The following is a 72089-nucleotide window of genomic DNA, read 5'->3' as shown; positions in this document are numbered from 1 at the left end:
AAGCCATACTATGGAGCTTCTCAAGCCTGTGCCAGCTATTTTGTCGGTGCAGACTTGAGAGACTCCATAGTAGGCCTTCCAGCCCAACACCGAGTTCAGGAGGCAGTTCCACACCCCTCCTGCCCCCTCCCTGCCCTCTTCCTGCCCTCCAGAGGCCACACTGCTGCATTCATCCCCAGTGGCATCCCCAGTTGCACTCATCCCCAGTGGCAGCTCTTGCTCCTTCTGACTGGTGTGGGCCCAGTGCTGGCCCTCCCTACTCTGAGGGTGCAATAAACATGCTTTACAGCATGTAAAGCACCACTGCTGGGCTGGTTTAGAATTGGGTCCTTACTCCTACAAAGAGTGCATAGGATTGCATGGGACTTACTGCCATGTAAACATGTATAAGATGGTACTGTTAAAGTCTGTATTGCTCTCATTTTTCCTAAAAAGAGAAAAGAGAGATTTTCTCTATATGTTTTGGGGTGGGAGCGTGCATACATACCCATATGCCTTTATGCATAAACATTCTTGTAGGGAATTCCACTCTGCCTGAAGCACAAAAGCTAGCACAGCATGAAGTTACATTTCGGGGGATGTTTTTCCCATCAAAGCCTCTTAGTCATTTGAATAAATGGAAAGTCTGCAAACAGGCTAAATACCCAAGGAAAGAATGAAATGGCATTCCATGGAAGGTCAAAAAATAACTTGACATGAAAGGTGTTTTACAGACAATATATGAATCACTGAAGGATGCCCAGAGCCTTATCTGTCATTCACCATTACTCTCACCTGACAGCTGCTCAACTTCCCTTGGGAAACGCAGTTGCTGTGGTCACAGCACAAAGTTCAATAGTCACGTTTCGGTATCAGAGAAATCATCATTCGAGCTGGCACAACAGGCCCCTCTGTCAGCTCCTTTCTACAAACCAGAACAAGGAGTTGGTATTTCTGAGAATATTGCCTAAGAGGCTTCTTTCTATGTCCTCCTTAGGACACACCTTCAACAGAAAGTCCCATGGCGGTTTTCCGAAAACTATGCTAAGATTGCAACAGCCTGTTGGCCCCCATTCATTTTGTCTCACTGGATCCATCTTAGTTTTTGGATATGAGACGCTACCCTGCTGCAACAGAAGAATGGGGGAATGCATCAGAAAGGCAGACAGGTCTGAGTTCTTTCAGAACACAACTACTTGAGATCCTCTGAGCAAAGATGCTGATGCTAGAGCGTTGGACATGCAAAGCAAGCATTCTACCTTTGACGCCCTCCTGTTCTTAGGCCCCCCTCACTGTCTTATCACCTAAGCTGCCTTGCTGGAATGCTGGAATGCAAACCGGAATGGTGTAGTGGTTCAGGAGCTGGACTGAGATTTGGAAGATCCAGGAGCAAAGCTCGAAGCTTCCTGAATGGATGGCCTTGGGCCAGTCACTATCTCTCAGCCTCACCTACCTCACAGGGTCGTTGTGAGAATAACAGGAGGGGAGGAACCACATATACCACCCTGAGCTCCTTGAAGGAAGGGCATTATAAATAAATAAATAAATAAATAAATAAATAAATAAATAAATAAATAAATAAATAGGGGCAGCTCTCCCTTGCAAGCTAACTGATAACTCCCTGCCCCAAGTTCTTGGAGAAAAGGTCTGATAAACTGTGGCTATAACAAAACAGATGATCCTCAGCCTTAGGAACTGTGGGGGCCCAATGCAAAATGTTTTTGCAGGAGGCCCCACTCTGAAAGGTCCCTCTACTCATCAGAATGAGTGGCAGTGGTTAGGCACCACCACCTGCTTCCAGAGGGGCCAATTTCAATCCAATTGGATCCAGGAGCAGGAAGGAGGGAGGGCCATCCAGTGGCCATGCTCTGCTCACTGTGCTCTCCTTGCAACGCTTCAGCTACAGAGTGTCAGGTGCTGGCTACAGCTGCGGGCACTCTGCTTGCCACACCACTGTGGGCCCCTCAGGCACGGGGTCCAACTTAGCCAAATTGATCAAATTGCCCTAAGGCTGGTCCTGATTACCCTTATTTTGAAATCCAGCCCAGAAGCCAGTTAGGTAATGCTTTTCCCTTCTCATAGTCCATGGTTGTTTTTCTCCCTATGGATCAACTTTGGCAAGCTATCTTCCTTATGCTAGAGCAGGGGTGCCCAAACCCCAGCCCTGGGGCCACTTGCGGCCCTTGCCCTCATGGAGCCCCCCAGTCTCCAATGAGCCTCTGGCCCTCCAGAGATTTGTTGCAGCCTGCACTGGCCCGACACAACTGCTCTCAGCATGAGGGTAACTGTTTGACCTCTCATGCGAGCTTCAGGATGAGGGCTCCCTCCACTGCTTGCTGTTTAACATCTGTGATGCAGTAGCGGCAGCAAAGGAAAGGCCAGCCTTGCTTTGTGCAAGGCCTATTATAGGGCTTGAGCTATTGCAAGATCTTCATTCATTCATATAAGTTCATCTTAAATAAATCCATTTATGTAAATGTATGAAAATTTATTCAAATTTTAAATGTAAATTAATTATTTTTTTTTCCCGGCCCCTGACACAGTGTCAGAGAGATGATGTGGCCCTCCTGCCAAAAACTTTGGACACCCCTGTGCTAGAGGATTGTGGGGTGAGTAAACAATTGGAGAACAAAACAATCACTATGAACTGAATACCTGTGGTTTGAAGGAAATGCGTCATAGGTGGAAACTTGCACAGTGATGGTTGTGTCCCATATCTGTCCAGAAAATAAATAACATACTTTAACTTCCAGGCATTCAAGCGTGCTAACTTGCCTTGCATTAAATCATTTAGCAAAAAGATTGGGTCAATAATTTCTCTGTTAGTCACCTGCTAGTTCCCTAGGTCACACACCAGCAAACTCAGATGAAACATCCTTGGTGTATTGATTTATGTGTTTATTTACTATAAATCAAGTTACATATAAGTAAAACCCACAATGGTTATATGGAGATATACAAGCCTGAGTGTTGTTCCCGAAAACCATGAGAACTAATTAACCCCTAAATGAAAGGGTTTCTATAAAGAGCCTTGTAAAACTTATGTGAATGTGTTTTTGCCTCCATTTAGGGTGGAGGGAAATATAGATGCTTCCAAATCTATTACTGAGATAGCTATTCAGTGATCAAAGGGGATGTGAGGGGGACTGGACCCCAGGCTTTTCAAGCTGACTCCAAAGCTACTATTTTTAGAAGGCTACAGAGACCATGATCAGGCTAAAATTGGGGGGAATGCAGGGGTGAGGCTTTCCACTATAATTCAAGCACTGTAAGTACAATATTATCAAATAATTGCCCATTTCTCCTTATTAGATGCATTCAATGAAGATCATAAGGTTTAATGGTTAGAGGCATTGTCAGAAATGGCTGGACACGTGAACCACTGCGCTCTCTCTCTCTCTCTCTCTCATCATCATCATCATCATCATTCATTTCTCATCTAATTCCTTCCATGTCTTGTTCTTTCTCTCAAAATTCAAACTCAATATAGCTTGAAGCTTGTAGTAGTTGTGAAGACAAAAATGGGATCCCCCATGAAGGGCTGTCTGTGAAAACCTCCAGGATTGCTTTCAGTCACCATCTGGTGACTGGTGCTGTTTTCTGAAGACTCCAAACCAGTCGTGGAGGGCATCAGTCTTGTGTGGGCAGTGAATTGGATCTGTGGTCTAAAGCAATAAGAAGCCAGTTCATTCTTCAGTCTGCATGAGATGGGACGGAACAGCAAGGAGGGCAGTGTTAACAGTATCTGTTAAATGAAAAAAGTAAAATAGAAAAAGGGGCTTTGCATATAGTTGTATTATTATTAGTCACATTTATACAGTATCTTCTGAGGAACTCAGGGTGGCACACATAGGTTTCTCCTACAGCATTCATCACCTCCTGTGATATAGGTGAGGCTGAGAAAGCGTAACTTTCATCCAGAGATCACTCAGTGAGCTTCATGGATGGGAATTTGAAACGTGGATGGGATGGGTTTAATGGGTGTTTGAATCCCAGTCTTCCCAGGCCTTCTGCTAGTGCTACTACACCAGCCTTACTTCTGCATAAATATACACAGTGCTGCATTCTTAGTTCTTTGATTGCTCTGTGTATCCATTTAGCCTGTCTACCGAAGATGGATGGAAGCCAACCTGCAGTGACATGAGAGGCACTCTTCTTGTCATGTCTCCTACCAAATGCCTGCCTGACATTAGGTGATCTTGATGAGATCCCCACTGAGATAAGTAGCACTGAAGCTGGCATCTAAAACCCACTGAATGGGCAGTATGCAGTACAACTCATGCCCGAGCAAATAGAAGATTACAGAGTTTAACAGCTCTATGAGAGACCCAGAGATGCATAAACATGGACTTCAGAAGATTTGGAGAAAGAGAACACAAACTAACATTGTTCCTTTTATGAAAAATATCTTTATTTTAATAGACAGTAAAACTCCAAGAGTCCATCATCCAATGGACTCTTGATAGTCTGGCATCAAAATGGCCCAGGATTAAGATAGCCAAGGACTAAAAGGAGCATCCAAATTAGCTCCCTCTTCCCTTCCCCAGTTTATGGGGCACCCTGGTGAGCATGCTGCACAGTACCTTTCTGCCCCACATTCTGGACTCCTTGGCTACCATGAGACTATGGAGATGCTGGTTGGGTTTTGGGACAGCAGCAGCCTTACTGGCTCAGCTCCAGGTGCACATCCTTGCAGAGCCACTGCTGTTCTCCAAGTACAGTGCCAGCAGCAGGTTGAAGCATGGCTGCTAGGTACGCTGATCACTCTGAACTACTGCCGCCATCCAAGCGATGTCGGCAGTGCCTCACCCCAGCACAGGCCTCCACCTCTTCCATGGACTTTGGCATAGCTGATCATCCTGCATCCCCTCAATCCCAAGAGTGCTGGATTATTGGACATCTACTGTGGATGAATATGGTGACTTTCAAACACAATGCCTGAAAAACAATGATGAAGTACACATGCATTTAAATTTATAATTAAAAACTGAAGATTGGATGCAGTTTTTTCCATACATAATTCATTCAGCTGCATATATCAACAGGTGTGAACAGCATGGCTCAATGGGGTTTGAATTTTGAGAGCATTCAGCCTAGTGCTAATATTGACACAATGGAAGTATTTTCATCACTTGAATTTAAGAGACTATCTATCTATCTATCTATCTATCTATCTATCTATCTATCTATCTATCTATCTATCTATCTATCTATCTATCTATCTATCTATCTATAACATACCAAGATCCAGGTCTACAGAGCTTGCGTCCTGAGTACACTTCTGTACTGCAGCGAGTCATGGACTCTTCGCTCACAACAGGAGAGGAAACTGAGCGCTTTCCACATGCGCTGCCTCCGACGCATCCTTGGCATCACCTGGCAGGACAAAGTTCCAAACAACACAGTCCTGGAACGTGCTGGAATCCCTAGCATGTATTCACTGCTGAAACAGAGACGCCTGCGTTGGCTTGGTCATGTCGTGAGAATGGATGATGGCCGGATCCCAAAGGATCTCCTCTATGGAGAACTCGTGCAAGGAAAGCGCCCTACAGGCAGACCACAGCTGCGATACAAGGACATCTGCAAGAGGGATCTGAAGGCCTTAGGGATGGACCTCAACAAGTGGGAAACCCTGGCCTCTGAGCGGCCCGCTTGGAGGCAGGCTGTGCAGCATGGCCTTTCCCAGTTTGAAGAGACACTTTGCCAACAGTCTGAGGCTAAGAGGCAAAGAAGGAAGGCCCATAGCCAGGGAGACAGACCAGGGACAGACTGCACTTGCTCCCGGTGTGGAAGGGATTGTCACTCCCGGATTGGCCTTTTCAGCCACACTAGACGCTGTGCCAGAACCACCTTTCAGAGCGCGATACCATAGTCTTTCGAGACTGAAGGTTGCCAATACAATCTATCTATCTATCTATCTATCTATCATGATTGAGTGGGAATTTGAACCTGGATCTAACAGGTTTAAATCAAATTCCTGAACCATGACATCATCCTGGAAGCTCTACATTCCATTGGTACATACACAGGAAGCTGCCTTGTGCTGGGTCAGACTCTTGGTCCACATACTCAGTACTGTCAACACTAACTGGCAGCAGCTGTTCTCCACTGTTTTATCAAGGCCTTTTCCAGCCCTATTGGCTGATGCCAAGGAACTGCTTCCGAGTCACTACCTTGAAGCAATTCTGTATGCAAAACAGCTGCTCTGTCACTAAGCTTGAGTCCCAAACCCTACCCTAAAGTGGCCACTTGCCATACAGGAAAACATTACCATCTCCAGATTAATCCAGATTCTACCGCAGTTATGCTCTCAGATCTCAAAGTCAGTCATCCACTGTTTGAAATGAGGATTGAGCAATATTCCACTACAGGCAAGAAGACTACATTGTTTTTTCCTTTGTCAAATTCACATTTCCTATCCCATCTGGGGATAGTCTCATAATACGTTTGCATAACTTGGCAGTCGGTTTGATATCTGATTCTTCTGATACCTGATTCTGCATGACATAGTAGTTATGTACGAGATGCTTTTGGGGGAGGGTTAATATTGTGAATTTAAGTAACCTAATTAGATGGCATCTACAAAGAATGATTATTTGGAGTTTTCTGTTCTGCTGTGAACACCAGTCAGCAGAAAACAAGAGAGTTTGGGTTTCTGTGTTCTGGATCCCCAAGCAGCACTGAAAGCTAAAAACGATGGACACTCTAGCAGCCCTTAGAGTGTAAATGGTAAGAAATGACAAACAACACACTCAGAAGGTCATTCTACGATCACGTGCCCAAAATGTTCGGCAAAGGTGCATGGAACACCTTGCATCACCACTACATATAACATCCATGGCAAATCACTTGCTTCTCTGAAAGCATTTTGTCTCCATCCTGCAATTGCAAAGCTCTCAGTCAGGGAAGACAAATCAAAAGCTTTTTCACGTCAGGTTGAATTTCATTGTACTAAAAGTTCATATCAAATATAAATAACATCAAGATACTGTACAAATTTGCAAAACAAAACCCTCAAATATATATACTTGGTGAGGACATGCACAATTGTCTTTTTTTTCCATTCTAGAGGTATGTTCAAGCAAGCAATTCTTCCTTCTTGTCCAAGGTGCTACAGTCCTGTTGAAATACCCTGTTGAAAATCGGATTCTAGGCAGATCTAGGCTATGAAGGAAACATAAAGTGTGTGGTGCTTCATTGTATTGAGATCTTACTTTTCATAGTCATGTATGAGACTGAGATCACACTATTACAAAGACTAAAAAGACTTTTTTTAAAAAAAACAAAACCCACTCCTGAGAGTGCTTGTGCCCATTTTGGCCACCGCATCTCAGCCAATTTTGAATGAGGTCAGTCTGCATGACATGACAGTCTGGGCTATGCTGTCTCTATGTTGGCTATAATGAGCTGCTAGGTTTGCTCCCAAAGACCTCCTCAAACAAGCCATTGTCATTGCTCATTGTTACTCTAATGAGAAGAAAGGGGGAAAGGTTGTTAAAGACTTCCATGATGGACTAATAGAGAGAGAACATAAGAACATAAGAACATAAGAACAGCCCCACTGGATCAGGCCATAGGCCCATCTAGTCCAGCTTCCTGTATCTCACAGCGGCCCACCAAATGCCCCAGGGAGCACACCAGATAACAAGAGACCTCGTCCTGGTGCTCTCCCCTACATCTGGCATTCTGACTTAACCCATTCCTAAAATCAGGAGGTTGCGCATACACATCATGGCTTGTACCCCATAATGGATTTTTCCTCCAGAAACTCGTCCAATCCCCTTTTAAAGGCGTCTAGGCTAGACGCCAGCACCACATCCTGTGGCAAGGAGTTCCACAGACCGACCACGCGCTGAGTAAAGAAATAAAAGAGCAATTCTGCTCCTAGCAAACACCTTCTTGCCTTTACTTATAAGGGCATTCTCATTAGGGAGATCTAAAAGAAGCAGAGATAAGATTATAAAAGGTAAATTAGAGTTGCTAGACATCCGGGATTATGGAGGATAATGCAAAAATTGAATGTTTGGCCCAGCATCCAAGATGTTCCTCATTCTAGATACATGCATAACCAGAGATGTGCATAGTGCTAAACCCACACGTACTACAGGGCTTTCACCTTCTTGTTTCAGAACAGCAGCCTGGCCTCAATGCAATTCACTTTTGACACTGGAAGACCAGCTGCTGGGAAAATCCTGTGAAAGGGATGAATTGCTGACTGGAAAGCTGCATGTTATACACCTGCAACAATGGATCACAGCAAGCGTCTCCACAAATATGAGTAATACAGTGACATTGTTTAAAGACTTTCAGATTTGTGTCTCTGGGTTATTTCATTCAAATTCACTGAGCAGAGCTGGCTGTTCTCTCCCCATGTGCAGAGCATGTGCAAAGTTGCAATTTCTGTTCCAAGATTAACAGCTCAAACAATTGATTAATCATGATCATGCCTAGATACACGCAGAGGAAAATGGTAGGGCAGAGGATGGTTTGAGGGCAGGAGGGGTGGATCTCAGCCACAGTCATGTATGCCTGAATTCTATCCTCCCTTTTCCTGGCCTGACACAGCCCCTGAGGCTTCTCGGATATACGCCAGCTAGGTCTGAAGAGACCCATTGGCAGCCAGGCGGCTTACAGGGAGGTAAGTAAAATACTTTTACTTACCTCTCCCAGGTTGCCCGGTCGCTTCCTCACCATAAGATGCATCATGCACTCTATTCGCACCACAGCATCTTGGAAACTGGTGAAGGATAGGATTGGGGCACTTGCCACTTTATTTGCGACCACCGAGCATCCCAAGATCATTTGGCCTGTTTGTCATTTTTTTTCCCATGTCTTCACACCAAAAGACATGTTCTGAAATAAAAACATTGCTGCAGACATTTACGAGGACTGGGTACTTTGGCTCCAGTTGATTTAACAATAAAGTTGGCTGTTTGGGGAGCTATAACTTCTCTGTAAATGGAACAGTGTGAAATGCTTGCTTACAAATTCTGTCCTGTTAAATGTCATGTTTCAAGGAAATTTAACAACAAATCTCTCTTGCTAATAACTCTCCACTACTGAGGTTAAGAATCTAGTAAAATCAACACAAGGTGAATATAAGCTGGGCCTAGCTTCCATGTAAGATGCAGAGCAGAAAACCAAGCAGAGCCTTCTATCTGAAACGTTGTTTAAGAATAAACCCTGCCCCCCCAAAGCGTACCCATATCTCCTGCAGGAGGTACCACATCCCTCTCCCAAAGTATATCAATAAGCAGCCCACTCAGTTCAGTGGCTGGTCAGTCTACACTGTATCCAGGACTAGGAAGGAGAAGGCTGGAGGTGTCCATAGAGTAAGGGACATTTGGCATGCTCAAATCCGAGAAGCCCCATGTCAGGCTTGGAAGACCTGGGAAGGGTAATACGATTCGGCATGCACCACCACCACCAATCCTGCCCTCCTCCTGAGCCTGATCTACCCTGTCTCTGCCCTTTCCCACCTTGTTAGGTTTCTATCCCTCTGATAAAATAAGGCTACAGTTACTGAGAACATGGAGCTTCAGGCCAACCATTTAACATCAGCTGATGCACATGTGATAACAATACTGAATCTTGAACAGTCCAGGCCCTAATTTGTTGTGATGTGGCATATTTCACCTGGTGGAACAAAAAGATCACTTCCTATGATATAAGCAGATCTACAGATGGCCCGATAATGGCAGGCAGCTCAGTCTATTTGCAATTGTAATAGCTGGTCCTGTGATGCACTGTAGGGAACACCAATAAGCTGAAAGGATCATGTTCATCGCTGAAGCCTTGCAGTGGCCTGTGGGGTTACATTCTCAGTTTCCCAAAGAAGCCTAATAAGGGCTTATGATCCGTTAGAACGGTGAATGGTCAATCATAAATATCCTGGTGGAATTGTTTTCACTCCAGGGACAAAGTGAGATTAGTGGTGTTTCTTGTCGAAGTGCCCTTCCTTGTTAAAGTGAAAGTAAAGCTGTTTCTCAATGAGGAACGCAGTAATGGTGGACAATATTGTCCCTTGTGAACCGAGATCACATTCTAGAACATGCCAGAAAAATCATCTGCTATGTTTTTCTTAGCAGTTCTCCAGCAGCTGTGAAAATTTATAAAGAATAATCCAGAGAAGAATTGATAAGAACAGATCCATTGCAACTCTAATTCTCATCAGAAGCTGTGTGCAGAAGCTGAAGAATAATGACTCAATGCAGAGGGTTGATGGGAGGACAAATAAGATCAGGACTGGATCGTGTATCACAAATGACATTCTACAACCATTAGAGCTACACATGGCCATTGTACGAACAACCTTCAAAGAAGAGGATTTCTTGTGCAAAGTAAAATCACACACCATCATTGCTTCCAATGGTGCAGGACATTCTACAAGGCCAAGCAAAAACCTGTCTGGCTTTCGCCATATAAGAATGTGCCCCATTCTTTCCTTGCAACAGCACAGCACATGCTGGCTTAGACCTAGCAGGACATCTTGTTAAGTGAACACAAGGATCCTGGACACACCTTTAACTTGCAAGTCTTGTTTTCTCCCCATTTCCAATTAAGCAAGTTCACATTGCCCACAAGACGTCCAAAGCTTAGAGTGAGGCCTCTCAGGGGTCAGTCTGCATCTCCCATACGCACCTCTATGAGGGACTGGAAATCATCATCATCATCACCTAACCTTTCTGACAAATCTGTGGAATGTGCAAGGAGATTACACAAAATCTACATCAAGGGTGTCAAACGTAAGGCCCACTGACCAGATGCAGCTCCTGGACTCAATTTATCTGGCCCCTATTATAATTGGGCGTTCCCAGCATGACAATTGGACTCTCTCATATCTTGAAATTATGAACAAGATTTACACATTTTCTCTTCTGTCATTTGTAGCTAATCAGTTTCTATGTGAGAACAAATGCTTATTTCTGTCCATCATCTGCTTAATGATGTCACTTCTGGCCCTCAGAAGGAACCATGTATGCTGGATGCTCACTTAGGACCTCTGTAATGAAACATGTTTGACACCCATGACCTACATGGTCTTGATTCAAAATGGTCCGCCATCCATCCAACACTGCCAAACAGCAGTCACCTCAATTGCACGTAGGTTTATTGGATGGAGAGCCTTAATGGCCATGCACAGAGGCATCGATTCAGGTTCACTGGAGAAGAGGACAAGGATTCACAAGGTTCAAAGTCCTGCTTTTAAATATATTCAAGAGTAAAGGGGGTTGACAACACACCATTGTATTCTAAAAGTGCTAATTGTGGTTACCTTTTTATATTTCATAACCCTTGTGGTGTGGAATATTGGAGAAGTACTTCCCCCTGCCTTCCCTTCCTAGAATGGGACCTCTGGTTTGCTTATGCTTTTTTAGCCTTCACAACTGAGCAATTTACATATAGAAGTTAAATACTCTCCATTTAACATTATAGCCAATTTCACCCTGCCTAGGCACAAACAATATGCTATGCAAGGTATAATCGCTGTCTTCTAAACAGCCCCTTAAAGAATCCAAAGGGATATTACCATTTTGTTTCTTCTTAGGCATGAACTTATATTAAACCAATGACTGCTGCAGTGACCTACAGAATCCATGTCATCAGTTGATTTTCCCTTCTTCCACTGATCTGTGAAACATTCCACTCATCATGCTCAATATTTCAAAAAAATTGTCCAAATCTAATTTCATTAATAACAGAAAGGGAAGGGGTAATTCCAGGTATTTCTTCCAATGGGATAGAAAATTTTGAGCTGTCCCGAACATTAAACAAACCAATCATATTCTGGAAAACTGCTTTGTGTTTAGTGTATGGAATTCCACCTTCTTTAAAAATTTCAGTTTTAAAAAAGTCAACTGTGTTAGGCAGAAAAGATGCAGAATGCCATTCAAAATGTCATTTTTTCCCTAAAATGTAGAAGTGTTGCTTAGAAGGCTTAGTTTGAACCAGGACATATCAAGGTTTATCCTCTGACCCTATTGTAGGTAGCCCTGAAACACATGAAGTAATTATAAAGACAGACAGAACCCTGGAGTACATGTGTTAGGCATGGGGTAGAATGGGGTGAGGACACTTGAACCAGGACTTCCAGCAACCAGTCTCTGGCACTTCCTTCCTACATCATGCTTCCTCAGGAAACAGTGTTTTATGGCCAAGAGTGCTGTCTAGGCTGCAAGACCAACCTCAATACTGTCAGCTGACACACAGGTCCATTGGGATCCATCAGGCCCTCGAGAGCTCTGGCTTCCCACTTTGCTCTTCAGTCACAGCAAGTTGTTGATGGGAGAAGCTAATGGACAGTTCTTGTGTCTTGCCTTGCTTCCCTTCCTTCTCCAGAAGCAAATCACCAGCCTCTCTCAGACAACGTTATTTGTCTCTGGGCCTTTCAACTTTTGTCTGCCTGTGCTGGAGCCAGAGGCCTGTCTCTGAACTTGGCCAAGGCTGAACTACGTGCAACGAACCATTTCGACACTAGGAAGTCACCCCAACCAGCCCACAGACATGAGACATTAGAGTGCAATTTCAAAAGATACAACCTCCGAACAGGGTCAAGCTCCAGCAGAGATCCTTAGAAAAATTGAGAGCATGACATTTCAGCGTATGAGAATCTTACCTCAGGTTGTCAGTAACAAGCGTTTTATAGCATAACAACCATAACCCCTAACTTTTCAACCCCTAGAAGTGCATGACACAAAACCAGTCATTTTAACCTGGCATCATGAAGTCAAAGCCTTGGAAGAAAAGATCATATTTAACACTTTGCTTAGCAACACACGGCTGGTCTCCAAAATGTACTTATGCTGCTGTGGTCTGACAAAGTCCTCAGTCAAACAATGTTTTCTTTTTTTCTTTTTACCTTTTGTCTCAAACACACAGCAGACCTGGTTGTTTTATGATGCACTCTATTCATTCCACCTTCAAAAGCCTTCCAGGTTTTGAATTACGCTAAGTTAAAGGCCCAGGAAAAGCTACTGCAGTGAGAAAACATAGGGCTTTCAGACATAATCTAATGGCTGAAGGCAACCTGGAGCGGCATACTCCATAATCACAGCGTGCCTACTATAGATAAGGCAGCACGCACACAGAAGAGCACAGGGTTATTTAATGTCTGCAGCCACCATGAAACTTTATGCGGTATGACCCACATTTTGTGCCCTGGCATGTTTATCGGAAGTTATTGCTCCTATTGAAAACAATGAGCAGGTTGGATCCCCTTCATGGCTTGTAAAGTGTGCCCTTAGCAACTGCTTTAATTTGTCCATTCCAAAGCTTTTCACACTTGGAAGGCAACGGAAAGGTAATTTCTTTCAGAGCTGGGCACTGAAACAAGCGATCACGCAGTCAAAGCTTCTTGAGAACAGCCTCCATTCCCACAGCAGTGACCTTCAGTTCATCCTCCTGAAAAAGTGGGCAACCTGACTGGGCTTTGTAGCATAATATTGAGCAGCTCACGTTTGAAAAGTAAGTGCTATGAATTTGTACATCTTAAAAAACATGGGAATTGGCGAACTCTGAGTTCTCCATGATCACCAAAAAGTGATATAAAGTAGGCATGTGTCCCATAATCCACTTATACCATGGATGACTATGGTAAGTAATTGTTTGTACCTAATGGACAGCCCAGTCCTATCAACCCCCCTCCCATCAATGCAACCATACCATGGAAGCACGTGCTGCATGCTGAAAGAGGGGCAGTGTTGGAGGTCTCTTCCAGGTACAAACAATTACCGACAAGTCTCAAAGATACTAATGCACAAAAGGGGGCTTCAGGCAACACGTATCATCCATTGACTTGCTTAGGTGTTTGGATCTTGCTTAAGAAGCAGACACACGTTCTCCTATCAGTTGAGATGTGCTGTGTGTGTGCAGGAAGAGCTCTGCAGCTGCACACTGCCAATTCATATGGGATATCTTCATTACTTCAGTACATGCTGAAGGTGGTGTGGAGGGTGCACTCTTGTTTCCCCACACAGTGAGACCCTTTTGCACATTCAATGTCCCTCTCGCATGTGGGAAAGGATCACTAGGATACATGGCTGGAATTAATTCACAGCTATCAAAGCACACATGAATCCTCTTCATAGAAGTATTTGTAAATGAATATAAAATTATGCAGCAAGGCTGGTCCATGCTAGTTACAAACACTGCAGCCTAATTTTTTTTTCTTACCATCTTCATACCCTGTTTCATAACAGAACACTTATCAAGCCTAGATTGTTGGCCTAATTAGCCCTGTTATTTTGCAATTAAGACAGAAACAGTGGCAAAAGCAGGACATGATGTGCTCTTTCACAAAGCAGAAAGCCAGTGTTTCAGCATCACAGTTCATTTGAGACAGACTCATATGTTTATGAGATATTGCAATTAAATAGGTACGTGCACTTCAGTGCTAGACAAATGCTTCTCTTTTATTTCTGTGATTCATACATGGTTTTGTCATGTTATCCAATTAATACCTTCCTTGCTCACCAACGAACAATTCCTTGACTTCTTTTTTCCAACCTTTGTACAAAAGGCTTGCCTCTGAAACGCAGGCTGAAAAGTCCAGAATGCAGCATTCTGCAGGAATCATGTTGTAGACCTTAAATCTGACAGGTTTTGCCCACCTGATTGGCTGCAATGATTGTTGGGATCACAGACCAAAGTCATCTTCAAAAGTTAGTAACTCTCACTTCATTCAGCAGGTGCCTCTGCAGGCCAGTGCTGAATGCAGAGACACATGGAGGCATGACCAGGAAGTGTCAGCAAAGCACATGCTCCTGCTTCCCTTCTCCCCATGCTCAGTGAGTGCAGGTAGATCTCTTCCAAAGAGAAGATATTCTCCCAACTGGTGTAGAATAAAACTTGAGCATGTTTGAATCAGCATCTAGCATGCCATTGTACTTTTTATTTTGATTCACTCTCACTGCCATTTTTCAGTGCAGCCTCTTTCAGTCTGCTGAGAGGCACAAGTGCAACACGATACAATGCAGACATCACTTCACTTATCCTGAAAACAAATATCAAACTGAGAATGTAAAGAATAGTCTCGACATAAGTGTCCATGCTTCCCAGCTTCCATCAATATGTGCACAGGTCCAAATGCATCTCTGAAGCCTACAGCCTCCGTGCCATGAATCGATCAGGCTGTCCCCAATACTGCAAAACCTAATCAGCCACACTTTCGATATCAGCTTTATCTGAAATAGGATGAATTAAGGTTGGCCTTTCTCATCTGCTGGTTCAGCACCCATGGATTTGACACAATGCAGGTCAACAGCCAACAAAACCTTTATTTTGATGCTGCCCCTGCATCAGAAAGGCATTAAGGACCTCCTATATGTGAACCCCCTCCAGCCTCAGAAGGCTTCCTGCAGGCCTCCAAAAGGCACTTCTGGTTTTGCAGATTTTACCCTCGTATATACCAAGGGCCACTGTACTAAGAAAAATCAGCTGAAAATACACATATTTCTGGAGCTAGGAAGTGGCATCTCTAATGTGAGTAGGAATTTTCTGGATAACCCCAATTTTATGCTCACTTCCTGCTGTTCAGCCAACATGAAAGACAGTGTGCTTAACACTGTCTATGGACCATAGGCACAGAGTACTGACAATGCTCAGGGAAGGCCATCTTGCTGTCAATATACTGTATAGTTAAATGACAATTCCCTACAGGACTACCGTTGCTTTTCTTTTGGACTTCATTTGATGTCATATGGGGAGGGCATCTTTGACATATAATCTTTCAGCCCAATCCTACAAAAATGGGCTGTGCTGCATGCAGTTGGGGGCGGGGGCTTATTGGGAGGTTTGGGAGATGTAAAAAAAAATGTTTTCTCTTATTCCTTTGTAAGCTCCACAGTCCCCAAAAATCTCTTTGGACCTGCACCAGCTCTTTAGCTGGTGCACTTCTGAACAGACAAAGGAGGTGTGTCTGCTGGCTCTGGAGGGGATAGCATCTAGTGCAAGTTGCTTCCATTGAGTGCCACCTTTTCCCACCTCTGATATGTCAGGCCCTCCCCTGTTTTGCCCCAACCCTCCCACTCCCCACCCTGTTCTGCCAACCCCACCAACTTACCAGCATAAGCGGGGTTCCTCTTTGCTGCTGCTACACTTGGGGTCCTCCTTGCCATCCAGTGGCCTGGATGTGCATAACTCCACCTGCTTCCAGAAGGCCATAAAGTGTGTTCTGCCACCGGAACACTACTTTTGGCAGCAAAGCACATGGTTAGGATTGGGCTGTAAAACAAATTGTTGGTACTTTTCCTTGCATCTACACTTTGAAGAAAATGTAGTACCAGATGTTGTTGGAGTTGTCCTTTGAAAATTGGAAAAGTACCAAAATGTCTAATCTGTTCTTTGGCAAATGCCTTCTGGAAGAAATAAGATTTTACTGCCACAAAGCTGCTTTCTCAGTCATATGCAAGCAGAGCAGTAATAATGTTTAATTGTCAAAATAAAAAAGACGTTCAGAGAAAGAATTCCACAAAACTAACACGCACATGCACACACAAGGACATTTTTCATTTCTACTTCCATGCTGTGTATATGCCCTTCTTAATTCTATGTATCTGTCATATTTACATGCCATTCTTCGTCCAAGGACAGTCCGGTCCTCTGGTTTCCCTCTTCCTCCAATCCAGCTGTGCCAAAATGGCTGGCACTGCATCCTGTAGGGGGCCGGTCCCAGAGATGGACCACTTGTTGCACCAGCATTACAACCCAAGAGAATTGGGCTCAGAGTTTAAGGCAATTCCATAGGGTTGTCCCATTTTCTGCTTGAGCAATCCTGGTAGATTAGTTGAAGGACAATGATTGGTTTATTCCATGGGTAACCACTCGCCTTGACTGTGGATCACATTTATCAGTGCCTGGAATCTCTTGCAGCTGTCAATCAAGCACCACAATTTTCAAAAAAGGGTACCAAACTGAGGTTGCAGAGCTACAGCAATATTTGGATGCAATAGAATGGCCGTGCATGAGGCCTTCCTCCATCAAGCAGATGGCAGCACAGTGGAACACAGCTGGACCGGTTACCAGTTGAGGGTGAGCAAAATCTTAGAATCCGCTATGGTTCCCCAACGTTGGCTCCTAGCCAACAATGCCAAGTATCCATTTAGTAGTGTACACAATGCAGGAGCAGTGCATATCACCTTCCGTGTATACAGAACAGCAGTCTGAAAGTTGACATTGGTACAAAACTCTAGATCTAATCATGGATCATTCTGGATCAATAGGTTCATACTGTTATTAGTCCCTATGTCCATATATGTTTTCAGTGTACTATTTTTTATACCTGATCTTAATACCTAATAGGACTAACACATAAGGCCTGATGAGTTCTCTGTGGGACTCAGAGCAAGAACATGTAGAATTAACATACCTGCAACCTATGTGTCAATCATTTATCAAATTATACAGTTACCCGATTATCCTACATTGTCACTTAAGAGTATAATGGTGAACCCATTTTCTAAAAATAGCACTTCCTGTGCTTTTCCCTGGTATGCTCATGGTATTAGTTCACCTGTCAGATTTAGCTTTTTCTCCCTTTTTTACTTATAATAAGTAAAAGGGATCTCAAATCTCACCACTTCAGCGGGAGCTTTTTACTCATGAAAAATTCAGAGTAATAATTGGGCCTTTATTATTTGTTTCAGCTGATGGGCTGGTTGTAATTGTCAGTGGGGGAAACACATAAATGTGGAATGGCAGAACCGCACCCCCCTCCGGAAGACTCATTTAAAAAAGAAAAAAAAGCCTGCATAACATCTCCAAGAATATCTTGGTTGGCAACCTTCAGTCTCGAAAGACTATGGTATCGTACTCTGAATGGTGGTTCTGGAACAGCGTCTAGTGTGGCTGGAAAGGCCAATTCGGGAGTGACAATCCCTTCCACACTGGGAGCAACTGCAGTCTGTCCCTGGTCTGTCTCCCTGGCTATGGGCCTTCCTTCTTTGCCTCTTAGCCTCAGACTGTTGGCCAAGTGCCTCTTCAAACTGGGAAAGGCCATGCTGCACAGCCTGCCTCCAAGCGGGCCGCTCAGAGGCCAGGGTTTCCCACCTGTTGAGGTCCACTCCTAAGGCCTTCAGATCCCTCTTGCAGATGTCCTTGTATTGCAGCTGTGGTCTACCTGCAGGGCGCTTTCCTTGCACGAGTTCTCCATAAGGAGATCCTTTGGGATCCGGCCATCATGCATTCTCACAACATGACCAAGCCAACGCAGGCGTCTCTGTTTCAGCAGTGAATACATGCTAGGGATTCCAGCACATTCCAGAACTGTGTTGTTTGGAACTTTGATTAGGAATTGTGAAGAAAGATATGAGAATCAATGATGAATGTTTTATTGTGGCTGGTTTCTGCAACTTGCATCCGGGCAGCTGCAAAGAGTGACGCAACAAGGTAGAAAGATGGAATGGATTTGTGAAGGTGATCAAGATCTTCGCTAAAAATAATATGCAAAGACCCATACAAATCTGGAAACTGGACACTTTCATGCTGGTCAAAAACCAGTGCAAATGGCCATCCCGCACACACACTCTGCAATCAAAGCCAGTATCCTTTTTTAAAATGTTAACAGAAATAGTGACAGAAGAGGGGGTCCCTGGACACATCAGCATGGCAGTTCTGTTCAGCAAAGGTTTTCCTGAAGCAACCCTGCCATGCAACTGGAGAGCAAGAGGTCAACCTTTCTTTTGCCAATATGCTAAATCCTTTCCATCCTGTAGCATCTTGCCTTTGGAACACTTGTTCAAAATGCTTTCTGTGGGGAAAGGTAACACAAAGTCATCTTTCTTAAGGATGTAACAATTAGCTGTCCATAATGGTGTCAATTTGTTTGATACTATTATTGAACCCTAATTCTAGGGTTTCCTGAAGAAAAGGAACAATTATTAAATGTGTTTAAGTCTGGTGTAGTGAAGGCCCCCGTCAGCCTTCCTTTCTTGTACTCCATCACAGCCCTTCATTCTATAGGTCCATGAACTCTGCCAAAATTGTAATTCTGCCTAACATCCACTCAAAGCAAAGGGCCAAACTGCACATCATATCAGATGTATAATTTCCTGCTGTGTGTTTATAAGGTAAATGGTAGCCACAGGGTCCAATCAGAATTAGAATTGCAGTGCATGGGGAGGGGCAAGGTACCCCCCTATGTCAATGGTTCTCAAACAATTTTGACTAATGGCTCCTTTGACCTACTGGGCCATTGGCTTCCCATTAGGGCTGCAATCCTACACATTGCATAGGGCAGCAAGGTTTTAGTGAGGATTCAGCAGCTCCCCTAGCTGGTTTCTGTGGCTCCCCAGTTTGCCACCACTCACAGTTTGAAAATCACTGCCCTACGCTGTCATAGTGCAGTCTTGACAATTCATGCCCCCAAAGCTGTTTGTCTTGGAAGGAATTGCTGACATTGGATGTTTCCCTTCTTCCGGGGACAAGCAGCAGTTTTGTAGATGTGATTTTCTCTGAAACTGCAATGAGAAAAGGCCAAATACATTTCCTATCCATTTGCATCATTATCCCCCCCCCCCCACTATTATTTACCTTTCAAAAGCCAGGCATGCAAGGCTCAGTGGCATCGCTAGAGCGGCACGGGGGTGTGTGTGTTGGCCACTCCGGATGATGTGCACAGAGTGGTGATACCACTACTGGCCAAAATCTTTAAAATCTTCATATTTTCAAATAAAACCTTCATGTTATATATCATTCGATGCGTAAGTTCATGCTAAATGCAATGAAACAAACCTCTTTGAAATATCACCATTCTGTCAACAGTTATGGCCAAAAAACCAGCAGGGGTGAGGCAATGGTGCATCAACACACCCACCACCCAAGGCATTGCCTCACCCACTGCATGGGAGAAAGTTCAGCATGGGGGTGATACACTGGCCTCGCACATAGGATGATGGAAACCCTAGTGATACCACTGGCAGGGCTAACCTATACGTTTTACATTACAGACCGTGTGGTTTGACCCAAAGTGATGGGAGGCCAGATTTTGAACTTTGCTGTACCACTAGCCCTTAATGCTCTGTTGACACCTGTTGATACTGTGACAAGAAGTGCAGTCAGTGAGCCCGTTCTAAACACTCAGACGACATCCACTGCATTTTTCATCTCTTCCACCTAACAATATGCATGAAAAAGCTGGCAGAGGTCTCTGTCAAATTGAACTATTGAACTCAAGAGTAAGAAGAGTCCTTCCCCAGGCAAGAGATTTAAATCATTTCCAAAGTTAATTTCCTGCTCCCAGATGGAGAACAAATCTAATCGGGTTGACTTCATTCTTCTGATGAACAAGAAAGTGTAGCTTGCATACTCAAAAAGGGTAATACACTAGCAGGCAAACTGAAGCCTCCCATCGCATCAGACAAAAGGCAGTACTTCTGGGATGGAACTCATGTGGATTTGAATGTGAAGTGAGAGCTGGATTTAACTGAGCAGACCTCCGAGTCCTTCTGCTATCCACCCTCTTCAGTGAAATGAAGCACTGCCTGCAAATCAGCTGTGCTTGCTCTATGCCATATATATATACTAATCTGAAACCCAAAAAGAGAAAGAGAAACCCCTGGGAGAGGGAATTTCAGAAAGCTGGCTACGGTGAAAGAGACTGGTTCCGGTACCTGCAGTAAAACTGCCATTTCCTTCCAAGCTAACTGGGTCAAACTCTCGGTCAGAAGCAGGTAGCCTGATTATAGCAGCTTGGAAGACAACACTTATTATCAGTCACTGACTAAACTTATTTGACAGCTTAAAATAAGGTTGGTGGAATTAACATCTGAGTCACTGAATAACAGCGCTATCAAAGGCAGGAAATAACCAGTGTTACTATTATTTCAGGAATCACAAGATTCTGTTTAGCTCCTTCCTATCAGCCCATCAAAAAAGATTCACCTTCCTAGACTGTTGATGAATGACAATCCCAGCCACTGCAGTTATCAAAGTTTTCTGCCAGCAAATATTTAGTGAAACTGAGATTGAGGTGCCCCTGTAGCCATATTTGCAGGATATTTCCAGTATTCACAGTTTCACTTATCTGTAGATCTGCCCCACACACACACACACACACACACACACACACACACACACACACACATACACACCCATGCCCATTAACGTCGCTTAGGTGCAAAACTGTTTCTTTCTTTTAGAGGCCACTATAAGCTTATAGCACAATATTCAGGCAGGCTGCAAGCAACCTGAATGCTTGAGGAAACTAGATGAATGTTAACAGGAAGCAGCTGACTTTCTGCTTCCTGTTAGTTTTCAATGCAGTCTTTCAATCTTACCCCTGATCATATGGAAAGCCTCCTGTCATGATATAAACAGTCGTTCTGATGCCACAGGAAAGGCACCGAAGTCTATGTGCACATCCCCACTCCTAGCCCACTGGCTAGACTGATATCACCAGTTGTTAAATGTGACTAGTTGCTTGCAGCTACAGTATACATGAATACATGGATTTATAAAGTTGTTTTATGATGATGATTGTAATGATGATGATGATCATATTTTCACACAGTCAGGTAAGTGTTCATTTTATTCAGACATCGAGTCCTTCCCAAGGACCTGGGATGCCTGGTTTTTATCCCATAAATACAGTTGCAAAATGTAAGCTATTCTCAGTAACGTTGCTTTTTGCAGTTGATTGATGGCAATTTCTGTGGTCCCAATGCTGTTCAGGTGCTCTTCAAGGTGTTTTGGAATAGGATTGACAGCGCCGATCACCACTGGGATCACTTTGGTCTTCTTTTGCTAAAGACTTTCAATTTCTATTTGTAAATCTTTGTATTTCATTGTTTTTTTCTAGTTCTTTTTCTTCTACTCTGCTATTATTTATTTATTTAGCCCATTTTCACTTCCTGTTTCTTCCTAAATCAACATGACCTTTATCACAGTTACATGGTTGTGAACAAATAGGGTCCGCCTTCAGATCTGTACATGCTGCTTATTGAGCAAGTTTGAAAATGATATGGTGTTGCTCTGGCTAATAATCTACAAAAGATTCAATGCTAGCTCCATTGGTTTGCTGGAGAATGTCATAACTGAGAAACCTGAAATCTCCATAGCAACACATCAGACCTGCTAAAAGTAAAGTGACAAAAGTAATTTAAGCTTCTGTATAGCACTTATAGCCATATTAATATGCAAGGCATTGCACGGGCATTTGGTACGCGACATTATTGTGTAATAAAAAATGAACAGAGAAGTCTAACAACAGATAGGAAAGGACTTTTTGCCACATGGTAGAAGTACTTTGATATTCTGCTGAAGTGTTAAAGGTTAATCAGGCACATGTTAGATGGTTTAGCAGTATGTAATTCTATTTAGACAATTCTGACTATGAGTACTGGGTAGTTCATTGGCAAATGGCCTACACTCTCAAACCGACTTGAGACCATTACATATGACCTATATCAGTTTAGTGTGATGTATTTTTGTTCCCTCTTGGAGCGGGTTTAAATATGTATTAATGTACAGGTCAGGTTACAAGACTTGCTGGCACAAGCTCTGCATGAATTGAAAGATTGCAATGCATTTTACATGGGCTGCCTTTGACTGTGGAACTCCTTGCCCCATGATAACCATATGCAGCCTTTCCTAAAGTGTTTCTGCAAGAAAATGAAGATCTTTATGTTTCAGGAAGGCTTTGGTTCAATGAACACAAAAATCTGATTGCTCGTTTTGTTGTTTTTTTCTTCATCTCCCAATGGTTGTAACAATCTGTTTAATTTCATGGCACTGACCTCAATTATCTGGCAACTTCTGCATTTTGGGTTTTGCTTTGTTCTCCTTTATGGTATGTTAACAATAGTTTGCTATAAGCTACCTTGCACTCCCTGTGGGAGAAAAAGGTGACATATAAATGGCTTTAAATAAATTAAACAGAAATAAAGCGCCAAGGCTGCAAATTCTGTGCACACTTACCTGGGAGTAGACCCAGCTAAACTCCATGGAATTTACTTCAGCATGTAATGGTGTAGGAGCAGATAGCAGTCATTTAAAACAAAATCTGAAAAGGCCCTTAATGAGGTCATTGAAAATGTAATATTGCTATTTACTAAAATTTACATAATGAGATGGAAGAAGTCTATTATGTGGATATTTCATGTTGATATTTTCCTTGGCTACTCCCACAAGGCTTAAATCAATTATAGTATGCCCAAAGAATCATTCCCCCACCCTCGTTTTGCTGCCACTTCCTCCCAGGAGAAGCACTAATTAGATAGTATGGCAAAATTTTCAGGGATCATTAAACAAACTGTTGACAGTATGTAAAAAGACTTGCAGCACTGGAGAAAACTGGCATTAAATAAATGCCCTGGGCAAAATGCTTCTGGTCTTTCAGACTAATTTTCCCCCACATTCAGAGACCATGGGGAATCTTTTCACCAGAAAACAAATAGCAGCAGCAGCAGGTCCAAACCAGAACAAGACTGGCGAGAGAAATGAAAGCCTATCTTATTATTGCACAACTGTATCCATTGGTGGAGATCAAAAGCTGTACTGTGGAAAATAAACAAACCACCGACACATGCATTAGATCAGCCATTTTCAACCACTGTGCCATGGCACACTGGTGCGCCGCGAATGGTCCCCAGGTGTGCCACGGGAATTTGGGAGAAGGTCATTTATTAGTAGGGCCATTGGGGGATGTGACAGCACAGTGTGCCTTGTCAATTGTTCAAAAACTGATGGTGTGCCTTGACCATTTTAGTGCCTTGCCGGTGTGCCGTGGGATGAAAAAAATTGAAAATCACTGCATTAGATAATAACAATACGTAGCACTGCATATCGTGCTTTGGAGTGTTGAAAGCACTGCACACCTATTCTCTGAGTCGGTTTTACAACTATGAGAGAGAAGGCCCCATACTGTAGGGGACAAGGTGGAGCCTAGAAGAAAGGTAGCCTAACAAGCTGTCTGAGAGGAACCCAAGACTTTCCAGACTGCAACTCACGTACTTAGGAATCAGGGCTGGCCCAGCCATGAAGTGGACAACACTGCTTGTGTCAAACAGCGGAACTGGGGAAGTGGCATATTCGGAGTACCCTCCACATCAAATCTGCCACCACGTCCCTCCTGCCCACCATGGACAGAACCAGCTTGCTCCTCTTTCTAACCTTACTTGTTCCATGTGTACTGCTTTTCCAAAAACATTAAGGGCATAAATGCTTGTTTTATTTAAAGGGGCAGTTCCAGGAAGGAGTAAGGTAGGAAAGGACTCCTTCCTCATATGGTTTCTTTAAACCTTAAACTACAGAAGAAAGGATAGCTTTTCCTTCCTCTCTCGGCACCTTTAATAATACTAATAATAATAATTTAATACAGATATTTATATACCACCTTTCTTGGTCTTTATTCAAGACTTTATGCAAGGCAGTTTACATTGGCAGGCTTATTTAAATCCCCGTAGGGATTTTTACAATTGAAAGAAGGTTCTATCTTACAAGAACCACAACATTCGGATGCTTCTTTCTGATCTGGTTTCACAATCTGGCCTCCCATCCTCCCACGCTCAGAGCAGATGGAATAACTCAGCTCAGCTTGTCAGCTGCTTCAAGGTCGCACGGTGCTGGTGGCCTCGAACTGGCGACCTTGTGGATGTTATCTTCAGGCAAATGGAGGCTCTGCCCTCTAGACCAGACCTCCTGCCCTTTAAATAAAACAGGAAATGCCACACTTCCATTTGTAAAGGCCCTTATGCTGCCCAAATGCTAGTTCCAGCAGCACAATATCTTCATAGGATTGGGCTGTCAAACAACTGTGTCATAACCTTGCATCTGAAAGCAAGCAAGGAGGAAACTAGGCATACCTCCCAGGGCAACAAATTCCGCAGTCTGGATTCCACTACCAAGGAGGACTTCCCAGAATAGCTCAGACAACGGCGGAAAATGTAGAATACTCTCAGCTAAAGATCTCAAGATGGGGGGGTGACACATATAAGAAGAGGATATCCTTAAGATACATTACCAACTATCATGTGGTGCCCTGTTAGGAAAATGAATTACATGTTAGCTTTTCCCACTTTGCAGGCAGCAGTGGGAGAAAGTTCTTCTGTGAGGGAGCTTGTCTGAAGGCCTCCATAGCTACATGAGATAAATCATGACAGAAGAGCTGATGAAGAGCTGCAGAAGATGGACAATGCTTCCAAATGGCAAACCAAATTGAAGTTTAATACTATATACATGCATCCCAAGCATGTGTGTGACTTCTGGGTAGATTACTCATTGGATATCAAATGGGATACATCTCTTGGTCTCCATGTAGAAATTTGCATATTATTTGTTGTCAAAGCTGTGGTAAAACCATCTCATTCACAGTGGAGGTGGTTTATACAAAGCGCTTGACACACACACACACACACACACACACACACATATACACAAGTGTGCATCACTTAACGATGGAGACACATTCTCCTATCCTGGTTGTTATGCAATTAGGTCGTTAAGTGACCATTCAGCCCAATCTCTTGCCTTGTGTCTGTTGTGTAAGTAGGCACTCCCTGCCAGGCACTTGCTGGCTGCACAGGCTACTGCAGATGGATTGCCTCTTCTGTGCATCAAGAGCCTCTTTGTTGTGTAAACAGACACTCTGCTGAAGGCTATGGGAGTCCTGACTGTCTCATTAAAAACCTCCTTGTTGTGCTTTGACCACTGTTGTATATCAGTCCATTGTTAAGCAGAAGGTTGTTAAGCAACGCATGCCTGTACTGCAAAATAAAACAAGAGAAGGACTTGGTCATTACCCATAGCCACTTAGGCAGGGAGACATAAAACAGAAGGAGAGGAAAAGAAATCTAATGAGAAGACTGGGCAGAGCAAGGAAGAGCCACCCACAAGCCGCTAAACCAGGAACTGAATAAGAAACAACTCCCCTTACCGGCAGGGATTTACACCCACACTCACTGTGACTGGGCAAACTTAGCTCACATGCTGTCGCTCTTCCAACACTATTTTCAGTGGTGGCTCTGATAGATGGAAGGCGGGGTAGATGGTTAGATGGATGGAAGGACATAAAATTTCCAGGGGGCAAAACACAGACCTGGAAACCCAGGCAATTGATTCTATTCATTGTGCTTAATAATTAATTTACTCTGCTAATACAGCGAGAGTCCGTAGCTCATGTACAAGCTATGCATAAAAGACCAAAGAATCTTCTCTGCCTAATTCTTCAACAGACATATCCATATTCCTTATTCTGAATGGAAATATCAGAACGTCAATTGGAAAAAAGTGCCTGGAAAAGGCATGAGCCATTTAAAGAAGAAAAAGCAGCAGGAACAGTAGCAGCTGCATCACACAGTGTGAAAATAAAATCCCAGGGCAGCAGTATACAATCGGAAAGAATTCTTCCTCCTCTTCTTTAAAAAAAGAAAAAGTCATAGTGGAAGAATCTGACAAATCAAGAGAGGATTGAATCTGGGATTGTTTCCCTCAATAAAATTATCATTAAAATAGCCTGGGGAACTGCATCTGTCAAAGTGACAGCCTGCATATGGTTTGTGAATTATAAAATTCTTGCCAGATTCATAGACCTCAGTGTTGATATTCCAATCAGCCAAAGCCAAGCACAACGTACGGCAACACATTCCTGGGGGCGGGGAAAACCAGTCTGAAGAAGCCATACATTTTTTGGAAGTAAAAAGTTCCCCATGATCTACAGGACCTACACAGGAGTGATTTCTCCACCTGTTAAATATAGAATAATATTTGGGTATAAGAAGTTTCAGAATTGAACCTCGTTTCAAATGTTGTGTCCATGCTTTCTAAATATTGTTGCATAGAACAACTCAAAAGAACTTTGGTACGAAACATAATTACAGTACAGGTCTCCTGAACCCTTGTTGAGTCAGACTTGGCCCAACCTGAACCCTCCGAAGGCAGTCGGAGCTGTGCACCAGTCACCTCCAAAGGGCTTTCTGAAGCCTGCAGAGGCTACGTGCATCCACCCACAGCCTCTGTGGGCTTCAGAATGGCCCTTAGTTTCCCTTAGGAAAACGGAAGTGATGTTTTTATACCTTTTATGACATTTTTAAGCCTGTGTGTGAATACTTTCGCTACACTTCCCTATAAATGTAGCCTTCAATAGCAGACTGAACAGCAAGTCTTTGCATGAAGTCAGTTGATGATCCAACTCTATGAACTGCACTAAGAACATAATAAGAGCCTTGCCGGATTAGGTGAAAGCAGTAGCATAGCAAGAGACAAGGGGCAGTCCGTCCTGGGTGCCAGGATGCAGTCCGCAGCCGGGTACCATGTTGCATGTCTCTGACTAGCACAAAAATTGTAGCATCTCATTGCTATGAACTCATAGCAATGGCGCCACTGCATTGGTGCTTTGAGGTGCATACAATTAATTCTTCTAGCAGCCCAATACAGTTTCCTCCATGTGATCCCACCCCTTCCAGCCATAACATTCCCAGGAATAGAGGTGTCCCAGTTGGGTATGGGTATTCAAATGTTGAGTAGACGTAGCCTCCATCAGGGGATCTTAAAATAGAGGCCAGGTCTACCCATAGTTTCCAGCAGCCAATGGCAAGACAGTAGTAGCAGTCCACCCCAGGTACCAATGGCACTTACTATGCTTCTGGCGAAAGTTCCATCTAGCCCAGCACCCTGTTTTGAATAGTGGCCAATCATAATTATCTGGGAAGTACACGCACACGAGATTCTTCCCCTGTCATTGCTCCCTTGCAGCTGGTATTCAGAGGCATGCTCCCTGAGAATCCAGAGGCAGCACATAACTGTCATCACTAGTAGCCATGGGTAGATTTATCTTCCATGAATTTGTCCAACCTAGTTTTAAAGCTATCTCAGCTAGAGGCTATCACCAAGTCTTCTAAGAACTTTTTCTGTGATACAGTCTTGAAATGCTCCATACTGGATTAACCCCAATAGATCAATTCTGTTCAATAAGAATGTTCTGTTTCATTAGTCTCTCTTTTCTTGTAACACTATATAGGGGAATTAAAGCCAATGGTTCATGTTCTTACTTTTGTGCATTTTTTAAAAAAACTTCAATAAACATTAGAAGAATACACTGGTATTGGCTTGCCTTTTGTCTTTTTTTTGTATATCTAGATCTTATGGTTCTTGTTTTTCTGGTTTCCTCTGTATTTGTATTTGTTGCCTTTGCAAAAATGGAAATTTTTATTAAAACGTAAAAAGGAAAAAAGTTATCCAAAGCCTCCCCTGGTGTTGTCACAAATCGACAACAGGGGTTTCATAATTTATAGGTTCATAGGACACATTTCCAAAACAACCTGCAATGAGTAATGAAACGGAGTGCCACTGTTCAGCAACTGAATATCAAATGCAGCCACAGGGGCTGATTTCTAAATCATTGCATGCATAATGAGGGTTCAGCAGAGTTCCTACTCCAGTGTGGTAAAATATAGATGAAACATACAACAGAAGCATCAGTGAAGCATGCTAAAGCCTCACTATCCCATGTCTGATGCATTGCTCAGCCTGATCTTCGCACCTCTCCCCACCTTTCATCTTCCCTCTTCTTCCAAGGTCACCAGGACACTCATAGCCATTTATGGGTCCAATCCTATCCAACTTTCAAGTACTGGTGCAACCGCAATGCAGCCCCACTGTAAGGGAACAAATGTTCCCATACCTTGAGGAGGACTTTGTGACTGCCTCCCCACGAAAAGATGCAGTGCATGCCCTATTGGCACAGCTACACCAGCACTGGAAAATTGGATAGGATTTGGCCCTATATCAGCAAATGGGACCACAGAAAGAATCAGCAGTGCCTTCATTTCTTTATTACACCGACAGTCTATATAAACCAGTTAGAACACATTCCAGTTTACAGAGCTAAAAGTACAGACAGCCCTTTCTTTCTGTCCAATATAATTGTTCCAGTATTGAACAATGCCAGGTCATTTTATCTGAAAATTATAAACTCTGCACACCATATTGGAAGTCTAATTCAGCTTATTAACCAAGATTCCAAAGCATTAATAATAATAATAATAATAATAATAATAATAATAATAATAATAATAATAATAATAATAATAACTTTATTTTTATCCTGCCCTTCTCCCAAAAGGGACCCAGGGCGGCATTACACGTTCTAGGAAGCCATTCCTCTTTTGTAGGAGACTTTCAATTTGAGTCAATTTCCGTACACGAAGCCATCAGTAAATTTAATAACAATTTCTAATAAGATTAAACTTTGACTATCCAAACAGAGGCCTCTCCTGTGGTAGGAATACTAAGACAGAAGAAAGGTTGCACAGCAAAAAAAATCATCACAAATAAGGTTGAGGTAAAAAAATTCTCTCATGAGAATGCATGGCTCAGTTTGGAGAGACGTTTGAAGCAAATGGGGGATGAAACTGGATTATCTGTTTCATCCTTTATGGTGGGGAGGGGGTGATATTGCCTTTTTCACCACTATCTGTCTCACAGCAGCATTGCCTCTTCCAGTGGTCACCTGTTTCTTGCCCACAAAATCCCAGAACAATACTATGTTCATGATGCTGTATCATTACAGGAGGATTCTGGGGGAAAAAATGGCAGTCACTAGCCAGCAGCTACTAGAAGTACCACTGCTGATAAAACTGAAATTGGCCCCCCACCCCATCACTGAAGTTTCCCTCCCATTTTGCTGTCCCCAAATGAGCCAGCATTTCAGGACAGCCCTATTAAAAAGTGTTTTCATTGTTGGCATTGTTATTATGGACTTCCTCCTGAGTTCTCTGTTAGGAGGAAGCCATTGTTCCTTGTTACATGATCTTGCAGTCAAGTGTCTATAGAAAGGAAGCATCATGGAAACCAAATGCAGTCATTTTTTGCTAAAGCTGTTCGGAGCACATGCTTGGCTTTGATATATACTGAGCGGGTGAGGATGAGGCAGCAACTAAATTGACAATGCCGGCGTGATGGAAGTAACGATGGTGTACTGTCAGCATTATGCTGTCATAACCTCAGGATAATATAAATGGTTATGGCTGTGTGCCTTCAAGATTACGATGGTGAAAGGATGGGATGGCATGGAGTTAGGAATGTGATGGGGAAGGAGATGTGGTCAGCTGGCATCTTCCTTCCTGAAAGCTACGTCTCCCTTCACCCACTGGCATAAGGTTACAACATAAAAGTAGCTGTTGTAAATAGCAGGGATATGTGGTGCAGGGGTGGTGTTGGTGTACATGAAAAAGCACTGCAGTTGCCCCACCTGCTTACACCTGAGGAGACTCTTCTTACACTCAAGAAAATTCTTGAAGGTGAGTGAAGACTTTGGTGATGGGGAAACAGCACAAACAGATACAGGAAAGTCAGATAAATAACACTGTTCTTCTCAGACCAGTTACTATTCCTCTGCCTTCAAACATAAATACCCACCACAAATTTCAGTTTCACTGCTCTCACTGGGCTGCAAGGACAAAGTACACCATACAGACAAACAAGAGGGAGAGGTTTGACATGGAGTAGAAGAGACCATGCTTCAAAAGCAGGATGGTATCCACCCATCTAACCCTGGCCCCTTAAGCTCTCTTGTGGACATAAATTGATGTGCAGAGCACTTGAACACCTATAGCCATAGTCTAGCTTACTCTCTCTCCCTCCCAGCAGTTAGAGAAAATAATGCAATTTTTCCTTCCTCAGCAGCAAGAAGCCCATGGAAGACATCGGATACGTAAGATGTTTGCACATATGAGGGTCCCTATTGGCCACAGACTTCCAAAGGCATCTCCTATTATGCATGAGGAAGGGATGTAGACAGAACAATCACCTTTGAGGGTAAACACACTAAGCTGATTCTGCTTCCTCTCATCTACCTTTCAAAATTGAGTGCACAGTGTTGTCATACCCTGTCTGCCCCTTCTCTCCTTCCAATTGGCCTGGGAAGAAAGGAGGGGTAAAATAGTACAGCAGCACACATTGACTGGAAGAAAAGGAGAACAAAGAACTTTTCATTGAGTGTCGCTAATGGGTGTACAAGCTGGGTCCCATGCTGCAGGTTGCGAGGCAGGTTCACTTCTTCACAAGCTGAAAAACACTGGTGTAGAATCATTAGTCTCCCAGTGGGACTCATCTCAACCCCTTCTCTTTTGGGGCTGTCACTTATGGATTCTACACACAGGTTTTCTCCCAGGTTACGGAGCTGACGGACTGTGGTGGTCGGCAGTCCTTCTCTAAGGGACCTTGGTGTTTGCTCTGCCCCAAGTGTTGTGTGAAGACAGTTGTTTGGGATTGCCAAAGAATCTCAGTCCTTGTCTGAGGGGATGCCAGCACTTGTGGCTGCAGGTGTCAGTTGCTCCCTTCCTAGCCATTAACTGTGCTGTGAGGAGAGCAAAAAATTGGCTTTTTTTTTAACCGACACCGTTCTAAGCCTAAGTACTTAGTAATAGAGCAAGTACCAAAAGATTACATGGGCTAAAATGCTAGGAAACAGCTAAAACATTTTTTCAAAGCCCAAATACTGTAAGTCTGAATGCTAAAATAATATTTATTACTGGGCACTGACAGCCTCCTTAAATTACATCCTACAATATTTCTGGAAAACATTTGTGCCTGTGGATTAGCAGAGGCTTCCTAGGAGAACAAAGGAATGGGACAATGGGAACACATCTCCGATATTTATATTTGATGTTTATATGTTCAGAATGCATTGTTAAAGATCTCTTTATACAGCTCTCCAAGGCAGCTGTTTCCACACTGCAAGCAAAACAGGGATTTTCTGTCACGGTTACGTGAATTTTGGCCACTAACTAAAGGCTCCATCATCAGTAGCTAACTGGCAACACAGAACTTCACAGTGAAGATTTACCACAATGTAAAAAGCGCACTCTGAAAACCAATGGCCACAATTTTATGGTCTCTCACTCCCTCATCTGCAGCAGGGAAACTCCAGGGAAACAGTGGAAATTAAAAACAACAATAAAAAGCAAAAAAAAAAAAAAAATCCAGTACCAGGATTTAGAGTCAACAAGGGATCCCTCTTCTCTGATTCTTATTTTCTAGTACCCCCTGCTGGAAGGAAATTGAAATGTTAGAGACAACAGGGCTTTTTTTTTTTGTCAACTGCTTCACGTTTTATGTGGTACATGTGACCAGGACCCTAATATAATGCCAACCACATCATCCGATCTAATTCACAGAAACAGATGAGGAGGCACAAAAGGATCCCAGACTATATGACTTCGACAGCTGATGGGAGCGCATACTCTTGCATACACAAAAAGGACCAAAAAAATATTGCGCATAGAACACTTGATCTCAGGGAGAGGATGTTCTAGCCCAGAGATGTCAAATTCATTTCATACAGCAGGCCAAATAGCATTTATTTATGGCATCTGCTGAGGGACAGAAGTGATGTCATTAAGCAGGAAGTGACATCATTAAACAGTCCAAACCTTTCCCTGTCATGCTCGAGCATGCAGGTACACCATGGAGGTGCACACCACCTACCATGGGGAGGAAATCAGGAGGTCTGCATTTTTTCCTCTTACTTCTGTGAGGCCCCTTGATTGCCTTTGGGTCTCCTCAGACTTACACCAACTATATAGGCTGAGGACAGCCAGGGAGAGGGCCCAGCTGCACTCTATGACATGACACCATTTACAACAGCCATGTGTCAATAGAACATTAGTTCTGGTGACGCAGCAGCCCAATAGGATTGGGCCCACAGACACATCTACTTTAAAGCAATAAATAGGCTCTTTCTTTTCGCTTCAGAATGGCAGGGGATAGGATTGGACTATTAGTCTTTTATAACCCATTTCTGCTCAGCCCACAGGTGTACACGTTTGATTCCTGTTGCATATATGCGACGTTGGGCAGAAATGGTTAATGTAAAATGATCTGCTTTCCCTGCTAGATCAGGGCAATACCACTAATGCCATATATCATATTTAAGGACTTAATTACAGAAGAATATACTCATCTGTATTATAAAGTTCTGATCCAAATCCCCTGGATACTGGAGGAGAAAAATAAGGGTAATATCATTTGCAGAAAGAAGAGACTCATGGCTCTGATAGCAAAGGGTTCTCCCATAACTAATCCTCTTGTTTTCATGGGAGTTATTCTGGCTTTACACTTGTGTATGTAAGATCAGGGTGGGTTTATTTTCTCTTGCTATTCTTCTCAAAATGCCATTAACTTTAATCCTCAGTTTTATTTAGCTGATTCACGTGCCAGGGCTGATGCAGTCAGGCTGACCAAGAAGCAGCTGTATTTTTAGTCAAGGTTCTCCTTTGAAGCACCTTGTCAGCATATTGTGCATCTCTGTGTTTGATTATCTAATCTATGAGCAGATCCGTCCTCTCAGGAAAGGATGCTAACTTGCTCCCCAGAGAGCCAAGTGGTTATTACACAGGGAGGTATGTGCATCTATCTCCCATCTGCATCTGTGCAGTTCTAGTAAAACAGATTAGGCCGATAACATCAGGCAGGCATTTGTGCTGCTGTCACCACTTTCCCACAGTAGATCCCAAAACATTATTCAGGCTTTAACAAGGCCAATCAAATATGTCAGCATGGAATGTATGACTATTGACATTGTCACTCTTGGACGATTCAGGCAAAGGAAGCATAAATGACATGTCCAAGGTCAAAAAGAACGTGAGTCTTTTTTCTAAGAACTCACAAGTCCCATCCCGAGCTCTTAAGATATTGGCGACTTCATTTTGAACTAGTTTTCATCCAGTGTGGGCATCAGCTGGCTAGGAGCCCAAGAACAAAGCCCTTCACTGGGCCTCTTGATGGCACATTAGGTGTTGCCACTCCTACGGGTTCTAAAGGTTCAGGGGCGGCCTCAACCAGGTAACCCCTCTGATGGGCATGCATCCTTCATGACCTGGCCAACCAGTGCCACCCCTATTCATCTTCTCCAAAAGCTCTTGGAAATGGAAAAGGTGCAAAAGAGAGCCACTAAGATGATTACTGGGCTGGGGCACCTTCCTTATGAGGAAAGGCTACGGCGTTTGGGCCTCTTCAGCCTAGAAAAGAGACGCCTGAGGGGGGACATGATTGAGACGTACAAAATTATGCAGGGGATGGACAGAGTGGATAGGGAGATGCTCTTTACACTCTCACATAATACCAGAACCAGGGGACATCCACTAAAATTGAGTGTTGGGAGAGTTAGAACAGACAAAAGAAAATATTTCTTTACTCAGTGTGTGGTTGGTCTGTGGAACTCCTTGCCACAGGATGTGGTGATGGCGTCTAGCCTGGACGCCTTTAAAAGGGGATTGGACAAGTTTCTGGAGGAAAAATCCATTACGGGATGCAAGCCATGATGTGTATGTGCAACCTCCTGATTTTAGAAATGGGCTATGTCAGATGCAAGGGAGGGCACCAGGATGAGGTCTCTTGTTATCTGGTGTGCTCCCTGGGGCATTTGGTGGGCCGCTGTGAGATACAGGAAGCTGGATTAGATGGGCCTATGGCCTGATCCAGTGGGGCTGTTCTTATGTTCTCTTCACAATAATTCTTCCAAAATGCCTTGAAAATTGTTTTTAACATGAAGACTCTTGAGATTAGGAATTGATGATGAGGATGAGATGATTAAGAAAAAGAACTTAAAATTTCTTAAACCTCTGATTCCAAGAGGTTTGATTCTCCAACCTTGCTGAAGACCAGCAGGTCTAGGTGGGGCTGGTCAGTGCCTGGATTGGTGATTACTGGGGAAGCTCACGTACACTAGCTCACTGGCATTCCTGGGGGGGGGGGGGAAGATGCTTAGTTTTTTTCAGACACAGGGACACCTGTGTAAAACACCCCCTCTCCCTGGCCTTCAGAGCCAGTCACGACTGCGAAAGCCAGTGGCGACTAGTCCTGAAGGCAATGGGGAGGGAGCACTTTACACAGGCATCCCTGTGCCTGAAAAAACTTAGCATTTTGCCCCCACCCCAGCATGCTAGTGAGCTAGTGTACATGAGATTCCCCAGTAGTCACCAATCCAGGCAACACCAGTGCACTAGCTTAAGTTCCCCTCCAGGAACACCAGTGCACTAGCTGGAGTTCCACGGTGAAAGAAATGTGGGATATGTATAATCAATGAAAATGAAAGTCCCAGCTCTGTACAAAAATTAGCACGGTATCATTTTAGACTGTAAACTGCTTGGGACAGGCATCAGTCTTGCTTTATTTATGTAACTTCTTAAAATGCCATATATACAACTGACACTATAATAACAATGGCAAGACACTGGACTATCCCCTTTCAGGGACACAGACAGCCACTAAGTACAAGAATTAAAGTTTGTAATCCAGGCATGTTTAAATTGGGCCAGGGGGAGGGACAGTTTATGGAACCTTGGAGAGCTATTGCAAGTCAAAGCAGACTAGCGCATAGCCAGATCACTGGACTGACTTCATATATTCAAAACTCCAAAGTCCAGCTGAAATGTCTGCGTGACTTCCTCTTTGCCGACGATGCAGCTGTCACTACCCACTCTGCCAAAGATCTCCAGCAGCTCATGGATCGTTTTAGCAAGGCCTGCCAAGATTTTGGACTGACAATCAGCCTGAAGAAAACACAGATCGTGGTTCAGGATGTGGACTCACCTCCCTGCATTACAATCTCTGCGCATGAACTGGAGGTTGTCCATGACTTTGTGTACCTTGGCTCAACAATCTCCGACACTCTTTCTCTCGATACCGAGCTAAACAAACGCATCGGTAAAGCAGCTACCACGTTTTCCAGACTCACAAAGAGGGGTTTTAGGGTTGCCCCTCAGTTAGCCCTGCTGCAGATTTTTTGTTGTAAATTAATAAAAGTGGCTCATTTAAATCCAAGCCTCAGTCTCATGTCATTATTTGGTGGGGGCTGGGGTAAAGAGAATTAAACCAAGTGGGGAAAATTGGGGGGGGGGGAATACATGCAAGCTGATGGAAAATGCCTGAACCTGGCTGGATCAACTCAAAGAAAAGGCTTGACCAAATTATGTACAATATCTAGCAAAGCCCAGCAGATGGCAGAAGCTGGGATACTACTCAAGAGCAAAACACACAAACCTTCCCCCAACACTAATCTAAACTCTTGAACTTTGCATGCTGGAACTGGAATGAAAGGAGAAAACAAAGCAAAATAAAATAATTTTCTGGTGCATCTGGCTGCAATTAAAGTCTAGCTATTTATATTGTCCAAGAATCCTTGTCCCTGCACTTACTGAAGAGTCAGTGGGTGCACCTTCCACAAACCAACAGTAGATTTCATGGACATCTGGCAGAAACACCTAGAAGCATCCCTGTGCTTTAACCTAAGTAATCTAGGTTTGATGATGTCATATATTTTTCAGATCAGATGAGTGGAGCCCACCTGGCCACTCAGTCCTGCCCCTTTATCCAGATAGGCAGATTTTGCTGCCCAATCCGTCACTCCTTAGGAGGGTTTGCTACTCTAGACATGAAGAATTACTCTGAATCCATGAAAGCACATAGCTGGCTGATACTATTACTGCAAACAGAGAACAAAAAACTGCAGAAGGGAAATGTCCCAGTAGCATTTTAGACTGCTGAAGCTGAAAGAGAGCTTCTGAGGAGTTAAAAGTGTCCAAAAATAAGGAAAAATAGCATCAAAACATTGGAAGGAAGGAACAGCATATTCATCACAGGTTATGAGATACTAAGGACCATTGCTTAATGGAAGAGCAAATGCTTTGCATTAGAACCCCAAGTTCTTGCAACTCCAGGTAGGACATGGAAAGACCCTCATCAGAAACACTAGAGAACCGAGTGTCACATATGGACCGCGGTCTGACTCAGCAGGGCCTCTGAGAGGAATTTTATCAGAGGTTATAAAGTTTCTTTTGGGCTCCTTTGCAAAGGGGGAGGGGTGAAACAGAGCAGGGGAGGGTGGTGACGGGCCTGCAGAATAGGGGCAGGGAGGGGCGAAACAGGGTGGGGGAGGGTAGAGACAGCTGGAAAAGTCTTTGGAGGCCAGGTCTACCAACCCATGTGGCATCAGTAGTGTCCCCAGCATTCCCAGTTGTGGTAGTGTTGCCAGCATTCCGTGCGGGCAACAAGTCTGATTAGAAAGGAAAATGTAAGATCCCAGGAACTTTCTGGGCCCCCTCCTTTGGCTCCTGGGCCCCCCTTTTGACCCTAGGCCCGGGTACAAATTACCCCCTTTACCCCCCTCTCCTAGGCCCTGTGACTCAGTAGGAGCCAGCTCCATAGTTTATAATCTGTATTCAGGTATTTAAAATAATCTGCTATTTATAGAGTTTTTTTCTATGTGGGTCTTGAAGATCATAAGACCATAAGAACAGCCCTACTGGGTTAGGCCATAGGCCCATCTAGTCCAGCTTCCTGTATCTCACAGTGGCCCACCAAATGCCCCAGGGAGCACACCAGATAACAAGAGACCTCATTCTGGCGCCCTCCCTTGCATTTGACATAGCCCATTTCTAAAATCAGGAGGTTGTACATGCACATCATGGCTTGTAAACTGTAATGGAGTTTTCCTCCTGAAACTTGTCCAATCCCCTTTTAAAGGCATCCAGGCCAGACGCCATCACCACATCCTGTGGCAAGGAGTTCCACAGACCAACCACACACTGAGTAAAGAAATATTTACTTTTGTCTGTCCTAACTCTCCCAACACTCAATTTTAGTGGATGTCCCCTGGTTCTGGTGTTATGTGAGAGTGTAAAGAGCATCTCCCTAGCCACTCTGTCCATCCCCTACATAACTTTGTAGATCTCAATCATGCCCCCCTCAGGCGCCTCTTCTCTAGGCTGAAGAGGCCCAAACGCCGTAGCCTTTCCTCATAAGGAAGGTGCCCCAGCCCAGTAATCATCTTAGTCGCTCTCTTTTGCACCTTTTCCATTTCCACTATGTCTTTTTTGAGATGTGGCAACCAGAACTGAACTCAATACTCCAGGTGTGGCCTTACCATGGATTTGTACAATGGCATTATAATATTAGCCAATTTCTTCTCAATACCTTTTCTAATGATCCCAAGCATAGAATTGGCCTTCTTCACTGCCGCCGCACATTGGGTCGACACTTTCATCGACCTGTCCACCACCACCCCAAGATCTCTCTCCTGATCTATCACAGACAGCTCAGAACCCATCAGCCTATACGTGAAGTTTTGATTTTTTGCCCCAATGTGCATGACTTTACACTTACTGACATTGAAGCGCATCTGCCATTTTGCTGCCCATTCTGCCAGCAATTGATCAGCAGTTGATCAGCATTCTGATCAACCCCTTACTAAAATCTTTCTCCCACTATTGAAGTCTAAACCTACTGAAGTCTAATGGTCCAACCCTATGCCTTGGTAATGCCACTGAAATGTGGAATAATAAATGTAATAAATATTCCCTTGACCCAAGGAGGTCTCTGGAGGCCAAAACTCCTCTGCGGGATACAGTGGACAGTGCTGCATCACTGTGCAAGGAGTTGGGCAGGACTGGGCTATTCGTCTGGGTAGAATGAGTTAAAAAATCTAAACAAACAATGCTAACAATTCTTCTCCATCCTTCTGCAATTGAGCCCCACCTCCTTCTATTAAATATTCTGGGGAACTTCCAAAACATTGGGATAATCAGATCTGTTTGATTAAATGATGGTATTTTATTTTATTTTTGCACGGAGCTTCCTGAGGGGTGAAAATTAAATTCAGGTTCATTTAATTAATTTAGTTGAAATTCCATCATCTTTTGTGAGCTTCATTTTATGAACTTTGATTATCTGATACTTGTTTATCCCTGAATTTATCATGGGTCTTCCTCAAGATACATGTTTAGAAAGAAAGATATAACCCAAAAAATGTAAATTCTGAGTATAGCATTTTCTCTGAATTCTAGGACTCTGCTGGATTTCTCAAAATGCAAAGCAGTTTTACACACTTGTTTCTAATAAGTGTGTGCCAGAACCCATTTTGTGTTTAATCCAAGAAAGCTAAATGTGATTTCAGGCAGGCACTGTATGTGGTTGTGCACAGAAAAATCCCAGCCCTGAATCGATATTCTGTCCATTGTTATAAGCACAACTTTGGGATTAGAGAAGTAAAAATTGCTTTCTCTTTTTGGCTCACTGAGTTCATGAACCAGCCTGTCCGCTGATTAGAAATCAGATCAGGCTTGCCTTGGCATTTATCCAGTGGCTGTCTGGTACAAAAGGTTACAGCAAACACACAGACCCCTCCACCGGCACAAAAGTAGCAAGACCATTCATGAGTCCTGAATGTTGAGAATGTGAGGTGCAGAAAGTGCAAGTCTCCTTCTGTTTACTTCCCACACGGGGATGACAGTCAAAAGGTCGTTGTGTTTGGAAAGCTGACAGTTTTATTAATTCCAGTTCAGATGCTTGAGGGTTCCTTTCAATGATATGAAAAACAAGTGTTTATAGCATGCCCAATGCCAGGGGCTCCTGGGGACCTAGCTTAGAAAATGACTGTATATTATGTAGCTCCAAAGCAAAGGAAAAACCAGGTGGATGGGAAGAAGACTCTTCGCTCAGTGTATTGCAGACCAATGAGCCACTCCATCTATGGACACTCTCCACCCATGGAGTCATTGGCCACCACCCCTTGGTGTCACTGGACATTCAGCCTTGTCAGGAGAAAGCACTATGGGTTTCATACAGGAGAAAGACTCTTACTGTACTTATCAAGCCTGCCAAATGGAATGTCAGGAACTCTCTGAGCTTGTTAGCATAAAATATGAAAAGGACAGGAAGCTGGAGTGAAGCCTGGAATCTCTTTCAACCCGTTAAAGAAGGGCAATTGTTTGGGTTAGTGGTTTTTCCAATAATGCCATCTATTTCTTAAGCCATGCATTGATCCGAAATGTTCTGATTTACAAGAATTTCTACCATTAACAGCAAAACTCGCACTCTCCCACCAAATGTGCTCTGAGCATTTATTGCTCAGTTTGCACTATGCCTGCTACTAATTTTTTAGCTTTATTTATGTACTTATTGTACAGTAGCTTCCTTCACATATCAAAAGTAGAAACAATGTGTAACTCTTCACTGATCTCTTCAGGCTAAATGAGGTTCAAACTAAATGAGGATGGTGGCAGATCCATTTGTTTAAATCCAGGACTTGCCCAATCATACATAAACTGGGCATTTTTAGGACAAATAAGTGGGAGATGCTACCCCTTCCACGGCTTACTTCTCTTCAGCCTCTCTCCTAACGTCAGATGTAAAGCTGCCTTCTGTCTCAGAATTGTCCACACTGGCTGGTAGTGGTTCTCCAGGGTTTAGAGACCTGGAACTTTCTACATGGAAATGATATGATTCACCACTGAGCTATTGCCCCTTTCATATCACTTCTTCCCGAGCTGGACTCCAATGCCAAAAGTGAACCCAGCAAGGAGAACTGTGCCAGGATGAGGAGAAGCTATGGAAAGATAAGCGATGGGCTAAGGAAGGCTCAAGTCCACTTACCTGTGCACCCATTCTGCTGTAAAGACTACACGCGCATGTACTTCCCATCATGCTGTTAGCAAAGCTGAGGGATTAACAGCCCAATCCTGAGCTGCAGGGCTGCTGCGACACCAAAATAGCTGCCGTGGTATCCTAAGCATGCCAGGCAGCTGCCGCAAGCTTCTCAGGAAAAGGGGACATTCATCCCCCAAGTAAGGGAAGTAGCCCTGCAATGGGGCTACTCAGTTCTGTTGTGTGTAGAATCAAGGAGTTCCATATTGAGCCACGTGGCCCAACATGGGGCTTCAGATCCAGTGGGCTGGAGCTCTGCCAGTCCCACCCCCTCCTGCTCTGCTCCCTCCCCTGTCACGCTTTCCTTCCGCCCTCCTCCCACCCTGGAATGCCTCCTCCTCGCTTCGCCCAACCCCATCTTACCTCTCCACTGCCTGGCACTTTGCACAGAGCACCGAGTGGCAGAACACAGGCCGAGCACTTGCAGCTGGCCCAACTCGGGTTTGCCCTGGGCTAGCTCCAGTGCTGGGCCTTACAGGTTTGTGGTAAGTCTCACAAACGTGCCTTACGATACATTTGTGACAGTGCATGCCAGCAGTGAGCCAGCATGCAAAGCTCTGGATTGGGCCCTAAAACCGTCCCACACACAGCAAATAGATTCTTGTTAAGAACTTTACTGGAACAATGAAAGAATTGCAGCCATTGTTATACACAAGCGGAAACAAGAAGGCACGAAAATAAGCAGCCAAGGAGAAATCCTGCCAAAATAGGAGAGAGCAACCAGCAGGCTCTTAAATTAGCAACAAATTCCCCCTACTGGTGGAAGTCAGCATTAACACACTTGCTGACCATATATACTTGGAGTAGCTCAGCGGATTTGCTGTTGCCCTGCCAGCACATGCACTACACATGGTTGTGGCAAACTTGGGTTTAAACTGAATGGTCCTGCATCCATCACATGTTTGTTGAGACCAAGTGTCCCAAAGTTTGTGCATGCAAATTATCTTAGACAGTAAAAACAAGGGCTGAAAGAGGGACATGGGCCTTCAGAGCTTCCATAGCAATCTGTAACTTGTACTGGGGGGAGGGTCAGGGTTCTGTTCAGACACTGGCCAAAGGCCCATAGCAGCCCTTCAGCAGACCAACCTTGAATGCTCAGTACCAGTGATAAAGTTAGCATCCATGCACCATCCGGGCAGTTGTAGGGGTACTATGAGGAGCCAGTGCAGATCTTTGCCCCACAGCCCCCAACCACTGTTACTGATTGTGCTGGTTACAGGGAACAAAAATACATTCATCGATCTACAGTGCATTCTCCGAGGACCATTTCAGCAGCTCCAGGGCAGACACCCACAACCAATATCAGCTCCTTGATGCAGGTACCACCACAAATGAGTCACTGGGCAGCTAGAAAGCCGTGTTTGCTATATGCACACCTTGTCATTTCCCAGGTATAAATCAGATGTTGGCTTGGACTAATGAATAGGCAAAGCAACCTTTAAAGGGATTGCATACCACTCTTTCAAAGCGTCTTTTTGCCATCGTCGTAATTTGGCCTACGAAGACCTGATTTCCAGATGCAGATACGAACATGAAACAGTGTGTCACCCCATGCTGCTTCGGCCACCCCCTCCCAGTTTAAGCCATGCTAAAAAAATAACAGCAAATGCATCCCTGCCATGGCTGTAACTTATCTAATGCTTGAAACATTCATGGTCATTAGTTTGTCTCTCCCTCCCATCCTCTCTTCACATATATAGCACAGCTGCCTGTTACTCCTTAACAAGTTTTCCCCCTCCAGACTCTCACACTCTCCCCCCTCCCTCTGCTGCCTTTTCCTCTTGGCAGCCCAGTTATCTGTAACTTGTTATATCTCTCTTCTCCAGAGCCATTTTTCCCCCCTCTGCCTTCCCAATTCAATCATGCACAGGTCTGCTCTGTTTTCGTACAAGTCACACTCTCAGAAGGAATACACAAGCTGCAGGAGCTGACTTGCACACTCAGGAGGAGGAATTTAGGGGGCAACATTGTTGTCTGATTTGGCATCCTGCAAAAATAAACTCTAGAACTGAAAGGTGCACATCTGGCTATCTGCAGCAGCCTGCTTGCTGCTCCAGAGCCTCACAGCTTCAAAAATTATGTTGAAGGTGCATCATGAGAGTGTTTTTTTCCCCACACCACAAGGGCAACAACTGCACAACCAATATGCTGCTGACCTGATTTATATGCAGAGAATGCTACTCCCAAAGTCAACTCAACTCATCTTTTGCCCTTTTATGCATCTTGAAGAACATTTCTGTAATACTTGAAAATGTGCACTTTTGTATGACTAGAACTTGGCTCAGTCAAAGGGCTGTACACACACACACACACACACACAAGTAAGAGGAATGAAAAACACAAGTCATACAGCCAATATAACCAACTGGAGGATTTAATTTTGTTTAACAAATGATTAGATCAAGCTCCAGTAAAAGGCCGTCAGATATACTGTTTTGTATCCTCAACAAGATTCCTCAGTTCCACTGAAATCAACAGGGCTCAAGTTACAGCTGATTAGTGTTGCTGATTTCAGTGGTGCTTACTCATGAGTCACTTTCTTAGCATGTATAAATTCTTTGTCACTGGGCTCAATCCTAGCCAGCTTTCCAGCACTGATGCAGCTGTGTCAATGGGATGTTTGCTGCATTTTGAGTGGAGGGGTGAGTCACAAAGCCCTCCTCAAGGGGACATTTGCTCCTTTATGTCAGAATTGCATTGTGGCTGCATTGGCCCTGGAAAGTTGGATAGGATTAGACCCACTGTCATTTAATTTTGCTTAGGCTGTTACTGTGAAACATATGCCTCCGCTCCACCCCCACTGAAATCTGAATTGAAACACCAATCACAGCAGCTGCCTAGCAAATGTTTTATGTTATTGACTGAGAGAGATGGAAAAGACAGAACTCTTAACTTTCATCCAAGAAGAAATTTGTAGATGTGTGTGGTCAGTTCTTTTAGACTTGTGGGAGAACAAAACCAAGCCCCCCTTTCCTTGGCAACAGAAAAGATGTTTTCCTGATCAACAACAACAACAACAGTATTATCCTTTTCATGTGGCCTGCCATAGGACAGGAAGATGTTCAGGTACAAAAGAAAGGCTAAAAATCAACCAGTTCTGCTTGCAATGGATTTTACGGGCCTCAATGGAATTAATTACTGAGAACTTGCACATGTAGTAATTAATTTTATGCAATTCAGCACCATCTGCAGATGCATTATTTCCTTTCAAAGTGACTTTAATTTGACGTTAAAACTGAAATTGTTAGAGGAGTTTTTAGAAAGCAAAAGCCATTTACATCCTGTTTGTGTCAAAACAATTAGATAAGGAATTTAAATAGTATTTTAGAAAGTAAACTTTTCCCCCCTTTTTTTAATTTTTACACTGCAAAATCCGTAGCAGGGAAAGTGGCAGACCTACAAATAACCGAAGGTGAAAGTGTTGAATAACCAGCCCTAATTGTTTAGGATGAAGGAAATGAGAAGAAATTCCATCGATTACAATCCTATGCAGGTCTGCTCCAAAGCAGGTTCACCACTCCCAGGTAATTGTGTATAGGATTGCAGCCTAACACAATCCTATGCATGTCTACTTAGAAGTAAGTCTCACTGTATTCAATGAGGCTTACTCCCAGGAAAGCGTGTGTGGGATTTCAGTCTAAATTATTGAATTAAGTGATACATTAATGCTCTGCAGCAACTGGTTGCTGAGATCGCCCAATCTAATCATAAAATATATTCCAATACTAATTTTTCTGACTTCATTTTTAGGGCTGCCTCTGAGGCAGGAAATATTACCCAAGCTGCACTGATGTTCACTGCACATGAAGATCACACACCAAAATATTTTGCAGCATGCCAGTTGTATACACGATGGGACTCAATGAAACAAAAGGATAAGCATGCATCTCTAATTATTGCACATGACCATCTCCAGTTAGGCTCCTTGTTATTTCTTACATGGAAAATCTCTCTATGGAGGAAAATCATAACACAAGATGTCACTTTCAGACACCACCAAAAATGAAAGAATCCCATGCAATTTCTGGTTCCCAGATGGATTCATCTAACACTTCTAGTCAAACACAAACACTTTTGTAAGGCCCATCATGACACTGCAGCACTACAAAAGGTCTCCATGCTTCTTGTTCCACAACAGCAGGCCAAAAACCTAACCTTTGCATCTCTCTAAGCCAGGAGGTGTGTGAGCACTGCAGCCTACATGTTAGGGGTAACAAAGTCAGAGCCACACCTCTTGCTTCTTGAAATCATTAAACTGAATATGTTCGTTGTATGATGTTTCTTTCAGCTGAACGTCAAAACTCCTGACGACGACTCTGCACACTTCTGATAAATAGCCATAGACATCTTTATGCTTGCATGCTGCTTTTTCACTTACAAATATGCTCCTATACACATTCCATATACAAATACAGCAAGTCCCCACTTAAAGTTGTCAATAGGTTCTTGGAAACTGCAACTTTAAGCAAAACAGTTTATAATGAAACCAATTTTACCATAGACTGACTGATACACATAAATAAGATTTGCTTTTCTGTAGTATATTTCTGGTCACAAAAACCACCAAACTTATACAAATAAAGACCCAAAACACTTCTAATATTAAACACTTTCTGGACCAGAGAAAACCCACACAGACATGGGAAGAACATGCAAACTCCACCCAGACAGTGGTCATGGCTAGGAAAAAAAAAATTTTCTCATCCATTTTATGAAGTTGGGTAACAAAATGACTTTGCATGAAATGACTAAGTGAAGACTTGCTGCAGGAAAGCTTTGTCTCATAGTTCCTGAAGCTGACCTTAAAGGAGGTTCACTGCTTCACAATACCAAGAGTTAGTCAAGACAGGATGTTGCTGTGTAGGAACAGGAAGTGGGAGTTCTTCACTCTTTCCATTCCATTGTAACATCACCACATTACATCAGTAAGGTAGTCTTTGCATCTCGGCAGAGATTGTGGGGGCTTGCTAGGTGGCTGGCCAGGACTGATGTGAAAGCTCAATTTCAGACATGACATATTCCTGAGGTGGAACATGAAGCATCAGAAACATCCTGCTTTCACAGAGCAGTGGCACAGTGGAAACGACTCTAAGTAGAAGGTTCTTAGGCAGCAGATGACTCCCAGTTGAGTCAAGTATGCTTCTGTTTGAGCAGTTGCACAGCAGGAAAACATTATTCTTGTTATGCATGAAGACGTCCAAAAGGAGCAATAAGTCAGGTTTATAACATTTTCAACTCTTAGCTCAAGGGAAAGAATCGCAAAAGTGGGCTGACGTTTCAAAGGATGTACATGATAGTCATTGGCTAGCTGAATGTTCAATAATAGGAATAATTACAAAGAGAGAAGACTTCCCCCAAAAAAGCCATGAACTTATGAAATGTACAAATATTTGTTATTTGAGAGACTAGTATTTCCCTTTACTACCATACTGACTAATAAGAAAGCAGGCAAATAACTTTGAAAGCTGAAGTATGGTAGCTCATTTTTCACTTGTGAGATTTTCACAGAATTCCATTTTTTCTACTCCCGAATAAAGAAAATATAGTGCCTTCCTTCTTGCTGAGGCTGCATTCTCATACACACTTTCATGGGACATATTTCTGAGTAGATATACATAGGCAAGCACTGTCGGTAATTAAACAAAGAAAGAAAGTGTAGTTCTAACATTTGAACTAGTAACCAGAGTGTAGGTTAGTTTACCTACTTAGAATAACTCAGTAAGTAGAAAGGTCCAGCAAGCTCTTTTATGTACTATTAACCAAGAGGCTTCTCAAAAGGTTCTGTACAGGAGAGGAGAAGAGGGGGAATAGCAATTTGGGCAAACTATCTTAATCCAACCAGGGCTCCCTATACGTGCTCTCTCCTCCACTGGGTGCTCCATTTACTTCAGTACAGAGAGACAATGGGAATGTTTCCTAAATTTCAAAATTCACTGTGTTACCAAGAGCTTCCCAGTCAATAATTGTTGAAAAAAGAATTGTTGCTTGTATGAATTATTTTCAAACAAGAGTTATTTAAAGTCCCGTCCCCCCGTCCCAGTCCCTCCCCCCCCCCAAATCTCAATCCTGGAGAAACACTGAAAACATCTCCCATTAGCGGACAGGGTTATGATGTAATTGTCCAGTTCTTGCAGGAAGCAGGCTGAAATGTATTTGGCATGAGATTCCACACTCCCCCCCCCCCCATTTATATATCTGTGTCAGGTCCCAAAATCTTGACAGGCCCATAGGGTGATCAAGTTGCGGTCTTTTTACATTAGGGCCAAATTGTACAAGCATGCAAGCATCAACTGAAAGAGCCTTGTAATTTGGTCCAGTCAGGAGGAAGACAGGCATTCTAGTTTTCTTCAGTTACTGAAACTGTGTTGGGCTCTTCTTGTCTATCTCCTATGGTGTTTCTCGATCAATTTGCTATTACTGTGTAGGCTTCTGAAAGCAAGACTGTTTCATCACCAAATGATTTTTGTGAGAAGAAAATCAGGTTAATAAAGGGTGTTTATATGCTTTTCCTTCTCTTTCAATGCAGATCTATGGAAGAAGTGGGGTTTCTTTAGTCTATTCTAAACATATAGTATTTGTCTCCTATGCTGGTTGTTCAGTGCCCATGTTTAAATACTGCCAGCACATGTCACTCCTCACGACTGGCTCACACAAGTTGCTGAGGAACCAGGGCTGAGACAAGTTTAGCCTTGTCCAACCCATTGTGACTGGCTATTTCACTAACCAGGCAGGAGGTCTGGTCTAGAGGGTAGAGCCTCCATTTGCCTGAAGATAACATCCACAAGGTCGCCAGTTCGAGGCCACCGGCACCGTGCCACCTTGAAGCAGCTGACAAGCTGAGCCGAGTTATTCCATCTGCTCTGAGCGTGGGAGGATGGAGGCCAGAATGTGAAACCAGATCAGAAAGAAACATCTGAATGTTCTTGGAAGATAGAACCTTCTTTCAATTGTAAAAATCCCTACGGGAATTTAATTAGCCTGCCTATGTAAACTGCCTTGAATAAAGACCAAGAAAGGCAGTATATAAATACCTGTATTATTTTTATTATTATTATTATTATTATTATTATTATTATTATTATTATTATTATTATTATTAGTCTCAAGAAACTGACAGCAACCAATTGCATCTGGTCCGTCGCAGGCCTCTCCCTTAGCTTCTCATCCATTCATTCATGGAGAGAAATATGTGCTGTGAGAAGACTTTTGTGGCTATTTCTAGGGGAAGGGATTTCCCTTGAAATAGAAAATAGAAATAGAATATTAATTGAAAATTGTGACTGTGAAGAAGCATTTGTGGCTTGAGGGCAAGGGAACAGTTCTACATTGTCAGCTCATGGTTTTCAACCTATCACATTCAACCCAGCATGTGAGTCAGAACCACCCCACCAGAGTCCTCTGAAAAGCGCTTCTACCAGTACTGAAGCTGTGAATGAGAAAACACTCACAACCCACACCCTCTGTACAGTGGCTGGAGCACTTGCATTGTAAGTGTTTGTGCACTTACATTTGCAGTGGTGCTTTTCAGAGCATTCCGGTGGGGAAGTTCTGTTTCTCTTGCCGTCCTCACACCACATACCCATGCCTCCGCTCTAATAACATCTTCACTCCCAGAGAAAAAGGATGTACACATGGAAGCTTACCAGAATGAGCCTTCATATACCCTTCCTCTGATATTTTAGGTTCACAAACACCTGAAATTTACATTTCAAACAAGCTTCTTTCCATATTTTAATAAAAGCTACACAGGGTGCAGCAGTAGTTATGGTTCCTATAGACACTGGCAATTACGCAGAACAAACATGAGACGACAACTAACATTCAAGAGACAGTCAAAATGTCAGGTCACTACAACCGCAGTAGTACATCTGCTTTATTTTCCAAAGCTGTGCCATGAGAAAGCATGGGCTGAGTGGAGAGTTTGGAGGTCAGACCTCTATAGAGCCAGGATGGTGTAGTGGTTTGGGAGGTGGACTTAGACCTGGAAGATCCAGGTTCAAATCCCCCCTCAGCCATGAAGCTGACCTTGGGCCAGTCACTTTCTCTCAGCCTCACCTACCTCACAGGGTTGTTGCGAGGACAACAAGAGGGGAGCAGCTGTGTATACCACCCTGAGCTCTTTGGAGGAAGGGTGGTATAAAAATGCAATAAATAAAAAAAATAAAATATAGCTCAGTCCAATGCATGTTCACTCAGATGTAATTTCCACTGTGTTTAATGGGGTTGACTCCAGGAAAGTGTTAAATAGGTTTGCAGCCTTAGAGGACTCAGCGTGTCTGGATTGGTCAGTGGGGCTCAGCTGAGAGTATGTAAGAAAGTGCCCTTGGCCTACAGCACAGTCTATGAGACTTGCTGGGCAGCCAGAGTGCAGGTGGCCAAGGAGATAAGGTGCCAGGCACTGGCTGCTGGAGGCCCTAGTTCAAGGCACATATACATCAGTGTCTGTCAATGGACTGCTATCTGAACCAATGTTAAACATTGATATCACCCATGGACCAAAAAAAGTGTTGAGGAAGATGGAGCTGGAGACAGGAAGGGGATGGACAGAAAGGGCAACGTTCATCGCTCTTAAAACAGCAAGCATGTGGTGTTAACAGGGCTGCTGATAACCACCATCCTATGTAATTTGGGCACAAAGGGATTCAAATAGCCTCAAAATACTGTCCTCATTTTTAACAGAGTGTTTCAGTGTCAACCTTTAGCTTTGCAAAACCTTCACACTTATGTGGCAAAAAAGCCCTCTTTGCCACTTTCTTTCTCTGACTCCTGAATTGCAGCTCTCAAGCCACACAGCGTTAAATCTTTCCCTTCATTTCCGGCACCAGAAGCAAAGCCCTGCTCTCTTTCTGTTACCCTTATTTAAAATCTGTACCACAGAACTAATTCAATTATGCCATAATACTCAGTTGTCACATTAGGCTCGTATTTCAGGAATTCTTGCATTTTTCACAGCTAATTTGCTTCTCCAATTTCACAGAGGATTCAAGTAATAGTGCAGCTTCAATTGTTCATTGCAAGCACTGGGGAATAAAACCCAAAAAGGATTGCCTACACATCACTTCAAGGAGAGCCTGAAAATTGCTCCACAATGTTTGCCTCTCTCATTGGGAGGATAATGCGCTTCCATCCAAGCTGTTAGACTGGCTACAAATGCTCTACATCTGGTGTAGTATTTCCTAAAAATCCATTCTTGCACATTTTTAGGGGACTCGGAGAAAAGAAAGAGCTCCAAGGTCTCCAGTGTCAACTGAAGCCGAGTATTTTATCCACAGTGTGATTTCTCTGTCATCACAATGTCAAAACACCAGCCAAAATAAACCTAAAATAAAACATGGATTCATAGGTTTCTTGAGAGCTATTCTGCATACATTTATCAGCTAGGAGCAGGCAGGAAGGAAATATAACTCAGGCATGTTGTTTAATTCGTCTCTTGCTGAATCTGAGGTGACACATGTAGATTTGGATTTTCCAGCTCACTAATGGATCAGATTTCACAAAGTGTGGAGGGGTCTATACCAGAACACGTCCAGATCATGTCCTGAACATTCACTCTGGGTGTTTGCATAAAAATGCACATTTAACAGCATGTTTTTGTCATGGTATTGCACCAGCTGTTTGGAAAGAAATTACACAGAAAGAAATAGGAAAGAGATCTTCAAGTCGTTCTGCCGATCACACAATGCAAGCAGCAAGATCGGGGTTTGCTTGGCCCAGCCTGGAACACAAGAGTCTCCCCCTAGTGTGGGGATTGGAGTAGGGATGGGAGCTGGGCAGTCTCAGTGGGTTCTTAGGGCACCGGCACCCAGCCCTCTTCCTCCTTTGCATGTGGGCACAGTACTGACACCCCCCACCCACCCACCCACTCCTGAAGCAGTCTGAGTTCTACTGGTCACCATTTGGGATTGGGTAGGAATTTTTTGCTACTTGCCAAAATTGGCTGGTGGCTGGTAGCTTTTTCGCCTACTCCAGACTGTCGGGGGTTGGGGGTTTTTCCTCTGCCTAGCTAACATTGGTCACTTTATGCTAGCAGGTGGTGCAGGTTAGAAGGCCTGAACATGACCTTTAGGTGTGCACCTTGAGGCAGTAAAGGCAGGGAGGAACTCACTTCCAGTCCTCAAGGGCCCAGCAACATGAGGGCCTGGACGGGGCCCTGGCCGGGACTGTGGGGTCCAGCTCAAAGGCTCAGCAGCTCAGGGCAGCACTGCCCAGTCCAGCTGCCTCACCCCTTCACAGGGTTGATATGGATGAGCTTCACTGCCTGAGAAAGGGGCCAGGCTTGGAGTTGGGTGCACACCCGGCCCAGGGGCCAGATGCGATTCTGGTGCCTTTTGATGGTCCAGCCTCCACACCACAGGTGCTTTGCTGTCACAGCAACTGCAGGTCTCAGCCTCTTCTTCTGTACTCTCTTTAATTACTACGAGGGTCGCCCAGAAAGTAATGCACCACATTTTTTTTCTCAGCCTACAGTAATGGTACGAATGCGAAACTTTAGATATACATTATTTGAATTTTCAGGAATCCGCACACAAATTTTTGGTTTCTTCAGACAGATAGCGTAGCCGCAGCAGTGTTTTGAAATGTTGTCTGTAAGTGATGTACATTACAAGCAGCGTGTCGTCACTGAATTTCTCACTGCAGAGAAAGAAACTGTTGGGAACATTCACAAACATTTGTGTACAGTTTATGGAGAATCTGCAGTCGACAGAAGTACGGTTAGTCACTGGGCACAGAGGGCGAGGCCATTAGAAGGCAGTTCGGCAGAGCTCCAAGATTTGCAGCGTTCGGGGCGGCCATCCACAGCTGTTACACCTGACAAGACGCAGCTTGCTGATGTGCTCATTCGCGAGGACCGATGCATAACGACTAGGCAGTTGGTGCTGAAGCTGTCAATCAGCAAAGGAAGTGTGGATGCAATCATCCGTGCTCTTGATTACTCAAAAGTGTGTGCACGATGGGTTTCACACTGTCTTACGGTGGACCACAAATCTCTCAGAAAAAAACATTTCTTCTGAGTTGCTGAAACGTTTTGAAGATGAGGGGGAAGCGTTCTTGTCCAGGATTGTGACAGGTGATGAAACCTGGGTTCACGATTTTGAGCCCGAAACAAAACGACAGTCGATGGGATGGCGTCATCCTCAATCTCCACAGAAGAAAAAATTCAAAGCAACTGCTTCCGCCGGTAAGGTCATGATCACTGTGTTTTGGGACTGTGAGGGCGTCATACTCATTGATGTGATGCCAAGAGGCAGCACCATTAATTCTGAAGCTTATGTGAAGACATTAACCAAACTCAAGAAGCGCTTCCAGCGACTTCGGCGCCATAACAACCCAGGTGAATGTTTGATTCAACATGATAACGCTCGGCCTCACACAAGTTTGAGGACTTCGGAACACATCACTAAACAGGGTTGGACTGTGTTACCCCATCCACCCTACAGCCCTGACCTAGCTCCCTCAGACTTCCACTTCTTTGGGCCATTAAAGGATGCCATTCGCGGAAGACATTTTGAGGATGACGAAGAGGTGATTCGCACAGTGCAGAAATGGCTTCGTGACCAGAACAAGGAGTGGTACCGACAGGGCATACATGCCCTTGTGTCTTGCTGGAGGAAGGCCATAGAACTGGACGGAGATTACGTGGAAAAACAGGGAGTGTAGAAGAAACATCATTCTTTCTTGTGTGTAAGTTTCATTGTGTTCAATAAATAATTGTTGAAGAAAAAAAATGTGGTGCATTACTTTCCGGGCGACCCTCGTAATAAAGTGCCTCTTTCTCCCATGTCTGTTGTCTCAAGTGTTCATTGGGTGGTGCACAAACAATTGATTGCTGGTACCTAACATGGGGCAAATCTTTGTGCACCAGCAATTCAGCCATGGTTCATGAAACAGGTACTGCAGGAGAATGACTGCTGACCATCTTGGAAAATGGCAGCCACAGACTTAAGCTCAGGATATCTGCCCAAAGATACTCATAACAAAGCATGTCTCCTATGTGAAAACTGCCATCAGGCATGATATTGCTTTGCAGATCTATTATAGGAACACAACTATCTTTTCATATGAGCCCAGACACTGCCTAAGTGATGTACAGTGGCCCCTGCTCCACATGCAAACACCATTTGAGGTGACATCTGCGGCAAAGATTACACAGTTTATCCAAGGAATAACTTATATGATGGGGTTATTGAAGCCCCATGTACATGCATGAACTGAGGGGTGATTTTTCAGAAGAAAAATGGCCAGGGGCAAAAGAAATGCCCTTGAGGGCCAGTCTGCCACTCAAAGCAGTCACTTCATCTGGCCTCATGGATGGGCTGGCCCTGTTAATAACATAACAGGCTCAGGCCACATAGATATAATGTGTATTAGATATAGTGTATTGGTTTCTTTTTTTGTCACAGATATTGTTCTTGGCTTTACAGCAGGTTTTTCTGATCACTGCTTGTGGAATGTGCTTTGAATCATTTGACAAGGAGAGACGTTACCTGACTCAGTGCTGAAATGGCAGGAGAGAATACCCCTGCTGAAATTTGCAGGTAAAGGCACTGGATGCATCACAGGGAAAGGAGCAGGCTGCCCTAATTTAGGCTTCTTAGAGTCTGCTGGAGTTTACATTAATCTCATTCATTTTTAACACTCTTGATCTTGTGAAAAATACTGCTTTTCTAAAAAGGTCAAATAGATAGCTGAAGGGCCTCTATGGATCACACAGTGTCTCACAATGATGAACCACATCCTATTTTTTTCCCAGATAGCAGGAATCCACTTACAGGTTTTCGATATTTTTTTAAAATGACTCTTGTTCCTTGCAGATATTGCCCTTTACATGAAACAGAGAAACCACACAATGGCCTTTTAAAAAGTCCAACACAGAAAAGTATTGTGCTCTCAGATATAGTCTAACTCTAACACTGTAAAGTCATGTACATTTTAAACTATTGTGTAGTTTTGTTTTAGACAATGTCTGGAAACCTTGGAAAATTGTGACCACTAAGAATATACAATATTGGACTAGATGGACCAATGGTACTGATTCTCTAAGGTTTCAATAGCTTGTTCCTTGAGACCAGAGAGAGCACTTATGGAACTGAGAATGTGATGCAGCCGAATTTTATCCAAGCAGGTTGAACTATGGCACGTTCATGATATTCACTTCCAATGTAAGACTCAATTTATGACCTAGTTCAGATCCTAATTTGAATCAACACAATCAAATGTTAGACTGCTTCCTACATTTGTTCTGCCTGCCCAAAAAATATATCGTAGATACTCAAGTATAAGACAATCTCACAGATAAGTTGAGGGCAAGTTTTGAGCAAAAAATCATGGAATTTTCCACGACCCTTGGACAATTTGGGGGGGTTAAACTTTGGGGGGGGTGTCAGTCTTGTCTGATTTTCCTGAGACCAGATCCTGAAAAATAACCTTCCAGTAATTGTTACCTAAGACCTGTACAGTCTCTAATTTATTAAAAACTTTAGTAAAAAATCAGAAGATATATTTTTATTCATTAACTTTTTAAATTCTGATCCTAACAACCTTTTTGTAAATACCATCAGAGTAAGTGCACAGTAAACAACATTTAGTAGAACCATTAATCAAATTCTTCTTTAAGGTGCCTTGTGTGTTAAGCCAGAGGCTCTGCATATAACATACAACATATAACACATAACTGGGAGTGTGCAATTCAATTCACAGCAGAGAAACAAGTAACAAGGAATGAGTATAAGCAAGCACAGCTACACAAAGTTGCAAGCCAGTTTACTCAGAAGCAGGCCTCATTGCTTCCCATGGGTGTTATTCTTAAATGGAAGTGCTCTGAATTGTAGCCTTGGACTTTGTTTCGAATGGAAATGAGGATTACATCTTAGTGTTTAAAAAACCAGACCACTTCCAAACATTTGCAAAACGGAACAAGGGTGCAGAAGCATCTGCTAAAGAGAATGAGGCTTGCTTGATTTAAATGGAAGCCTTGAGCCCTGGCTTGCTTTTTATTTCTTGGGTGGAGAATAAAAGGTTAACTTTGGCTGCAGCATGTCCTGGAGAGGTTACCATGGAAACTAATAGCCCTCTAATTATCTCTGCATTGTCCTCTTGCTTGTCTGAACAGCCCTGACCTCACAGATAAGGCAAGGAGGTGATCTAAGCTTGATTTATTGGCAGCAATTTCTTGCCTTATAGGTATAAGGCAGCAATTTTCAACCACTGTGCCACAGATGCTCCACAGGTGTGCCACAGGAATTTGGGGAGGGTCATTTATTTGTAGGGAAATCAGGGGATTTGAGCCCCCTACCAGCAGCGTAGTTTGCATTGTCAATGGTCAAAAAAAGGATGGTGTGCCTTGACAATTTTAGCACCTTGTCAGTGTGCTACGGAAGAGACAGCAGCTATGGAAGCCAGTGGAGCTTCTATGGAGACCTGCTTTTCAGTCTTACCTTTCAGTAGCCCTATTCTTATGTTACAATAAATGCACATACAATCTTTGTACAACATATTAAATCTGGTCCTGAGCTACTGGGCAGTTTTAGGGACTCCAGAGTGTGAAATCCATTAATAAGGAGGGCAAAAATGTTACCCCTGCTTTAGAAGACAAAAACAAAACAAACAAAACCAGAGGATAGGAGAAAAGACTAAAGGAAAAAATTGTTTTTATGAGTGTACAATTCTTATATGCTTCCATTCAAACTTTACAGTCCATTCAATATAATGCATCACTTCTCCCCATATTCATTCTACTGATTTCATATTGTGTATTTGTGTTTACAAATTATTGCACCAATTACATGGCCCATCTTGGACATCATTCCTCCTTAATGAAGTTGCCTTTGTTTTTAGTATCCAGTAATTGTGATTTTCTCTGGCTGCCTAAACTACAAAGCTGGTTGGCAACCTTCAGCCTCTAAAGGCTATGGTATAAGCACCTGGTATTCCCAAGCAGTCTCCCATCCAAGTACTAACCAGGCCTGACCCTGCTTAGCTTCCAAGATCAGACAAGATCAGGCACTGCAAAGCTGAGTCATTACATTCTCTACCACCTGACCTCTAGGTATCAGGAGGCCACTCTGTTTGCAGTCCCATGGTTTGAAAAGAAACCATAATCTGTGTTTTCCTCTCAAGTGACCCAAGGCCCAATCCTATCCAATTTTTGCAGTGTTGGTACAGCCATGCCAATGGGGCATGCAGTACATCCTGTGGTGAGTGCACAGTCCCAGAGACCTTCTCAAGATATGGGAACATGCCCCAATGCCTCTCATATCTTCAGCAGCCATTTTGCTAACATAGAACCAAGGAGAGTAAGGGAGAAGGAAGAGTAGAGGGGATAGGATCCTGGTGCATGCCAGTGCTGCTGGGATGCACCCCTCCCTCCCCTGTTCCACCCCCTACCAACCCCCTCTCCACCCATACACTCTCCGAGTTCCCCTCCTTGCCCTATTCCTCCCACCACAAGCCCCCACACCAGCTAATCTGTGCTCCTGCAAGGAGCTGGTAGCAGCAGCAGGCCATGTCTGCAGCAGCATATCTCAAACTCAGGTTTCCACCAGGGTCCACAAACTCATCAGGAGATGACCAGGACTAATACAATGTACACATGACCATGGATCCATACAAACACATAGTTATCCACACATTTGACACCTGTTCAGTCAGCACAACATGTGACTAGGTCTACTATGCCAAGCTGTTTGTTTTGGGTTATGAATAGCAGAATCTATTCACGTTGCTATTCAGTGGACTTCAAGAACTTTAATTACTTTTAAAAGTCATGCATATACAACATTTCCATTCTATTTTAGTGCCTTAAAGCATTCCTTGTTCCCAACCCTGCATTCCTTAAGTACACATAACTCTCATTAATGTCACTGGAAATTTTAGATGTGTCCTGAATGTCATAGTGCCTCATTAATGCATGAATTAGTGTCTTGACCCTGTGGCTATTTGAGCCAGATCCCAGTTCCTGAACAAGACCCTTCAGTGTGAAGTGGGGGCTCAGAGGAGAAGGAATGGAAGCACAAGTCTGATGTGCTTGAAATATATGAAGAACTTTAGCAAAGATTCCCTTAAAATATCTTTCTTGTTGAATAGAAAAAATCCTGCATCTGAATGTTGTAAAGAAAACACCTCAGGCTTGAATTTCTAAACTGGTTCTATGTGCCATCTGGACAATAAATGTCTGTTGACGGGAAGTGGAAACTTCCATTTCTATGCATCCACAGAGCCATGTCAGCAGCCGGGTGTCGTATAATCAGATAACTCAAACTGGAAATAAAAACATACAATCAACAAATAGACCCATTCCTTATTGTATGGTACCCAACACAGATGGGGACTCATGACTCGCAGACTCGACCCAAGTCTTGAAAACACACGTTTTTCACATGGCAACTCAATTCATATCTGTCAATGACTCGGGCACTGACTCATGACTCAGGGTTTTACACAAAGAGTCATGACTTGTAGATGCACAAGTCACAAAGTCTTGTCATTTTGGGCCCAGGACTCAGTTTAATGTGTGTGCTTGCTTACTATTTTTTTCACCACTTTGGCATTGGCCCAAAAGACTTCGTGAGCTATCCAGAAGACCGCATACAAACCAATGCAAGCCGCAGACTTGGTGGGAGGAGAATAGGTTTGCTCCAGGAGCCAGCGGCAAGGGGGGTGGGGGGGTAAAGGGGAGGAGGAAGACTGCACGAGGCTAGGGGGAAGAACCAGAAGAAGGTGGGGGCAGTCAGGACACAGGTGGACGCAAGTTCTCTTGTCAGTCTTGGTAGGAATGGATGATTGATTGGCCCAATGGATGGCCTGATTTTTTTCTCTGGATGAGGGAGGGGAGAAGGAGGAGTCCAATGGTAGGAGAGGGGTTCCAGCAATAGAAAAATGCCTGGATAGCCCAGGGAGGGGGCTAAGGAGGTGGACAAGTCATGGGGGCGGAGGTGTTTCCTTGCAATAGAAGAGTAGGAAGAACTGCAATGGGACATCTGAGTAGAGCTGCAAAGGATTGGGTTGTAAGCCTTCCAGGCGACCCTCCCTCTCACCTGCCGCTTCTGTCCCCTCAAGGCACCCATCCCCTCTGCATTGCTGAGCTTTGATGCCTCCCTGTTGGCCCATCCATGGCATGTTGTTCAATACTCCTTCTGAGGGCAGAATCAGGAGTCTTGATGTGAACAGGGGAGTCGTCGCTGTTGGTCGGGGTTGGTAAGGAACCAATCGCTTTTTGCACTGCACTGCTAACACAGGCCAACACACATTTTGCTTCCTTAAACGTTACACCAATTCCTGGGTATATTTGGGGTGCCAATTCCAAAAATAGCATCCGTTTTGCCCTCTCACGTTTACTTTTGGAGACACGGCATAGCCTCTTTAGTGAATGGTTCAAGCAGCTTCCTCATGAGGAAGCCTACACCATGGCTTCCTCATGAGGAAGCTGCTTGAACCATTCACTAATGAGGCTATACTATATCTCCAAAATTAGATGTGATGGGGCAAAACGGATGCCATTTTCGGAATCGGCACCCCAAATTCATATCAAACCACCATAAAGTTTGGGAAAAACTCTTCTGACCCTCAATTTTGTAGGCCTGTGTAATTTGAGCTTTTGTTTACATCAATGAAATGAAAAGGGTGGTTGAAGTGAAGGACTTCACCACATTGCTAGCAGGGGGAAGGTGGGATGGGAACATCTGGGGAGTGGTAAATGGGAACTCCGATATACGCACCCCCCACCAGCCCATCCGTTATTTCTGCAGAGCTGCACCTGACTCACAGCTTGACTTGCTCTTTGGAAAGGCTCGAACTTCAAAATGACTCTAAAAATACCTCTGGATAAGTTGTGATGGCTGCCCATTATGACTCTTTTGTGGTTTGAGTCAAGGGGGGGGGAGAGACTTGGGACTCAACCTGCAACTCAGTGTTGTGGCTCTGGCATCTCTGGTATGCAGACTCATTGAAATTAATAAATGAAGGGGGGTGGAGCTAACTTTCAGCGAAGTTGCAGTGAACTTTGGGGGTTCCCGAAGAGACTGCGAAATAGATATGTTTTCATGTGCCTAAACAACTAAGGCACGCTTCGGTGCCAGGAAGACGGTAAGAAGAGCTGAGAGCTTGAACGGGGGTCCTTAGAAACAGGCAATTTCAAGGATTTCTCTCTGTTTTGCTCTGTGCTGAAGTATATCTATCCCGGGCGCCATCTTTGAGAAGCTTGGAAAGCTGAAAATCCATCCTCCCATGGCCTAGATACAACAACATTGCAGCGAAAAAAGCTATTAAGAGTGAGTGAACTTGGCTCGTTAAAAAGTTTTATTGAGAACTGTAAGTAAGAAGTCTGGAGGAGGAGGAGATAATTCAAGATTATTCACGCTGGCCCTTAGTCACCTAGGGGGGGAATAGGTGAATTGGTATTTCCCCTGCTGGAGTAAGTGCAAGATTATTTTTTTTTAATGGTATGTACCAAAGAGTAATAAATAAGTAATCTTCAACGAAGGAAATAAAGTTTACCTTCATTTTCCCAGCAAAAAGCCTTTATTTAAGCCTGGACACTGCTATTTTTGGTTTCGGTTTCTCAGCAAGAGGCGTGAATTTTTTTCTTTTTTTTTTCCTTCTTTTGGTCATTTAAAGGCATACTAACCTAATTTGATTGTGGATTTGATTGACTTTTTTTGGATATAAAAATCTGGAAAGTAGCCCTGGATACAAAATTAGAGAGTAGCCCTGCAGGAAGTGGCTCGAGTTGGTGTTGATGAAAATGGCTTTTGAAAATCTAAAAGATGATCGTGAAAGCCAGGCCTTGTTGGTGGACTTTCTGATGAATTTTAGAAGAAAAATGGAGCAACAAGTCAGAGAACTCTCTGAACAAATTGGGCAAATAAGCTCCTCCCTTGTAAATTCACGGGAACAGATTATAAACAATAGAGAAGAAAAAAGAATGGATCAGATGTCGGGTGAAGTTAAAGAAGTGGAGTATTTTGAAATGGGACACGAGATGGAAGAAGCAATTATCATAATAACTAAGAATCTTAAGGAAGAAAAAAGACGAAATGTCCAGAGAGCAAGCTGTCTCAAGAAGAGGAAGAATTTATGGATTGAATTCAAGAATAACAGAATGAAAAAGAAGAAAGAAAAACAGAGGGGGGGACTTAAGAAGAAAAAGAAGAAGTGGAAGAACCAGTAGGAGGACTAAGAGGGAACACCAATAAGATAGAGTACAAAGTAAACAATAAGAAAAAGGGCAAAATGGTTGAATAATAAATAGAATTTTTTTAAATTTATTAAATTAAAAGAGATGCAAATGAAATATTGAAATATAAATATTGTGGAAATTAAGTGGTATTAAGATAAATGTTGTATTAATTAGATTAAATTAAAGTGGATGAAAAGGGAATTTGGAATATAAGTATTGTGAAAATTAAAGTGGTAAATATATGAAATAAATTAGATGGAATTGTAATTTTGGAATATAAGTATGGTGTAAATTATAGTGGTATTAAGATAAATAAAAGGGTTATTTGATAAAAAAGAAGGTAAATAAAATAAATTATAGATGTCAATTTATTTTGGAGAAAATATTAAACCTGTATTTTGGGTTAATAAATATGTGGTGGATAAGCGAAGTATAATATTATTGTAATTGGAGATATTTGTTTTTTAGATGTGATATTAGAAATTAAGAATCAGATAAGAGATTGTATTTTAGAGGTTAGTTTAGTGGTAAAAAGAGTTTATAAGTAAAAATTTGAAGCCTTTTTTGTACCTTGGCTCAACGATCTCCGACACTCTTTCTCTCGATACCGAGCTAAACAAACGCATCGGTAAAACAGCTACCACGTTTTCCAGACTCACAAAGAGAGTCTGGTCCAACAAGAAGCTGACGGAACATACCAAGATCCAGGTCTACAGAGCTTGCGTCCTGAGTACACTTCTGTACTGCAGCGAGTCATGGACTCTTCACTCACAACAGGAGAGGAAACTGAATGCTTTCCACATGCGCTGCCTCCGACGTATTCTCGGCATCACCTGGCAGGACAAAGTTTCAAACAACACAGTCCTGGAACGTGCTGGAATCCCTAGCATGTATGCACTACTGAAACAGAGACGCCTGCGTTGGCTCGGTCATGTCGTGAGAATGGATGATGGCCGGATCCCAAAGGATCTCCTCTATGGAGAACTCGTGCAAGGAAAGCGCCCTACAGGTAGACCACAGCTGCGATACAAGGACATCTGCAAGAGGGATCTGAAGGCCTTAGGAGTGGACCTCAACAAGTGGGAAACCCTGGCCTCTGAGCGGCCCGCTTGGAGGCAGGCTGTGCAGCATGGCCTTTCCCAGTTTGAAGAGACACTTGGCCAACAGTCTGAGGCTAAGAGGCAAAGAAGGAAGGCCCATAGCCAGGGAGACAGGCCAGGGACAGACTGCACTTGCTCCCAGTGTGGAAGGGATTGTCACTCCCGAATCGGCCTTTTCAGCCACACTAGACGCTGTTCCAGAACCACTAGACGCTTTCAGAGCGCGATACCATAGTCTTTCGAGACTGAAGGTTGCCAACTAACAGTTATGGAAAATGATGTATAATATGTTATAAGAGATATTGAAGGAGGTAATATTGTAATCGGAGACTTCTTTGTTAGATGTTATATTAGAAATTAATTATTAGATAAGATAGATTTTATTTTAGAGATTAGTTTAGTGGTAAGAAGAGTGTATAAGTAAAAGTTTGAAGTGGTTTTTTTATGATGGGATAGATAAGGTTAGAGGAAAAATATGGAATGTTAAAGTACTAACCAGTTGGGTTAAAGAATATGATAATTTTTGTATTGATTATTAATTTTGTGTGGATTAATGTTTGTTGTAATCGATGGCCACCACCCTCGTGTGTAACCTATGTAGTCCTAGCCCTAAGTCTATCCAATTTTCCTTACCTGTATCTGTAATAAATAAATAAAGCATTATTAAAAATAATAATAATAATAATAATAATAATAATAATAATAATAATAATAATAATAATAATAAATGAATTTGCCTATGGAATCATTTGAGAGGAAAACAAGAGGACTGTCATGCTGTCTATACATCCACATGCTCAGCACGTATGTTACCCAGAGAACATAGCTGTAAGTGAAACAACTGGGAATCTTGGTAGGTGTGGCCTACTGAACTCCGCAAAAAGACATGCAAACCAGTAAGGTGGGTTTTAATCCTAGGGCTGGAAACAAAAGAGCTCCACCCATCCATATCAGCATGAGGAAAACACCCAAAGGTATTGCAGATGAATGTTGTCTTAAAAATGGCCTGGAACACTTTGAGCTTCACCAGTCTTTCCAAAGGAACTTTTCCTTTTCAGCTCTTTCAAGAGAATTCAGGATTTCTGTTTCCACTAACATAGGTAAAAACTTAAAGCCTGCTCTTCCCTGAAAGAGCTGAATAAAGGCATATACCATGACAAAAAAAGAATAGTTCCCATTCCAATGTTCAATATTCTTGAATTTCTGCCAATTAAAGAATTCACAGCACCTTTGAGCATCTCCCTTTTGGTTTTGTGGTGGTTTAATGATGTTCTGAGTCTGGGGAACTGTTCAGGGCCTACCATTTTCTCATTATGTAGATGCTGCATCCCAGGCCTGCAGTTATGGCACAGAGCCCATTTGCACATCCTGTAAAATCTTTTAAGAAGACCCTCCTGTCCTGTGTGTCCTCTCTCCCACAGGAGTGTGATTGGCAGTAGTCCATGAGAAAGCGTTCTTGGTGGTGGTTCCTGAACTGTGGAACTCCCTGCCCTGAGAAATGCAGCAAGCTCCCTCACTGTCAATCTTCCTCTGTCAACTAAAGCCTTGCACAGGGGGAGCACAAATGCCATTCTGTATGGCTTTCTCTTGCTCTGGTTTGTTTGGAGGGTGGAGGGAGATGTGGCAGGGGAGGGAACGAGGTGGAGGGGTGCAGGAACGACGGAGCTCAGCTCCACTGGATCCGGAGTCCTGCGTCGAGCCTCCCAGCCTGACACAGAACTCAGTTACTCTGCATCAGCTAAATAGCTGGCGCAGAGTTGAGTAGCCCCACTGTGGGACTACTTTCCTTATGCAGGGGAAGGAGACGGAGGTCCCCTTCCCCTGAGGAGCACTGGTGGCTGCCCAGCGTGCTCAGAATATTGTGGCAGCCCAGCAGCTAAAGATTGGGCAGTTATGCTGTTCCTTGTAGCTGATCTAGTGTATAAGGGCATTTGTCACTCATGTTTGAACAATGTACACACGTGCCATACACTGCTATGTGTGACTAAAACCACAAATCAGGCAGAAATTTAGACAAAAGGTAGAGAAAAAAAGCTTTAAAGAAGCAATTACTTTTCCATTCAGACCATATGATTGTCATCGTTGGGATGGGGGCATGGTATAAATTTGTACAGGGCCTGGATAGATTGGTTCTTGGGCACTATATGTACACCATCTGACCAGCATTAATTTTGAAGGGGAAAAAAACCAAAAACAAATAAAAACCTTTCCCTGGGAATATGTGGCAGAATACTAAACATTAAAGAGAGCAACACATAACAATTTAAACTCAGGTAGCCGACCCCAGGAAATGAGTTCGTGAAATTAACAGCATAGCTTGAATTACATCCGCAGGAATCTCAATGGGCTTCAGGGGTAGTTTTGTTCTTGACCAATTAATTATCTCATTGAGGAAGGCTTCCCAATGCAAACAGTAATAAAACATAAAAGGATGGGATAGGTTTTAATTGATTCTCATAGTAAACTGGAGAAAAATGCTTTCATGGATGCTATTCTGAAGAAGAATAATTGGCTCATTAACCGGAGCTGTATCAACTTGTTCTCATTACTAAGGTCAAACAAATAAAAAGAAGTAGTTCTGAAGAACACAGTGTTCTACATAAGAGAGGGTAAGGGCTGCAGGTGTCAGCCCAAGGGCTCAGATAGATGCTTTCTACATTCCTACCCAGCTGCTTTCACACTATATCAAGTGTGTAGGAAGCAGTCACAGAAACAACTCAAGACCTTTTTGTTACTGGGAGGCAGGAATTCCAAACGGGATTTGCCCACTTCAACCTGTTCCCACTCCACATGTGATAACAAAAATATATGGGTAACCCAACCTCAGCCAGGACTGTGCTGCCCTTTATGATAGCAGAACACAGCTGGCCATTTTAGGTCTGCCATTGCAAACAGCAGCAGGGCCGGAGGCCCACTGCCTCATCCAACTATCTCCGGCTGCAAAGGTAAGCTGGCAGCTGGGGAGAAGCATGATGGGGGTGGGTGAAATGGGGCAGGGATGGGGAGGAATGGGGCAGTTTCTGGGCGGGGGGGGGGGCTGGCAGAAGGTGGAACAAGAAAAAGGAGTAGATCTTGGCAGCACTGGCAGTATCAAGGAGAAATATTCCAGCCCTCCACTCTTCTCTACTGCTCTACCCCCTCCTCTTTGTTCAAATCCTACACACAGAAGAAAAAGAATGCAGTGTGACTCTTTACACTGCTGCAAAGTGGAGGCAGCCCACAGGGGAGAAGCAGCAGTGGCAGCACTTGACAACCTACCTGAAGTGCCCAAAATCTTAGGCTACCTAGACTCTGCTTCCTTTTCTCAGCTGGAGAAGAGTCATCTTCACCAAGCTCTCAGAGATGTCTCCTTCACAAACACAAAGAGATGCTCAGCTACCAGAGAAGCCAACTCCTAACCACTAATTCCTATTCAATGAAGCATTTACTGACCATATTAAACTCTTCACCACTAATTTGTGTAACAAAGGAATGGTCAGCCCAACAGAGGCATTTCCATGTTCTTACATAGATCTCTTTCTTCCAATGCCATTTGTGTCCCAAGGTTTTACATAATAATTAAGTAAAGTAGAAGGAATACAAATGTATTAGCCACAAACCCTATATAATCATTACCCAGCACCCCCCAATAAAGACACAGGCAAGGGTATATGGTACAAAGGGCCACTTTATTAACTATTTAAATATACGTACTTCAGATTGCAACAGGGCCTAACAAATAAGTCATGCGGGTTCTACATGGGGGAAACGGAGCTGCCCGTCTACTTCCCCCTATAGTGATTTGGGCGACCACACCAGACTCTGGGCAGCGTCAGTACAAGCCTGCCGCCCCCTTCATTGTCACCCCGAAGGGGCAGGGTGGCAGGCTAGCTCAGGCCACCCGAGCGAACCCGCGGTGCGCCTTTACCACCAGGCCGAGGTTCATCCAGCCTGCGTCACCCAGCCGGGAATGCCAGCATGACCAAGCGTGGAGTCCACCCGGCCCTTGCCACCCTGCGGTGTACACCGATATGACCTTACCTACCCAAAACCCACACAACACCTGCCTAAAGTGACCAAGAAGACCTATGGAAAACCCCCATTCCGCCCCTAACTCCGCAGTCCGGGGTAGGCAAAAAACCACCAACCAATGTGCCAATTAGGCTGATGGCAAAAATTCCTACCCGGCCCCAGAAGGCGACCAGCTAGTCTCGGACTGCCAAAGGGTGGGCGGGTGGGTGAACGCTGCCTGGTCCCGACTGCGCGGGCTTCTCTGAGCAGCCTGCACGTGGCCCCAGACCAATTAGCCCCCAGCCAATCGGCTGCGAGGCTGGCCCTTCCTGTGTCTCGTGCGGGGGCAGGGTAAATGCCGGTGGCGTGCTAATACACGTGCCACCAGAATTACCCAGCACCCCCCAATAAAGACACAGGCAAGGGTATATGGTACAAAGGGCCACTTTATTAACTATTTAAATATATGTACTTCAGATTGCAACAGGGCCTAACAAATAAGTCATGCGGGTTCTACATGGGGGAAACGGAGCTGCCCGTCTACTTCCCCCTATAGTGATTTGGGCGACCACACCAGACTCTGGGCAGCGTCAGTACAAGCCTGCCGCCCCCTTCATTGTCACCCCGAAGGGGCAGGGTGGCAGGCTAGCTCAGGCCACCCGAGCGAACCCGCGGTGCGCCTTTACCACCAGGCCGAGGTTCATCCAGCCTGCGTCACCCAGCCGGGAATGCCAGCATGACCAAGCGTGGAGTCCACCCGGCCCTTGCCACCCTGCGGTGTACACCGATATGACCTTACCTACCCAAAACCCGCACGACACCTGCCACCAGGGGGGTCAGCCTAGCGCTTGGCCCCACCGCCCCACACGGAAACAAATTTCCGCAGGCCCTGTTGCAATTCAAGAAGAAAAATATAACTGCCCAACACCGAAAGGTGTACTCCATCGCTTCTGAACAATTGGGGCGCATTATAGCTGATGCCTGGGTGATAAATGACACCGACTCCGTAAAGGGGTATCGCCCACCTCACATATGAATTTACCTTCTTCCTAGCCAGTTCAATCTTTTTAACATCAGAGGCATAACGCCAAACACTGTGAGGCAAGAGGTCAGACCATAAGATGACCATCCCGCAAAATGCTGATTAATGTGGAGAATATCACTGTAGGCCTGAAGCCTCAAGGACAGTGTCGTCCTCTGGCCCAGGTCGTTCTCTCCCAAATGTATAACGACGATGTGAGGCTGGGCATGGGCATGCACAAACTCATAAAAAGCAGGAAGAAACTGATCCCACAGCATTCCCCGCCGTGCAACCCAATGCACAGTAGCCAAGGAACCAAGCTGCAACTGCATGCCAAAGCTACTGGATGCCGCCCACTTCCTTGCCCAGAAAACGATGGAGTGGCTGAAGATAATGACCCGAACTGCTCCCGCCCTAGAACCTGTGGACAGGAAAAACAGGAATCACAATTCCAGAAACATGCATCACTTAACCATATAGCACCTGGCAAAGCCAGTGCAAGTGAGCACCCAACCGCTGTCACGGGACGAGCCCGGAAATATAGCATGCAAAACAGGAACATGTGGCACTGCCACTATAAACTTCTGGCAATGCCAGTACAAAGAGCGCCCAACCGCTGTCACGGGACAAGCCCGGAAATATAGCATGCAATACAGGAACTTGTGGCAGTGCCACTATAAACACCTGGCAATGCCAGTATAAAGAGCGCCCAACCGCTGTCACAGGCCGCGCCTGGAAATTTCTGTGGTATCTGCATCACCCCTCGCCCCTACCACCAGGGTGAGGGGGAAATAGCTGAGCAAATCCCGCTCAGTGCTTGTAAGGCTCTCTGACGTAATATTTAAATGCACAGGAGCGCTAATGGCCAATCCTCTGAATGTCCCGGGCTGGGAGGCCGCTATCAGCTGCAGCTGATGCAGCCCCAATCCTCAAAGAGTGCAGGCCGTAATCTTCCGCCGGAAACGCAAGGTCCGCCACTGCCCTGCAAAAAAGGACTCTAAACTGGAAAAAACATAACAGGTTAGGCATCAACATGGCAGAACAAGGCACCCCGAACCGTAGGACATGCAGCCAAACAAGACTGAAGTGTCCTTACTGGGCACAATGCTAGACTCTGTGCCAGGCCCAGTCGCACTTTAAAACCCACCCCGCACTGGTCGGTTTCCGAATGACGGAGGGTGATAATGACCACATCAGCTTTAATAACTCGTACATTCTGGAGCCGTAAGGCTCTTCCAAACTTGTCGCCCGCTAAGGCACATAAAACCTCACTGGGGTGGGTGGAAGGCACCAAATAAATAAATAAATAAATAAATAAATAAATAAATAAATAAAAATAATGCTGACGGTTCTAAACAGTAAGGACTCATAAGGAGTTGAACACAGCACCGTAAAACAATTAATTAACTTGACTAAAATCCCGGGAGTAATGGGCTTACGCCGGTCGGGCTTAGGGGGACAGATTTGCTTAAAACCCTCGACAAACTTGCGTACCCTAAATCTGTAATAGCATCAGCAAAACCTGAGGCCTTGGCACAGAATGACAATGCTGCCAAGTACACTGATAAAGACTCAAAAGATACATTAATACCCTGCAGGTCTAAAGGAACTGCATCCAGTGTTCTGGCGGAAGAGGCCAGACCTGGGGTACAGCCAGGGCAGACCAAAAGGCCTCAACTTCCCTTGCCTCACTTTCATAGTTGTGATGGGTAGAAAGTGCGAGCGCAGACAAAATTTACAGGCTGCGCTCTGCATAGCCAAGGGTCCAAAACCAAAGGGGGCATCTAGTCGGTTTCCCACCACGCCTCTGGTGCCAGCTAACGAAAACGCTCTACCTGAAAACGAGATGGGGCGTCCGCTATGCTGTTGTCAAGACCCCGGATGTGCCTGAAAAACAAGGTGTTAAGCATAAGGCAATGCAAAACAAACACCCTTCCCAGTCCCATTACGCGTGGGGACCGGGACGCCTGCTGGCTGACGATAAAACCACAGCTTGGTTGTCGCACGAGAAACGCACGGTGGAGTTGGCAAATTCCTCTGCCCATAATTGAACTGCCACCACCAGGGGGACCAGCCCTAAAAATCATGTCTATGGTAACCCCTTCTGAAACCAATGTATCTGACCAAGGGGCGGAACACCATCGCCCTCTAAATAACTCCAAATCCAAAACCACCCACAGCATCAGAGTGAACCTGCAGCTCTGCCCGAAGTAAACACTCCTGCTGCCAAAAGGATACACTATTCTAAAACTCAAAAACTGTAACCAGATTACCAAATTTGCCTTCATGTCCTGGGTGATCTGCAGGCGATGGTGAGGCTTCTAATACCTGCCATGCAGGCATGCAGCCTCCTCAAAAAAAGGCACAGCAGGGGGAAAATAACCTGCAGGCAAAACCAAATGCCCCACGAAAACGTACAAATGTCTCAAGGACAATTTCCAAGCCTGGAGGCCAGCACTAATTAGCTGCTGCAGCCTAACCAACCTATCGCCAGGCGGCCTACTGCACTGCTGTATAGTGTCTAATTCAATATCCAAAAACGTAATGGTAGTTGCGGGGTCCTCAAAATAATAGACCATTGAGGCGGGTCGTGCCCTGCACACCACTAACCACTCCAAAAAGGAGCCAAATTTTCCGAGAGGGCACAGGAAATTGCGCACCCGTTGGTGGCACTTTATCTAGATATAAGGAACCATTAAACTAAAAACTAAACAAACAAAAATCATTGGGGTGGACGGGCAAGAATCTGAATGCAGACACAATATCCGACTTGGCCATGAGTGCGCCATGGCCACAGTCACGTACCACCCCGATAGCTTGGTCCAAAGAATATATCGTAATGAACTAAGGTGTGCAGGGATCCTATCACTAACTGAGCCCCTGTAAAGATAGGACAGATGGTGAATGAGACGGAAGGTCAGAAGGACCTTCTTGGGAACTACACCTAAAGGGAACAACTGAACATTGGGAAACAGAGAAGACTTAAAGGGGGGCGGCACCAGACGGCCAGCTTCCCATTCCCTATCTATCTTAACTTAAACTATCCCCTCCATACCCTTGGTCGACGGGAGATTCCTGGCCCAGGTAGACCCGGAGGGAGGGGGCGCAGGAATCTGAAATCCCTCATCAAAACTTCAACTAACGATTGAGCATCCTAAAACTTCGGACACCCCCTCAAAATTCAGCAGACACCACTACTCTAATAAGGGTGGGCCACCTTTTCAGCTTGAGGGGGCTGACCGCCCCCCACTTTGGCCTGCCCAGCTTGGAGCCTGGGACCCCCTTAAATCCTGCAAACTCGGGGCACACTGACACTGAGTGCTGGCTGTTGCACTGCCTGCAGACATGTGCAAGAGTGCAACCTGCCTTGCCGCACGCCCCGTGGAGTTAAACTCATAGCAGGAGCGGGGGGGGGGGAGAATGCAACACACTCCTGACATCCCTGCCACTGGCCCAGCTATGCCCAGAGCAAATGCCCACTATCGGATCGATCGCCCAAATTGGACCGGGCCGGTAGATAATTTGAACCCACAATTCGTGTTGTGAAACCTACCAATTGAGGGGCTAATATCCAGGTACTTAAAGCGCAGCTGCCCATGCTGGCTGCATTTGAATAACTACTGAAGCATAAATAATATATCCGTTCAACCCATTATTCCAATTCTTATTAATTTTCTGCCTTTGACCCACTTGGGGGTCAGGCACTGGGTTTTTCACCTTCAAGGCTGGCTCAGGTTCCTCACGCACATCAGCACATAAACTAAACACATCAACAAACTCGCCTCGCTAAATTTTCTTTAACTGCAAAGGCGAGGTGAGCACCCAAAGGCAGGGCCGCATCCCCATAGGCCACTCATGGATGCTCACTGGACCCTTCCATGGCTCCCTGAGAGAAAACGCTATACGGGACATTGGCATTAGGAGCGAGGCTTTAAGGGACACTGGAGAAACCCTCATTGGAGGCATAGGCCCTGCCTGGGACTGGTGCTCATCAGGGTCCCACGCCCGGGCTTGCACAACCGGCGGTCTGGCTGCAGCCTGTCGCTCCTTAGGCTCCTCCAATGATTACTCTGTAAGAGAGGATGTGTCTTAGGTTTGCCCCATGTCCCTTTCTGGTAGACCCCCTGGGGAGAGGAGCACCTGATGCGATGCCACCATCACCTAAACTCTCCTTCCCAAAAGCCTCCACCTGTGCAACCAAAGCCCACAGCTCACCGGTATTATCCTCCTCATCTGAGGAAGAAATCAGTGCGAGCTAGGGGGGGGGCCTTCCCCCCTGATTTCTCATTCATCTTGGGCATATAGACATCTCAACAAAACCTGGGGGGGGTGGCAACTGCCAGCCACTTCTCACCCTTCCAATATATTTCTATTAGAGAAATATATATATATATATATATATATATATATATATATATAGTATCTCTGAGAGCCCAATCCTGTGCATGTCTACTCAGAAGCAAGTCCCACTATAGTTAATGGGGCTTACTCCCAGGAAAGTGTAGACAGGATTGTAGCCTTATTTATTCATTATGAACTCCTTATTTTTTAACAATTATTAATTAACAACAATTGTAAATTTTCATTTTATTAATAGTTCCCCCACAAAGAGGGGAGGATCAAGCAGGGGGTTTTGCAGTGAGTACTGCTGAACCGTGCTTCACAAAGCAGTAAGCCCCAGCTGAACCAACCTAGGATGCACTCGGGGCACAATCCCAACCAGGTCTACTCAGAAGTAAGCCCCATTCTATTCAACGGGGCTTACTCCCAGGAAGCGCGGCGAGGGCTGCTTCAGCTGGCTCCACTCCAAACCGCCCCCACCACTTCAGCCAGCAGCAAACACTGCCAGCCACTCACTCTTCACTAATGTGGGAGGCAGGAGGAACACGCGCGGGTTCGCGCAGCCTGAACAGAAAGGGGAAATTGCCCACAGCCACCAACAATCTTCAGCAGCAGGCAGGAGGGCGAGCGGGAGCCGTGCACATACACGGAGCCTGCTGAAAGGCAGGCAACCCGCGCCCCGCAGTCTAACCCAGCGAGCAGGGAGCTCAGGCAGTGCGCTCCAGCAGGCGCAGCCGCAAGCAACAGGCTTGCTACCCCAGCCGGTGGCGGGAGCCCGGGTCTTATGCCCACACAGCCTCCGCAAGCCTTACAGGCAGCAAGGCGCCCCGCTGTCAACCTAACGAGCCAGTGGAGACTCAGGTCGGGCTCAGGCACGGCTCTTCGCCCAAATGGGGGAGGGGGGAGGGAGGGCAGGACGTAGCTACAGCCCAGCAGCTGCCAAGCGAACGAGCGAGGCTCTCAGTCCCCGCTCGCCAGCCACCAATCACGTCAGCCACCAACCAAACAGGTGGCGCAGGAGCTCCAGCCGCCCGCACACGGCCAAGGGGAGCACAGAGTCACCCCTGCTTGAAAGCAAGAAGGAGATCTCTCCAGCTGCACTAAGCAGCCTCCGCCCAATGCTGCTCACTGCCCCCCAGGTGGAACCCCTAAAGGGCAGGTGGGCAAGCAAGGCTTCACAGCTGAGTCGGCTGAGCTCAGAGGCCACCCCACGTGGCCTTCCATCCGGGAGCATCACGCAGAGGTCCTCCCTTGAACGCTGCCTGGTCCCGACTGCGCGGGCTTCTCTGAGCAGCCTGCACGTGGCCCCAGACCAATTAGCCCCCAGCCAATCGGCTGCGAGGCTGGCCCTTCCTGTGTCTCGTGCGGGGGCAGGGTAAATGCCGGTGGCGTGCTAATACACGTGCCACCAGAATTCTATTGCTTGTGAAAAACATTACATAAAATAAAATTGGAAACCATTCTTTGAGTTTTTGTTTTTGATTTTTTGTTTGTTTTTTAAACTGCATGCCTCTGCCATATACCTGGGCAACAGAATAAACAATCAGTAACAGTGCCATGTTGCAAAGAATGGCAGTTAATCTAAGAGACACCTGCAGATGTTCTGTTCTCTGAGAAACTCTGCTGTATATCTTTGGAGGGTGCCTAACTTCATTTTTTTATTTATGAGTGTAGTGTCTCTTTGCTCACTTGGGTCATTATTTTTGGTGTACATTTTACAGTCTGTTTTTGCAGATGGTGTGTGTACAGCCAGGGCACTAGAGCTGAGTTAGATGGTGTCGTGAAAAAAGGCTTCCCACAAATATTTTGCAGTGACTACCTGAGGGAGGAATATAATGTTCAAAGAATAGGTGGAAGAGGACCAGACTTCGAAATGAGTCGGGGTCTTTGAACCAGAGGCAATAAGCACGCACACAAAAACCCTTTTATTATTCATGTATACAGCATCTTTGGTACACACAGTTCTTTCCTCCTATCCCATTTACCCTCACAGCCTTTGGTAAGGGCCTAAGCTTCTATGCCATGCATGAAGAACATGAGGTCCAAATTGGTACTTTTATTAATTCATTCA

This window comes from Tiliqua scincoides, chromosome 1 (assembly GCF_035046505.1).
Source record: "Tiliqua scincoides isolate rTilSci1 chromosome 1, rTilSci1.hap2, whole genome shotgun sequence".
Lineage (NCBI taxonomy): Eukaryota > Metazoa > Chordata > Lepidosauria > Squamata > Scincidae > Tiliqua > Tiliqua scincoides.
This window is presented reverse-complemented; position numbering follows the sequence as displayed.